Genomic DNA, 71,692 nt, shown 5'->3' on the forward strand with positions numbered 1-71,692 from the left:
CGTTCTACATTTTTAAAAAATGAATAAGGCAGATGACATGTGCACGTTCAGGGTTTTGTGAGAAATTCAACTTAACTTTATGGCCAGGGGTAGATGCAAATGAAATGACTCACTGATGAAATTAGCTGGCATTTGTAAAATGTTTGACAATTTATCTTGGACTCTCATTTTATCGTCACACAGTCACACAACCACAAGATGCATTATCCCCATTTTATAGGTGAGGAAACTAAAGCCCAGAAAGGTGAGTTAGCTTGCTAAGGTGCCACATGTAGACTTGAACCCAAATAATAACAGCTGAACTTTACTGTTCTGAAGACTTTGCATACAGTGTCTCGTTTAATCCTCTTAAAACACTTACGAGGTAGGTTATGGTTAATCATGTGCCCATTTACAGATAAAGAAATTGAGGCTTAGAGGGTTCAGTACATTGGCAAAGGTTCAAACTGAGACCTGTCTCACTGCAAACCTGTGTCTAAACACAGAGCTTTCTCAGGCCTCACTTGGCTGTGAAATGCCTCATGGGGTGGGCAGGTGTGACCAAGGCTGCCGAGTGGGTTGCGGTCAGATCCACCCTGCCACTGGGTTGAAAAGCCTCCGCCTGCCAAGCTACCTCTGTGGGTGAACTATTTTCAGACCTTGGGCTTTCAGAAGTGCTGAGGCAACCAGGATGGAAGCCCAAATACTGAGAAGGTGCCCAAATGACAGAATACCAGAGTGAGCAGCTGCCGGCTGGCCTCACCCACTGAAAACCTGGGATCCCCTACATCCATAAAGATGTTACAGACGGAAAATGCCTGGTAAGTAGAGAGGTCCCAGCAGGCCTGACTACCCACTGCGGCCAACACGGGGTGTGGACGGGTGTGGATATACGGGGAGGCAGCTGGTCCACGGTCAATTTCTTCACCAGCAGCTAAAGGCAGCCCTGGCATCTCCACCAGCGCTAAACGCCCTCCTCTAAACTCCTCTAAATGACAAAGCTCCTGCTTTTATAAGTTAATCAAAATCCTGACCATGGATGAGAAAGAAAAAAATACTCCATTAATTAAAACCTCACAGGATGCCAATGGTAACAGCCTGCAGATGCTTTCTAGCTCTGCTAATCCTATCGGGAGACCAGACACCAGCGATCAGTGCAAGAGTCACAGGTGCTGTGATTAGGCCTGAGAGCATGTAACTGTGACAAGTGGAAGAAGGGCGATTTTTAATTCTCCCGAAATCCTAAGCTTTGAAGGAAAGGAAATGATTAATGAGAAGCAAGGCTTTCCCTGCCTTTCCAAGAGAGGTTGAATTTCCAAGGATCTTCTCCATGCAACCAATAGTGTCTCTAAAATGCCTGGAGAACATAAAAAAAGAATACCTCTGGTCATGTGACAAATATTTATTGAGCATCTCCTATGTGCCAAGTATTTTGGAAGGTGCGGGAGACGCAGTGGGAAGGTAGATAAAGTCCCTGCACTCATGGCGCTGATAGTCTAGAGTGACGGACAATGAATAAAGTGTAAACAGGTAGGTTGGGGGTGCGATAGAAAACAAAGCAAGGGGGTGGGTGGAGAGTAAAGGGGGTGAGGACTGCCTTGGACTGTGTGGTCAGGGGCAGCACTCTGAGGCCGTGCCACTTGAACAGATACTTGAAATAACAAGGAAAGCCAGGCCAAGAGCTGGCCCCAGGCATTTCAGACGGAGGGCACTGCGGGTGCAAAGGCCCAGAGGCCGGGTCGGACTTGATGTGTTCTAGAACAAATAGGAGACTTGTGTGATAATGCGACCCATTAATGTGAGAGAAGGGAGGGAGATGAGGTGGCAGAGGTAGGCAGGGACAAATGATCTAGAACCTTCTAAGGATGCAGTAAGATGGTTGGATCTTCTTCGAAGTGACTTTGGAGTGTTCAAGCAAAGGGGTCATAACAATCTGATTTCGGTTTCTGAAAGTTAGACCTGGCTGCTGTGTGGAGAAGGTTATGGGGGTGGGTGGCAGGAAGTAGGAGGGACAAAAACATTCAGCAGGACTAATGGCCCATATTAGATACTATTGCCTCTGATAGAGCCCAGTGACATTTTTGATTGACTTTACTGTACAAGTACAGTAGTTAGTGTTTTCAGAATGGATTTCTCCATTGTTTCACAGAGTTCTGTCATTTCAGACTCTCTGCGGTCTTAAGGCAGTATTTTTATTTTATTTTATTTTTAGTTGCGGACATAAAGTTTAATGAAGAAATAAATTTAACCATGTCGAATTATAAACTTAAAAAATACTCTGTAAAAGAACCTGTTCAGCCCAGCCGGGCGTGGCTCAGCGGTTGAGCATCGACCTAGGATCAGGAGATCGGGGTTCGATTCCCAGTCAGGGCACATGCCCGGGTTGCGGGCTAGGCAGCCGATCAATGACTCTCTCATTGATGCTTCTATCTCTCTCTCCCCCTCCCTTCCTCTCTCTGAAATCAATAAAGATATGTTTAAAAACAAACAAACAAACTTGTTGAAAGAATGAAAAGACAAGCCATATCCTGGGAGAGAAATCTTTGCAGAACACATATCTGATACAAGATTTCTGCTCAGAATACACAAAGGACCATAAAACAAGCAACCTCAATAAAAACAGGTGAAGATCTCAACAGAGAAGGAAGTCATACGGTGTGCTTCAGGCAGTACTTTTATAAGCTCACCTACCCTTTCATCCTTCTAGGAGCCCAGGAGTGGACCTGGAACAGGGAGGATTGACTGTAAAGAGTTAAGAATGTACATTAACCAGGAGGACCAGTGAAATTGTTTTGATATTCTCAAAGTGCATAGAGGCGGTATAATTGTGCCTTTGAAGTACTGAGGACACACCCGCTCTGTAATGTCCAAGAATGTAGCCACCACTCCAAGGTGATGTCATTTGGGAAGGGTGAGCATGTGGGCAAGGGACTGTCAGCCCTAGTAATGCAGGCGCTACAGGGAGAAAGGGCAAAAAAGTCTGTGTCTCCATTTTTTGCACCAATTCTTCACATTCTCATTGAGGAACCGCTATGGTCTGAATGTCTGTGTCCTCTGAAAATTCATATGTTGAAATCCTAACCCTCAAAGTGATGGTATAAAGAGGTGGGGTCTTTGGGAGGTGCTTAAGTCATGAGGGTGGAGCCTTCATGAATGGCATTAGTGCCTTAGAAAAGGTTTCTAGGGAGATCCCTCGCCCCTTTAATCATTGAGGACACAGTGAAAAGCCACTGTGTGAGCCGGAAAGAGGGTCCCTACCCAACTATGCCCGCACCACAATCTTAGACTTCCCAGCCTCCAGAACTGTGAGAAATAGATGTTTGTTGTCTATAAACTACCCAGCCTATGGTATTTTATTGGAGCAGCTGGAATGGACCAAGACAGGAACTGAGGCTGTTTTTTAGACTTTTGTCCCATCGATGCCCTTACGATCAGAACAGAAGTATAAGAGGTTGTTTAATGTAAAAAATATTGAAATCTCCCTGGATATGAAGTTCCCACTTATTTTAGGTTTAAGTGTCTCCTTCTCTATAGAGTGGGGCCTTGTGCATATAAATTGATATTCCCAGGGTAAAAACAGAACCTTCTAAAACTAGGATCTCACTAAGCAGGGAGATGGCACTTGTTACTGATGGGAAGTAAATCTGGATTCACTTCTAGCTGGGAGGAAGCAGACCAAAAATTCAGAGTTGTAGGTCTCTGGCCCAGGCAGATGGGCTAGAACGTGAACCATAAACCTCCATCACTTATCTTGGCAGAGAGAAAATTGGAATTTTGGAGGAAAGTTTCCCACCAGGCACTCAGGCCCAATAAATACTTCGACTCCTTGCTGAGATCCTGAATGCTCTGCACTCTGTCCAGCAGGCTGCAAAGGATGCTCAGCACTGAGCCTCTGGACCATGTGTCCACTGGAGCCACCTGGAGCACTGATGACAACTCCATGCCAGCACTCACTTTCTGTACTGCATTCTTTCTTCTTTCTCTTTTTTCATCTGCCCGGTGACACTTCAGTAATGCCAATATGGACTGACTTGAGAACATTTCCTTGGTGCCAAGGTTGTGAGATGCAATAGAAAAGGAAATGAGAACACAGGCTTTTAAATGGGTTCTAATCCTGGCCCTCCTACTTACCAATTACATGGCTTTGGGCAAGGCTGAATCTCCCTGTGCCTCAGTTTCCCAGTCGGTAAAATGGGGATAATGTCTATCCTGTCAGCAAAGAGACTAGAGGAAATCATGTATTTGATTAGATGAGGTCAAGCACTTAGTAGGCATTTAGTAAATGTTTGTTGTTGTTATTGTGGTTATTACATTGAGAGAATTGGGTTAAGTAAGATATACTCTCATTGGGGCTTAAAATCTAGTATGTGAGATAAAACACACTGAAATAATTGTAATATAGGCAAAAGGTGAAAAACGCTCTAATCAGTATGTGAAAAAAAGCTGTGGAGAATTAAAGATAACTGCAAATTCCTTAGCACTTCCTCCTTTGAGAGCCAGGGTCTAGTTCCACACCCACCTCCTGCCCTTGGAACTGGTCTTTGACCAATAGTGCAGCTGAAATGACTCTGGGTGCCTTCTGAGGCTAAACCATCAGAAGCCTTGTGGCTTCCTCCTGATTTTCTTGGGATGTTCTCTCTTGGAACTGAGCCACCACACGGGGAGATGTCACCTCTGGGTACTCTAATCAACAGCCCCAGCTGAGCATTAGCTGTCAGCCATGGGAGTGAGCTGTCTGACACTGTCCAGTCCAGTTAGGCCCCCAGGTGACTTCAGCTGTATCAGTACCCAGCACACCTTGTGGTGCAGAAGAAAACCTAGTAAACTCACAGAATTTCCAGACATAGGAAGTTGTTGTTTTAAGTTTTAAGCACTAAGTTTTGGGCAGTTAGTCATGCAGCCAAAAATAATCCAAGCAGGAGTTTAGAACAAAAGAGCCCATTTCAAGTCAAGTCATCATGGAAAGTTTCTTAGAAGAAGTGGGATTTGAGAATGTCCTTGGAGGGAAAGAATGGCTCCTGGGAGAGTCATTCCAGAGAGAAGGCCAAGTTAGAGCAACGATCTAGAGGCAGGCCAAGGCAGGAGACATTTAGCACTGGCAAATAGGGAAGGGCTGCTGCTGGAGTGCAGTGCTTGGAGAAATGGGGTAAGAGGAAGAAAGCAAAGCTGATTGGGATGTTCAGGGTCAAATACAGTGGCTTTGCAGACAAGCTGACTTCATTGCTAAAAAGGAAAACTCGTTTTTGCTCTTCTGAGTAAATGGCCTAATGGGAAACAATGGGGCTCTATGGGTAAGAAAGACAGGACTCTATGGAAAGAATGAAAACCATAGAGTAGCTGAGCTTCCCAGAAGACACTGGAATTAGACGGTTGCTTGGGATCCCCCACAGTCTTGCCACAGTAATGTCCTAAGTCCTTCGTGGCTTATGAGGTGCTCTTGCCCTGGCTACCTCGCTGACCTGATTTCCATTCCCTGTATCCTTCAGTCACTCCTCTCAGGCCACACTGACTTCCTTGTTGTGCCTTGAAGAGCAAGCACAGCACTTTTGCACTGTATCTGTGAGCTTGGTTTATTTTTAAAATCTATTTATTATTTACACACACCCCCCACAACTAGAATGTAAGTTCCACCAGGGTAAGAACTTTGGCTAATGCTTAGAATAGTTCCTGGCATATGTGGCTGCTCAAGAAAAATTAAAGAAAATGATGAATGAATAAATGATCCCTGGCAGTCCTAGGGCTTAAGGTGTCTTGTTACATCTCAGCAGCAGGGCTTTCTGGATCTTCATTTTAATTCCCCTCCATCAGTCTCTGCTTCCTGCTATTCCCAGGCAATCCTCTCCCCATCTATTTGCTGAGCTTTTCTCTCACAGCTTCAGTGACTCATCAGGTGGCTTACTCACAGCTCCCTGCTTACTCACTGCCTCTCCCTGAGCATCTGTCCAACTTCTGCTCCCTCAGCTAACCTCCCAACTTACCCTGGATTTACAGCTGAAATTCCAGAGGCAGAGAATCTCATTGGGTCAGCCCATTCCCCATTTAGGTAGAGATTTTGGACCTTTGACTATGTTCTGGGTCATATGTCCATGCTGACTCGATTATCTATGGCATAGGCACAGAGCATGGCAACCTAGACATAGAGACCTGTGATTTCACTTGGCAGAGGCACATAGGTGCAGCTGTGGCCTTTAATGACCAGTTGATCAAAGCCTGAGTAATGATGGCTGAGTAATTCTTACTTAGGGAGATACTGAAGCTTCTGAGAAGAGCAATGATTGACCAGATCTATGTTTTCAGAAGATAACTTTGGTTACCTTATGAGTGAGACAATTTATGATGAAGAAGATGGCATGTGCAAGAAGAGTTAGGAAGCCATGACCAGAGAAAGCTGATGTAGCTTCAAACCAAGCCAGTGACAATGAGAGTGAAGAGGAGGGAGTAGGAGCAAGTGGGTCTTGAACCTGAAGATGTCCACCAGGCACATGAGGCTAGAGTTCGGCACAAAGGCTGGGTCTAGACAGCTAGCTCTGGAAGTCATAAAGATATTAGTTAAAGCTGTGGAGAGCATAGTACGGCAAGAGATAAGCCAAGACAGACATCTGGGGAACTCTCAGATGTAAAGAACAGATCAAAGAAGAAAAGCTTGACAAATGACCTAAATTGGAAACATTTATACAGATGAGTAGGCACTCAGAGAGTCAGAGTGGCGACGAGAACAGAGAAGGATTTCCCTACACATTCTCAAAACTCTAGGTCCAGAGGATCCTGCATTAGATCTTGCTCTGTTCCAACCCCAACCTTCCAGTCTGACTGTCTTCCTGCAGAAAGCACTGGTACTTCTTGGGAATCCACAATATTCTAAAAATACATCAGCTGCGCTGCAGTGCCACAATTAGTGGAGCTGCTGTCCCATGAAACCCTCATCACCATTTTGCTTAGATCAGAGAGCGGATTAACTTTGATGTCTGTCTGAAACCCATGCAGGACACCACTGGTGGTCTGCTCCCTGCAAGCATTCAATCTTCACATCCAAGGAAAAAAGGAGAAAGTGCTGGGTAGGAGCCCAAACCAATTTTTTTTCTCAGTGATTGAGATGAAAATATGCACCCTAGGACTCCTGACATATGTGACTTGCAGTCTGTCTCCCTACATCCCTGAGCTCTTTCTCCTTTTGCACAAATACTTTCCCCCAGACCCAAACTTCCTCTGGCTTTTACAAACATTTGCACAGCTATGAAGCCCCAAGCCCTCTGTCTATGCCATGTGGAAATTTCTGTCGCTATAAGGGCTCCTGGTGCTATTGCAACCAAAACTGACTCTAATCGAAGTTCCTGGGAGCACGTGGGGTGGCCTGCGCAATACGATGAACAGTGGAGAATCAGGCCGCAAGAGGGAATGACGGAAACTCCAGGGTTCCAGGCAGGTGGGAGATATACAGAAGTCTCATCAGAATATTAGCAATGATAAAAACTCACTGCAACTGTGCTATCTGTCCTTGTGTCACCATCCTTATAATTCTGATTTCCGTGAGAAAGGACAATTAGACCAGGATAGAACTGGACCCACACTCAGACAGCATGAGCTCACTGACTCTGCAAGGTAGTGTAGGTTGATGGTAAGAGCAGGTCTCTGAAGACAAACAGCCTGAATTTGAATTCCGGCTCTGCCACTTAATAGGTACGTGACCTTGAACTAGCCATTCCTGCTATGCCTCAGCTTCCCCCTCTTCAAATGGAGATACCTATACATGGGGGTTGGTGAGTACTGAACAGATAAACCTGTGATCGTGACTAACACAGGGGAACTGTTCTACAGCCTTGATATTGGTATTGATAGGAATGTACAGGGCGCCTAGATTTACAGTCCAACCGAGAGTGCCAAGATGAGAGGTCATTCTCTGAAAAGAATCAGGAGCTATTATTAGAGGAGGCTGAGTGGCCAAAAAGCAATTACTTGCTATCCATTGCCACATCTCATTTCTCCACCAGACCGTGGACACCATGAGGACAATGGACTCTACTGTTAATTCACTGTTGCCTCCTCCTGCACCTGAAAGGTGCCTGGAACATTGTTCCTGGTTCAGTGAACCTTTGTTGAACACACAGATGTTGACTGCTTCCTTTTTGTGTTCCCAATCAACTAGTTTAATGCTTTCCCCTGAATACGTACACAATAAGTCTTTCCTGATTTAATTTATAGGTCAGTGGAATTCTTGGAAACAGGGAGAACACTGGGATCAAAGAGATGGACTTAATATTTGGTAGGACTCAGTGGCAAGCAAGTGCTAAGTTTTTGGTGTGATGATGCTAATAAGCTATACAAATGGCATAGATGGCCTATAAAGCAGGGCAATCCTTGACTTGCCGCTCAGGGAGGTGTTAAGCAAATGAAATTACACCCATGGTGATTTCATCTGGGACTCCTTCTGTTTTCAAAGACAGAACCTAATTCAAATTGGCTTCAGTAAAGAGGGGACTTTGTGTTACCCAGAAGTGCAGGGATAGATCCCATTTTAGGCACAGCTGGCTTCAGAGGCTCAAATGTAACATCAGCATCTGATTTCTATCTCTCAGGTCTCCTTCTGCTGTGTTTTCCTCATTCTCAGTCTCTAAATGGTGGTCCCCAGCAGCTCCAGGGTCTCATCCTTTCAAGTTCAAACCCAGCTTTCCAGCAGCTGGGACAGACCATGGTTGGCTCAAATGGGGGTTATGTGGCCAGGAAGTTGCAGCTATATTTGATGACCAACCCCTATAGTGAGGGAGCTTGGCCAGGCTTGGTCATATGCTTAAATCTTGGAGCTGGGAAAAAGTAAGGATTTGAGAGGGGGCCTGAGAAGCCCCAGCTTACCTCATGGGAGAGGAGTGGTTTGCCGAAAGATATTCAGGGTACTATCAACAGAAAGCCAAGTGGGTGCTGCTAAAATGACAAATGTGCACTACACCTGGGGATTTTCATATCATGTGATATAAAGCATACAGCACTTCATTCCCTCTTTCTATGAAGTCTCCTGTCCTCACCCTAACAAGCTCCAGCAAGCGCCTGAGGAGCAGCTGCTTCACCCTTCAGTCATCTGTCTTCCTCCTCTGAACCTCTGTAGCCTGCAGGACCACATCACTCACCGGCAACATCGGGTCATTAGTTTTCTTTTTATGTATATGTCCTGTCTCTTCATCCACATGGCAAGATCCTGGAGAGCAAGGGTCACATCTTATTCATCTTTGTGTCCCCCGTAGCACTTTGCCTGGCGTTTGGGGCATGGCTGATGGTTCATAAATCTGCTGACAGATTGAACACCTGATTTATATGCTTCTGGAACCACGGAGGCAGACAGTAGCTTGATTCAACTACAAAACTACCAAGAAAGAGGCAACCTGTGCTCTGAAAGCACACCATTTCTGAAAGATCATACATCTTTTCTGGACTAAATAATGTTGCTGGGTCAAGATGAATATCCTCTTTGCTCCCCAGCTCCCAGCTGCTGGTATCTTTCTTATTTGTAAAAGACGGGAGTGAAGGTCCAAGGAATCTTAGTCTCAGCTGCTCAGTCAGCATACCCCTGGGCAGGTCACACGCAGCCACAGCCCACCCTGAACCATGGAGGATGGTGGTCACAGGAAGACCAAACAGACGTCTGTCTTCAGTGGCCTCCCACCCCAGGCAATAAGGCAGAGCCCCAAGGTCCCATCCGCGGGGCTGGCGCTGGCTCTCTGCCCTGTGCTGATCCCCACTTACTCCCCACCCTCATTTGTAAAGGGAACAGGGGGAGACACGGGAGGGGAAAACGGAGTCAGAAAACGTCTTCTGCAGCATGGATGTGGAAACAACATTCCTCCCAGGCTAGTCTTGGTGCAGAATCCCCCTGCAGGCCACGCTGGGCCTGGCGATTTGCCCCCTTTGTCTCTAATCCCCTCAAATCACCCCCGGGGAGGCCAAGTGACTTGTCCAAAGCCGTGGTTCCCTCACCTATAAAAGGGGCCGACTTAAAAGGGTATTAAGTCAGCTGCTGAAATCAAAGCAGTGGGGGAAGAACAGGACAGCGTGGCTGGTAAAGGAGACAGTGGCAAAAAAGGTCAGCAGAGGTCAGCCTGCTCCCCCTGGCGGCTGAGGGGAGAGCCACACAGAGGTCAGGGCAGGGCCGGGGGTGCAGAACTGGGATCCCGGCGTGGAGAGCGACAGCAGAAACAAACTGCATCTAAAGCCACCTCCAGGGGCCCACAGGTGCAGGACACGGCGAGGGCGGGCGGGAGGCGGTGCGCCGACCGGAGGCCCCGCCCCCGCCGCCCAACCCCGCCCAGGCCCCGCCCACCCCGACCTCGCCCCGCCCCGCCTCCTAGCCCCGCCCCCAAGGCCCGGAAGCGAAAGCGGCTCCGCCTCTTCCGAGCCGGGTCGGGCCCCGGCGGCTGCAGCGGGATCCCGAGTCGCGGGGCTCAGAGCCGGTCAGGGCAGCTCCCGCGGGCGCCATGTCCCAGAACCTGCGCACCGCGCTCATTTTCGGCGGCTTCATCTCCCTGGTCGGCGCCGCCTTCTACCCCATCTACTTCCGGCCCCTGATGCGGCTGGAGGAGTACAGTGAGTGACCTCTGTCCGCTTGCGGTGACCCCGTAACTCCACGTGGGGACCCGGAAAGATCTCGACTCCGGGGTCGGGCTGACCTGGGTCTGAATTCTGCCGTGTGCAGCTCTGTGACCGTAGACGAATGCCTCCATCTCGCCAATCCTGAGCGGATAACTAGTTCTATAATATCTGAAATCCACCCCTCTAGCCTCCCTTGATCCTCCAAGGTGGTAATGAAAGTGGCCTGCACATAGTAGGTCGACACCAAATGCTAGTTCATACTTACAGTTAACATTAACTGAATGCTTATCATACATCAGGTTATGCATACATTGGATGGTTCAATTTCCACAACCTCGTTTTGAGGTAGGTATTATTACCCACTATACAGGTGGGGAAACTGAGGCTCAGAGGCTCTAGAACATGCCCAAGGTCACACAGCTAGTAAGTGGGGAGGCAAATATTCCGACCCAGGCCCCTGCCTCCAGAGCTTCCACACACTGCAGCTGGGAATGGTGACGGGGGGAGGCCGATTGAACCCTAATCTTCCTGAGCTTGAAGGTGATTTTATTGGCAACTTCATTTCCACTCCCAGAGATGTCTTTGGGCGGAAATGTTTCAAACCTAAACACCTAAACTGTTAACCTGGGTTTTTTTAGATTTTTCCTCTCTTTTCTCTAATCTTTTTTCAGATTCTGCCGTCTTCATTTTAAGCTGGTTGCTCACATGACAATGGTGAATATCCGGGGAGTAATTTTCCTCCTTAATCATTCAAGTCCTATCATACTAAAAGCCAAACTCTCCTTCCTTGAGACCTATACCTCAGCAAGGATTAGCACTTTGATACATCTGAAACCATCTGTCAGGGAGGAAATATTGGGCATTAGAGGCTCATTGTGTTCTCCAGGAAACCTGAATCATCTTGAAGATGGAAGAGGGCCAACCGTGCCCCTTGAGAATATTAGCGGAGGCTGAAGGCTTGGTGATTTGAAGGCGAAAGCTCCGTGTAAACGCTCTGCCCATTACAGATGCTACAGCATTTGGCTTCTGGAGGCAGAGCATTTGAAATACACATTTAAATTTCCTCATAGCTCCTTTTCATCAGCCAAGATTAAAATGGCCTCTGTGCATCCTGCCTTCCAGCCTCAGTACCATGCGTGGGGGGTAAACGTAGGGCTGTGGGACGTCCTGCATAATCTATTTCCATCATCCTCCCTTATTGGATCCTGGTCACAGGCTATTTTATAACAGCCTCTGGAACTGCACATGGGAGGAGGGGGGTCTGCTTTGGATCCCACTAGAAAAGTTTCAATTTTGAAGACTAGAGCAGTGGCTTTTACCTGGGGATGATTTGTCACCCAGGGGATATTTGGTTCTATCTAGAGACATTTTGCTTGTCACAACTGGGGGTGGGGTGGGATGGGGTGAGTGTGCTACTGGCATCTAGTGGATAGAGGCCAGGGATGCTGCTAAACTTTCTGCAGTGCACAGGATAGATTCTCACAATAAAGAAGTACCCAGCCTCGAATGGGAATGGTCATGAGGTTGAGAAATCATGGTCCAGATCAGGTGATCAAGGTGGAGGCTTGTGCCGTGGATCCCAACAACAGTCTTACAGGGATTCTCTAGAACCTGTGGTTGTCTGAGTCACTTGAGACAGGCAAATCAGGCCTTTTAGGTGAATGGTTAGTGAGTGGCCACAATATCTAGTTGAAGGCAGTCTATGTCTGCCCACTTTTATGGTTCAATTTTACTTAATTTGCCCCATTTTGCCTCATTATTTGAGAGTCATAACTGATTCTTTAAACAGGTAAGTAATACTAAACAACTAGTATTTATTAAAAGTTTACTATACATACCATGTCTGGCTCCCTTCCAAGCACTTCATATATATTAACTCATTTAGTTCTCATAACAACCCTCTGTGGTATTGATGTGAGCATAATCCCCATTTTACATGTGGACAGACTGAGGTATGGAACAGTTAAGGAACTCACACTAGGACCCACAGCTGATGAGTCACAGACCTGGGATTTGAATAGGTGCCCTTAATCGGTGCACCACGGCACCATACCCCCTCTAAGGGAGTGAGAAAATCGAAGGCAGGTGAGGGGCTAGGAGATGAGGACCTTAAGGGAGGTACTTAACCTCTCTGAGCTCGGCCGCTTTCCTCATCTGTAGCAATGGAGCTTACAGGGAATTTACATTTTTGGGGGTGTTTTTAATGAGATTACAGGTGTGGAAATATTTAGTATAGTCTTATATTAGGCATCCCATAAAAACATTTTAAAAAATAAGGAACCATGCCCTGGCCAGTATGGCTCAGTTGGTTGGGAGTCGCTCAATCCCTGGCAGGGGGCGTGCAGGAGGCAGCCGATCCATACTTTGGTCTCGCGTCTATGTTCCTCTCTCTCCCTCTCTCTTCCTCTCTCTCTAAATATCAATAAAAATACTTAAAATAATAATAGTGAGCCACAAGGGCAGGGATGTTAGACAAGGAGATTTAGGGAGGAGACACACCCAGGGCTGGGGTCCAGGCAGGTGAGGCGTTTGTGATCATGGGAGACCACAGGAAGGGAGAAGCTTAACTTAATTTCCACATGTTCAACTAGCATTTATTTAGCTTTTAAAAAAAAATTTTCAAAGCCTGGATTTTAAGGGTGGGTTAGTAGTTTGGAGCATCGTCCCATACACCAAAAGGTTGTGGATTTGATTCCTGGTCAGGGCATATACACTAGGTTGTGGGCTCAATCCCTGGCCACTGATTGATGTTTCTATCTCGCATTGATGTTCCTCTCTCTTCCCCTTCCTCGCTCTCTCAAATCAATTAAGAGAAAAAGCCATATCCTTGGGTGAAGATTAAAAACACACACTCCAAAACCTGGATTTTAGTAATTACTGTGTACCTGTCACTGGTAGGTGCTGGGTGGACATGACCAAACAAAACAGAGCACTTCTCTTCATCTCACCTTCGTCCCACCCACCTTGCCCACCCACTGCTTGGACTCTGAGTTGCTCTCCCTGCTTCCACCAGGCCCCCAGCTACTTTAACAGTGGTCTTTCCGCTTACTTTTTGTGGATGATTTCTACCTTATTTGCATCTGTAGTTAAAGAATGTGGACTGCGATTTTGATTCTTTGATATTGGTGAAGATTTGTGGCTTAGTACAGATCAATTTTTACAAATGTTTTCTATGTGCTTGGAATGCTGTGTAGTCTCTGGTTGTTGGGTACAGGTTCTATATATGTTGATCACAGATCAAGCTTCTTGATTCTGTTTAGATATTGTGAGGCCATGTTATTAGGTGCACATAACCGAAAATATTCTGGAGATTGTTTTCAACTATCATTATATAGGGGTCTTCTTTATCCCACATATTCCTCCCCACTCTATTTTATCTGATGTTATTATTATAGTTAGCCAGCTTTCTTCTGGTTAATATTTTCCTACATATCTATCCTCTTATAGTCAGCCTTTATTTGTACTTAAGCCTAAACTGGACTTTTTGTTGTTAATACTCAAGAATATTTTTTCCATTGATTTTTAGAGAGTGGAAGGGGGGCAGGAAGAGAGAGAGAGAGAGAGAAACATCGATGTGAGAGAAACACATCAACTGGTTGCCACCCACACATGCCCCAACCCGGGCCAGGTATCAAACCTACAACCCATGTATGTGCCCAGTGTGCGGGCTGACACTCTAACCACTGAGCCACACCAGCCAAGGCTAAACTGGATGTTTTAATCCAATCTGATCATCTCTTTTAACTGTTGGATTGAGTTCATTTTCATTTATTATGTTTATTATTATATTTACTTTTATTTTCTCCATCTTATTTTGTGTTTTCTATTTTTCTCTCTATACTTCCTTTTTTCTTCCTTTCTTGCCTTCAAGGCTTTATTTTTCTCCCTCCTCTACTATGTAGTTTGAAAGTTTTACATTCTGTTATTATTTTATGATTATTGTTTAAAGTTAGTCCATATTTTTACCTCCCTGTGAAATATACAAAGACCTTAGAACGCCTGAGCTCCACCCTGTTCTTACGCACAACCTCAGTCCTACCTTGTTTTTGTTGCTCCCTAAATCACGATGTTTCATACAGTCACTGATTGTTTCTCTTTACCCACATTTTTCAGGCACAAGTCCTTCTTGCATCTCCTTTCTAGTTTCAGTTTTCTTCATTCTGAAATACATCTGTTAATATTCCTTTAATGAGAATTTGTAACTGGGAAAATTCATTCTTGTTTGTCAGAAAACGTAGAGAACTGCAGGTCTTCTGCTGTGGTCATGGTCATGCTATTTGTTCTTTGAATTGCATCATCCTGCTTGGTTAAAATGCTTCAGTAACCCTCTGCTGTCCTCAGAGCCCTGAAGTATCTGAATCTGAAGGACAAGGTGATGAGATTCACTCTTGACCGGCGTTGCTCTGTAATGTGAAGGGGGGGTGGAAGGGTCAAGGCTGGAGGCAGAAAGGCCAGGTACCAGAAGGCTGTACTCCCCGTGGGCACGGGACAGCGGGGAGAAGTGACTGGAGCCTGAACCAGAGTGGTGGCTCTGGGACTGGGAAGAAGTACTGAATTTGGGAGCTGTATTTAAGAAGTAAACTCCAGCCCGGCCGGGCGTGGCTCAGCGGTTGAGCGTCGACTTAGGATCCAGGCGATCGGGGTTCAATTCCCGGTCAGGGCACATGCCCGGGTTGCGGGCTCGATCAGTGACTCTCTCATCATTGATGTTTCTATCTCTCTCTCTCCCTCTCCTTTCCTCTCTCTGAAATCAATAAAGATATATTTTTTTAAAAAAAGAAGTAAACTCCACCTGGATTTGTGACTGATTAAGCCACAGGTAAGGGAGGGAGAGGAAGGAGAATGGCACCCAGCTTTCTGGCTCCGGCAGCTGAGGGGATGGAGGTGCTGGTCATTTAGTAAGAAACACAAGAAGGAATCAGTTTTGGGGGTGAAAGGACGAGCTGGTTGCATTTGGGGTATATTGAGTTTTAGGTGTCAGGAGGTGCTCTTGGAGATTTCCCATAGGCAGTTGGAGGTCCATTCTGGAGCTGAGATCCTGGAGCTGAGCTGGAGCTAGAGATGCAGTGTCATCAGCACTGGATGGGATCAGAGTCATTGGAGGGAAGGGCTCCCAGGCAACATTCAGAGATTGAAAGAGGCAAGTCAGCCGAGGACCAGAATGCTGGTGAACACTGAAGAGCAGCAGTCAGGAGAAGGGGTGGCCAGCATTAAAATCAGGAGAGGCTGTAGTCACCAGCCCCATGAAGACAGCTGTTCATGAAAAGGGGTGTGGTAGCAGGGTTAGGCTTCTTGGAGACAGGAAGAAAAGAAGTGAAAATAGCCATTAGATTTTTTTTTTAAAGGTAAAGGTCATAGGTCACTTTGTTAAGAATGCTCTAGGTGGTTTGCAGGAAGCAGTGGGCAGAAAGCAGATTGCAGTGGAATGAAGAGGAAACGGTATTAAATTCACTAAGGATGTTTGGCCGTATGGGAAGGAGAATGCCAAAATGTATTTGCAGCAGGTCCAGGGGTCTAGTGAGAGTTGTGTTTTACTTTTGTCTGGGAGAGACGGGAGAGCCAAGAGAGTCTCTGGACAAAGAAAGATGCTGGAGAGAGGAGACAAGCCATAGAGTGGGAGGCGGTGTGGGATCTTGAGATCAGATGGAGGAGAGAGTCTTGGACGGAAGGCAGGACACCTCTGCTGTCAGCTCAGGAGGAAGGGCAGGTATGGAGGCAGCTAAATCAGGTTAGATGTTGGGAAGCTGTGGGCGCTTCCCTCTGTAATGCAGGAGGTCGGGTCATCAGTGAGTGAGAGGCACAACCACCGGCCAGGCACTCCTTCCTTGAAACCCTCTCATGCCTAGGTTTCTGTAACTGCCCCCTCCGAGAGTCCTCCTGGCTTTGCTATGTTGCTCCTGCCCTTCAGCCACTCCTCTTAGCCTCTCCTGTTGGGTCTTCCTCCTCTGACTGTCCCTCATGTGTTTGTATTGCTCAGGATTCTGGGCAGATCTAGAGAAGCCCATAGTTCTTGGAAGGGCGGGGCAGTCACCCAGTCCTTGAGAAGTGGAGCCAATGGTGGCAAGGCAGGAGCCGAGGCCATGTAGGGCTCAAGCGTAAAGTCAGTGTGGGCCATTCCGCTGGGCTTGCCTGGCTGGTGCTGGCCAGCCGGGGCATGGGAGTGTGGGGACAGGTAGGTTCCAGGGCCCCTGCTGGAATAAGCCACAATGCAGCAGAAAAGAGGAGAAGGCTGCTTCGGTAAAATAAAGCCAAGGAGATCTTCCATGCTTTACAATCAGGCAAGCTGCTGTCACAAGCCTGCCTCAGGGGATTTAATGTCGACATTCACTGTGATCTTCAGCTCTTTCACTAAACCCAGCCAGACTTTACTCAGAATTACGTGAAGTATAAGGTCAGCTCTGCACAGTGTACCTTGGTATCAAAATGAGCCCTGGGGAGGTGGCGAGTTGGCCTTGGTGGTCAGTGATCCCAAACAAGAAGTATGGAGAACGTTGTGCTTCTGGAGGGAATCCCAGATGTGCCTTTTAGCTCTCATCGTGTTCGCACGGCTTGTCTCGTCTGAAGAGCCCACGTTCAGGGAAGAGAACAGATGCTGTAGCTTGAAGCCTAATCTAACTTCGTATCCCAGAACCAGACAGTGATCCTGAACATGGCCTTTTAAAATAACTGATATATGGCATTTTAGGCCAGCCCGTGAAATGAGACCGAATCAGATCCTTTTCTGTGGTCCTGTTCAATTTTAAATTTATTAGATCTGCGGAAGCATAAAATCATACTTTTACCAGAGACCCTATGCTCCTTAACTCCTCTCTTTTAGGTGACTTGCCCAAAGTCATTTAGCACATTGCAGGGTGGACACCAGACCCTAACTCCCCAGTCTTGTCTGCTGCTTACTGACGCCCTGTCCCACCTGACTGCAAGGAGTGTTTCATAGCACAGTGCAGGTTACTTGCAAGAGCTGTGAGAACCTCGGTTCTCCTACCTGTCATTTGTGTGTTTTGCTGCACCTTGCTGCTCCCAACTAACAGTACATTGTACAGCGTCCAAATACGGTTACACGAAATCGCTTGATGGGGAAATGATTCTTACCAGAAGGGCATTCTCCCTGTCACATGCCAGGTGCTTAGAATATGCTTTTTATTCCTCCCACCACGGAGTTAAATGAGATGCACAGACAAGTCTTGTTTTCTAAGCAGCCTTACAGAGCTCTCTGAATGCAACTAGACAATCTGGTGAGGAAACGTGTTTACAGGGTTGGGAGGAGCCAGTGCTTCCAGTGGCCATTTGGTCCCCTCAGCTACTAGGCACACTGGCCACCACGGTCATTGGGCCCCCTCGACTGCCGGCTCGCACCTACACTCGCCACCAGTGCCCATCGAGCTCTGGATCACCCCGTGCACATCTAGATGATGTATGTGTCCAGGCAACAGCAGCAAATGGGAGCCCTGGGAAAGTCCTTTTTAAATTTTACATTTGCTGTTTGAAAAAAGCTACTTTGAAGTAATCATCATGGAACAGTCACAGTGTTGTCAGACTTCCTTATACTTATTTTGCAGTTGTGTATTTTTGTTACTAAAAAAGGAAAAAAACGGAAAAGACCTAAGAATTGTGCAATAAATTCCTGTCTATCCTTCACTTAGATTTACCAGTCCTTTTTTTTTCAGTCCTCACCTAACGATATTTTTTATTGATTTTTACAGAGAGAGGAAAGGGGGGGGAGAGAGAGAGAGAGAGAGAAAGCAACACCGATGTAAGAGAAACTTTGGGTGCCTCTGTAGGCGCCCCGACTGGAGATCCAACCCACAGCCTAGGTATGGGCCTTGACTGGGAGTCGAACACACACACTTTTTGGTGCACAGGGTGATGCTTCAGCCAACTGAACCACCGGCCCAGGGCACCAGTTAACATTTTGCTACATTTGCTTTTTCTCCCATATGTAAAATATAACATATCTATACATACATACATATATAGACACACATATATATGTGTCTGCATATAATAGGATTATTACTGTTGCTTTGCTGAGCCATGTGAGAGTTGAAGACACTGAGTTTTCATTCCTAAACACTTCAGCATGCATTTCCTACAAACAAGAACGTTCTCTTCCATAATCACAACACAATTTAATGTTGATACAATGCTATTATCTAATACTTAGTCTACATTCAAATGTTTCCAGTTGTCCAATTATCTAGGCTGTGAGTTGCTTTTATTTTAACTGTTTATTGGCAGGAGGAGATGGGGTGAGGGGTTCCTGAGGTCATATTCTACACCTGGACAATATGGCCATTAAATAAGGATATGCTTTCATTTTCAAAGACTTAAAAATTATTAGGTGGTTTCTTTTACTACCGTACAAAAATCTACCAGTCTGCATGCATTACCAGTTTAATAATACACCTTGGCCCTTTGACTAGAGATAACCATCCTCAATTAAAACTGCAAATCAAACCGCTGCCTTAACACCAGGGGGCAGAGTCGGGCTTGCTGAGACTTGGGGAATGGGGCCTTTTCCAACTGGCATCACAAAGCCCCAGGCCCAGTGGCACGTATTTGCATTTTAATCATTTCACTCCTGATAGAAACATGCTCACTACTAAAAAGCCAGTCATTAGCTTATTCTGATTTGTTCACATAGTTAAACCCCCCTGACTTCTGCGTCGCCCTTTTCCTGAGGCTTATAGACATTTGCTATATCTCTAATGATAACAAAATAGAAACCTAACTGTCAACCTCATCAAGATGTACTTGCTAAATCCTGAGGGACCAGTTTGTTTCCCTTTTAGCGTCTTCTGCATTCACAAACAGTGTCTTTGTGTCATATCATGAATTTATAGAAGATCGCTCTGGCCTTAGAGTATTTATAAAACATTAATGGAGTGAAGAACCAGGGGAGGTAGGTAGGATGCTAATTCTGGTTATCAGTTGGTAGGAACTGGTCCAGCAAATCGGTTTAAATTGCCTGTCCAAGCCATTACAAAAAGCAAGGCACAGAAAAGAGGTGGTTGCATAAGGAGAGGGTTATAAAGAGATTATGGTCTATTTAAAATAAATCCTCAGCCTCTCATTAGCAATTAGCAAGAATATGTGAAGACAGGGGTTCCTGTCTCTCTGCTCGGCTCTCCGCTGCACTGTAAGTGGTTCGACGGGCACTCTGTCGTTTCCATCAAGTCCACTTCCTTTGATGCTTGGCAGTCCGCCGGCCTCTTTGGCTCTGCAGTACCTGCCTCGGGAAAGGTGTTGAGTACACCAGGATGCCCGACTTCCTTACATCTATAGGTCTAGAGTGCTTTCTGGCAACCCATTGTGTTTTTAAAAACTTACCACTTCCCTCTTCCATAATACTGGAGAATGGACCTTTCAGGTGTGGAAAATTATATCTTTTTGTTCCTGGCATGATCAATGACAGTATAGTCAGTCTTTTACTAACTGGAATTTTCTAAGAGCATGTTTGAGACACGTCCAGACTTTGAGACTTCCGTGTTGGCACTGGGGGAGGGCCCAGCCCTCCAGGACTTTAACATCTTAGGAAATGAGATCCCCTGTTGAGTTATTTTAGGACGTCTGACGCCTAGAGGCCCCCTTGTCATCCGCTGTAGGTGGAAGAAGTCTTCAGCATATCTTGGGCCAGAGGGTCTTGGCTGTTGTTCACCCACCACTTTTCAGAGAGGCCCAGCAAAACCAGGGCGGGCCATCGTCTGTAATGGGCTTCATTATGCTCTGTCTTCCCTCTGCCTCTCTTAGAATAGATATCAAGATTCAGGTCATCCCTATTGCCCAGCTTTTTTATTTGCCAAAGCAAAACTTAGCATTGATAAAACTATCAGGCAGGTCACTTAGGATTGACTTTCTGCCACATCGCTGGAGACGCAAATTCAATGAATATTCGATTTGGCAAAACCCTATTTCTTGTACCTTTATGCTTGTATAACTTTACGAGAATTCAGAGGCTAGAATAAAGAAAACGGTCTAATATTAAATAAGAGCTAAATGTGGATTTAAAGGAATACTGTCAGTCTGGTTAAAACAAAGGTCTGATTACAACATTTAATTACTGTAATTTAGTAGTAAACATACTTTGGCTCCAAGTCTTTCCCCTGAAAGGCCATTTGTTTTTCGAGATACTTAAAATAATAGGTCTTTGTTTTCACAGACCTTGGGTTTATTCTAAGCCACTTAGAAAGATGTGTCAGGGTGCTTGAAGCCCACAGACATAAAACGCCCAATTTCTCTTGGCCCTTGCCTGTTGGACATCTCCAAAGAGATCGGCCAAGCTGCTGTAGCTAGAACACACTTCCTAATTGGCACAGCACCTGCAATCAATTAGGGAAGCTTCAATTACCCAAACCAAAGCCACCCACCCAAAGATTAATTTTCTGCTCTATTTCCTATCAAAAACATAGCATATTTAGCTCTGGGCTTAGTCCTTCAGTGGAGTACATTTTGGACATATAAACTACATCGTTTTCTGTTAATTGCACTTGTTCCTTCAATTCAGCAGCCTTCCCCTCATAATATCACGCCCACCAGCTCTTTCAAAATTGTTTTTTCAGTTGTTTTGTTGCCTTTCCAAAAATGCTGAGCACACAGAGAAAATATGTTAGTTGGGAGCTTTTCTTTTGAAATATGGTTTTCTTTCTTTCACTGAAAATACCCAGGTTGTTTGCTATAGGATCTAACTTCCATAACCTAAAAACTTTGAGTAACGGCATCTCTGAATTTAATAGCACTCATATATTGGTTTCTAACTGTCCTTTCGTGTCCCGTGTAAAATACAAATATTTCCACCACCACTGCCTCCCCTTCTTGCTAAAAAGTAATTTTTCCATTGTGTTTCTCAGAGAAGGAACAAGCTGTAAACCGGGCAGGTATTGTTCAAGAAGACGTGCAGCCACCAGGTAAACTTAACAATCAAAGCAAAGTCTCCTTTGTGCTGTTGTGTTGTGTGTGGGGGAGGGGTGTTTGCTTTGCAATGGGAGAAGTCTTCCATTTAGGGGCCTAGATTGTGATTGTGCTACTTATTTTACAGCAGTTGCCAATTCTTAGGTGCCACTCCGAGATTTCATTTTAATACATCCCTCCAGAATATTTTTTGTTAGTTTGCACCCTCCTCTTTACCCCTTGATAAGTAAGCAGAAAAATGTAATGTTTACAATTAAATATGAAGTGTGAATAGCTGTTTTGCAGACTTATTTACCAAGCACCTATTTAAACACCACCCTCATGGGAAAATACTGTTTACTTGTGAGCTATTTTAATTGATGCGGGATTCTGTTTTATACAAAAGCTAAAAAGTTCCCTTTATTGCTGGATGGTTAGTTACTTTAAGATGATCCAGGTTGGCCCCAGTGGCTTTGGTTCAGTGGTTAGAGCGTCAGCCTGTGGACTGAGGGGTCTCATGTTCGATTCCGTCAAAGGCATGTACCTCGGTTGTAGGCTCAGTCCCTGGCCCCAGTTGGGCATGTGCAGGAGGCAGCCAATCGATGTTTTTCTCTCTCTCCCCCCTCTTCCACTTTGTCTGAAAAGCAATGGAAAAATATTCTCAGGTGAGGATTTAAAAAAAAAGATGATGATGCCAGTTGGCTGAGAATGAGAGGGTTCCAGCTTATTAACCCAAACTCTTGTAATTCTGTGGCAGGATTCTTTTTTATTTCATTTTTAACTAGGCCAGATACATATCTTCCTGTTGTGGGGCAATCTGAGCCATTTACACGCCTCTCATGGCTGCCAGGGCTTCCTAGCCGGCTATCCCGGGGCCCCAGCAGCTTGCCTGCGCTCAGACAGCCTATCAATTGCACGACTCAATTCTCATGTCATTTTGTTTGTTGGGGGTTGAGGAAAGTGGTAGGAAGTTTAAAAAACAAATCCTGTTTTCATTCTTGTTTCTTCCTCTAGGGTTAAAAGTGTGGTCTGATCCATTTGGCAGGAAATGAGAAGGCTGTCACCAGCTCTGATTATGAAATTAGACATCTTCATGCTCTATTCTGCAGCAACTATAATAAATCACCTCGCTATAGGACGGCGGCTGGAGAAGAAAACTCTATAATGCCGTCAATGAGAGTACTGTGCACAAGGATTAATATTTCCCTTCTTAAGTATCAAAAGAACCCTGGAACAAATCACACCATTAGGAAGGTTTTCGTGATTTGGTTTACTTTCTAAAAATGAAGCCGTCTCACCCAGCTGTGTTGGAGAGCTACTTATTGTTCAGTCTCCACTAACCCAGCCACGCTGTGATATGAATACAAGCAGCCAGGGTGCGGGAGGATCCCGTCTGTTTCCCCATCTTCCAAATAGAAAATTCCTGTGAAAATCCACCATGCCGAGCAGCCTCATAGGCCTCTTTGAAAATGTTAAAGTTGATAAAACTCTTTGAGGACAAGGTTCATTGTACCCTTTAAGAATAAACAGTTCTGCTGAACTAACTCGTCGAAGGTTGCTGCATGTTGGAAAATAATAAATAGGAAGCAAGTCAAACGACATGGGAATGTATGCATAGTAGGAATCAGTGTTGACTTAACAGAAGTGGAAATGGGTATATTAAAATGATTTCTTCTTACTCCACAACGGTCTAAGTTTTTCTGTAAATTCTTTCTTATAAATTCATTAAATTATACCGAGAAGGACTGTTTGACTAGATTATATTTGACTAGATACTTGGCTCTGTGGTGTTTGTCAGTTTGTTTACAAGTAACAATTTTAAAGGCAAATAGCAAATTTGTTGAGACAAATATTTACTGAATGCGATTCTCCACCAGGTGCCTCGCCAGGTGCTGCAGAGACGGGCGTGAGAATGCGCACTTCTTCCTCTAGTGCTCTGTCCGGCCTCCACTAGATTTATATACTTTTGAAGACACATCTCTTTTCCAGTTTTCGATCTCCCAGCGTGCCTTGCACATTACCGTCGTCTCTCTTCAGATGAGCTGCCTGATGACATCAGTTCATTATTGTGAACTGGGAGTTTGCTTAACAGACAACTGGCCCGATTCTGTAATTACTGTCAAAAGGAGTAAGATTGTTCCAAAACCAAAGTCATCATTCTTGGTAGGGTTTCCCTAACATTTAATTGACTTACAGTTAACAACCCAATAAAAGCAGGTGACTCACTCAGGGTACATTTGACCACTATTTTCCTTGGAGGGCCACTAGGAAGTTGTGTAACTGAAAGTCAGATGTTCTGTGGGTGCCTAATTGAGATTTCTCTGTGACTGAGGCAAGCGCGTGTACCATCTGCTTTGGAAGACAGCCAGGCTGAGATGACTGTCTGAGCGTCGTAGAGAACTTTGGGGCCTCCACTGCCTGTTTGTCAGATGAAACAGACTCAGTTTGGTCTCCTGAGGGGGATCTTTGTCCTGGCCTTGACCCTGCCCTGGTTCACCTCTTTCCCGAGATAAAGGGGACTCTCTTGTTCTGCTCAGCTGCTTGATGTTTATAAAAGGATCACTCTTCCTATTGTCAGAGGGGTAGTGTCAGACTCTGCTGCCCACACTGGACAAAGGCCGGTTGTAAGGATGCCACTCATGAGGATTGACAGAGGGCCTCGCAGTTCATCCTTCCCAGGTGTGTCTCCCGGATGCTGAGGAAAGCACTAAAAAAGGGATCTTAGTCCAACACATTTAGGAAACAGTTAAAGTTAATTAACTATTTGCTCTAATTTGATGATTTCCGAGAGAGGCATAACATTTCCCAGATGTATTTGATCACAACATTTTTCACCGATTATCTTCAGGGATTAGTGACCATCAACATCCTTTGGGGAAAATCTTCCTCTAGACTGGTGCTTCTCCAACTTTTTGGTCTCAGGACCCTTTAACACTCTTAAAATTTTTTGAGAGCTCCAAAATGTTTCTCTTTATATGGGTTATATCGGTAGATTCCATATTAGAAAGTAAAACAATTTTTTAAAATAATTTGATTCATTTAAGAATAACAACAGATTCATTAGGTTAGTATGACATATATTTGTATAAAAAAGACATTGTATAAAAAATTACTTCCCAAGACAAGATAATTCGCTAATTTCTTTAATATCCATCTTAATAGAAGACAGCTCGATTCTTAGTTCAGCTTCTGCATTCGATTTGTTGCTATATCACAGTTCGTGGCCTCTGGAAAACCCCATTCTTTATACTCATAAGATGAGAGTAAAAAGGGTAAACACTTTGGTCGCATTGTGAGACTACTTTTGATGACACAGAACCTCTATAAGGGTCTCGAAGACCATTAGAGGTCCCTGGACCACACTTTGAATCTAGTTCCCCCCCCCCCCCTTGGATTTAGTCAGACCTTTGAGAATTGTGTGTCTGGCTGCATTAGTTCCCTAATTGTTGCTTATAGTGAACTGCGCTTTGGCATGTCCATATTGAGGGAAATTATAAGGGATTGGTCCTTTATTTTTGATATGAAACAATTTCCTCTTTAGGAAGACTTGGGGTGACATTTTTTAAACCTCAGAACCAAAAGTCGCCACACTGCTGAACAGTTGGTACAGTTATCCTGTGCACATTGACTGTGTTGCTTGTTTCGCTCTTTGTATTGGCTGATAGGAGGCCCAACCACACTTGCGGTTGGCTTTTTAAAACAGCACCAAGACCTTGTGGAATGTATTTGGGCTATTACATTCACTTTTCGTTTTCCCCCTTGACTTTATTTTCCTTACTGCTTTCTCATTTCAGTTTTCTATCTCATATTGTATGTGAGAGCCCACATTTTAAAGTGAAGCAGGGCATGAACAGTATTCATTCAATTGACAAACCACTTCTAATCTAGTAAGGGAAATGAAATAAATTCACAACAAAGATGAAAGTAATACGGAATATGAAAAGTGCCTTTAAAAAGGTTTAGAGTAGCTACTGATGCTTGGCACCTGCAAACCTTTGTCCCTGCAGCTCTACTCCTAGTTACTCATGCAGCAGAAATGCATCCACAAGTTCCCCAGAAGACATGCTAGAATGTTCACGGCAGCCGTGGAAACTGCTCAAATGCCCATCAACAGAGCAATGAGTAAATGAACTGTGATAGTCACCGGGAGCGAATACGGGATAGTCATGAGGATGAACAATACGGTGAATCTCCCGAACAATGGTGAATGAATTAGGCCAGATGCCAGAGCAATGCTTTTTAGATTCCATTTAGATAAAGAATAAAAACTGTGTCAACTAAGCCATGCAGTTACAAGTCAGGGTAGCGGCTGCTCTTACCTAGGAAGGCGACGTAGTGACAATGGGTCGGTCGGTCATGGGAAACGACTGGGCACCCCCCAAGTAGTTTGGAAAGCACTGACCTGGAGGCCGAATCTGAAGGTGTCCTCGGTCCACGCCAGCCCCAGCCCGAGCTCTGCAGCCCCGTGTGCTGAGCAAGCCGCCAGCGCTCCCTGCCCGCCTGTCGCTCCCGGGTTCAGTTGCCTTTGCCGCCCTGGGTGGGACCCCACGGACAGGTGATTTTACTCTCCCAGACTCCCCACACCTGCTGAGTGCAGGAGGCGTTCCCCAATTTCCTCTGCCTGTTGGTAACAGAATGCACAGCTCATTGGCAACCCCTGTGTGAGGGACCAGCGGGGGCACCGGGGAGCCTGCTAACTGGCACTGAGAGTGCCTGAAGAGGGTGGTGACTCCGCTGCTCTCCTGGAGCGGGGTTCTCAGCCCGGCAGTGTCAGCTAGGTCACCCTCCCCGGGGCCTGCCAGCTAATTGGAAGCAGCGGGGCGCCCATCACTCCTCTGCTTCCATTCTGCTAAGTGGTGTTTCCCAAACAGATCATCTGAACACACTGGGAGAAATGAGAATTTTGCTCCTCCCAAGAGTTGGGGAACAGTCCACAGCAGTCTCCTCTTCCTGGGGTTCTGGTTCCATGGCCATACCTGATAAAAAGAAAATGAAAAAAATAAAATAAAAATTGAGATGCTTTGTCCAGGCCCTTTTGGTTGCCAATGACAGAAAACCAAACCCCAAAAGTTGCCCAGCCTGAGTGGCTCAGTTGTTTGAGAGCTGTCCCATGCACTGATGGGGCTGCTGGTTCGATTCCCGGTCAGGGCACAAACCTGGGTTGTGGGTTTGGTCCCCAGTTGGGGTGCTTACTGAAGCAACCGATCGATGTTTTTCTCCCACATCGATGTTTCTCTGGCTCTTTCTCTCTTTTCCTTCCTCTCTCTAAGCATGGCCTTGGGTGACAATTAAAAACACACACACACACACAAAAACCCCAAACCCCAAATGGTACGAGAAGGGAAGTCAGTCACGTAATTGAAAATTACAGAATCATCATCATTTTATATTGTCACAATCAGTTTTTAAAAATATAAGTCATGGGTCATGTTCATTTGTGAATATAAAAGGTAATTATACCCAGAGCCCGCAAGAAAGAGCCCTGCTGGATAGTCTAGATGGTTACAGGTTTGGCCTCTCTTGGTAGACAGTAGCTGCTCTCTGCCCGACATCTTACTCCCTCTCATGGGAACGTTTACCCCCACCTCCCACCCCCAGTGTTGCTCATCTCTCCCATTCTGTCTCCCAGCTTTGGGTGGAGCAGACTCACCCTCTGCTCTAGGAGTAGACATGTGGTCCAAATTTGGCCAGTTAGAACATTGTGCAAACCCCTGGCCACAGGGATTAAATCTGGGATGGGCATGGGACCCACGCCAAGCTAACCATGTCTAGCTAGAGTTAACCTTGCCTGTTGACCTGTGTGGTCAGACTAGAGGAGGGTCTCTTTTTCACCAGATTTGGAGCGACTGGCAGCCACCCTGCCACCACGAGGGCAGAGCTGGTCTGAGATTAACACCATTATCGAAGGAAAAAAGAGATGAAGTCAGGTCCTGAAGACACTGCTCACGCCTCCCAGAATCCCTTGTGTCTGAAGCAAGGATACCTCTGGATTAACAAAAAATGTTAATAACTCCCCTTTTTGTACCAGTTTAGGTTGGGCGTTTGTCACATGCAACCCAAAGAGTCTTGAGGAGGCATCTCAATTTCACATTTTAATCATTTTTCTAAAGTGTATTACACATGTCATTTCAACCTTAAATAAAAGGGTAAACATAATTCAGCCTTTCTTTATAACTTGGGCTTGTTGCTGCGCAGTTGTGTCTCAGGGGCTGCTGGGGTGGGTGAGACGTTCCCCTGCTGGGCTTGTGGGGTTTCTGACTTCTGTTTTTCTTATCTCTGCCCTGCCTCACAGCTGTAAGGAGCCGGCTCTGGCTTCATCTCAGATCTGCTGCTTCTAGTCTACAGAGAGATTGGAAAGCAGCCCAAACCCGGGACTCTGGCATCAAATGAAAGTAAACCCCTTCGTGTGGACTTAGAGGCTCTGGTATTGAATAGATTGCAAGGGTTTTGTGACCTTTTGGCTGCCCCGAGGTTTTAGGGGTACACATTTGCTTTCTGATTGTGCATCATTCTGGATAGACGAGGTTTCCTGATGTTTCTGTTGGTTGAGACTCTAACAAAAATTTCACACTAAAGGATTGTGCGGTGCGAGTGATTGCACGAGGGTTGAAATGTCTTATTATTTAGCAAAGTCACTGGGTTTCCTTCAAAGAAGGAATAGTCACCCACAGCAGTATTCTGAACCTCAGGCTGACCTTAAACTTGTTTTTCTTCTTTTTCTAAAATAGCCCCTTTATTTCCAACCTCTAATAGCTTATGCTGACTGGAAAGGGGAAGGGGGGAAGCAAGCACCCTTCTTGTATCAGAGGGAGCAGTTTACTTAAGGCAGGTGTGGGATCAATCTGGGCAAACGTGAGTTGCCAGCTACTGAACTTTCCTGCTAAGTGAATGTGGCCTGGAATACAGCTGGGCCACTTAAGCCTCATAAATGAGATGCTGGACTATTGGGTAAACATGTGTAGGGCACGCAGTTTGCAGCCCTTGCTGAGCTGAGTGAAAATCCGAAGGGGCACACTCCTCTGAGAAGCTCAAATGAAGACAATTGTGTTTAGGAAAAATATTACCGATGTCTGGTTTTGAAATTACTAGGAAAATGGCAGCTCTGGTGATTGATCTTACAGAATAAGCAAAATCTGCCTTCTAAAATGGCTATTTTTTATTTTTATTCGTGCTCCCACTCGATGTGAGCTCACATTACAGACATAAAATAGCCAAGCGCAAAACCATTATTTGGTTTTTTAATCAAGAGAGCAGGACTTGGTTTTTTGCAGGTCCCTGCCTTTGAAAGTTCAATCTGAGGCTTTGGGGAATGAGCGAGGCGGTGGGTGGAGAATCCCAGAAGGGCCGCTGCTGTTTCTTCGCTACCTAAACACGTGACGCCTCGGTCCGTTATGGCTTCCCATTAACTTTGCACCAGCTCTTGCCAAACACAGTGGTTTTCAGTGATGATGAGACTAATTGCAGTGAGTGGGTGTCAGAGCACTTGGTACAGCCAGTCCCTAAGGCGCTGGGCTCCTGGATGTGTTTCCAGTAAAGGGATGGGAAGACAAATGAGGACAGTTGCTTCTCTAGTCCCTAGAATGCCTGACAAAATTCTTATGTTGAAGTTCTAACTCCCAGAACCTCAGAATGTAACTATTTGGAGACAGGGTCATTAGAGAGATGATTAAGATAAAATGAGGACATTAGGGTGGGCCCTCACCCAACATGACTAGTGTCCTTCTAAGAGGAGGAGATTAAGACCTAGACACACATGGAGGGAAGACCATGTGGAGACACAGGAAGAAGACAGATATCTATACGCAAAGGAGAGAGGCCTTGGAAGAAACTCACCCTGCCCAATAACCTTGATCTTGGGCTTCTAGCCTCCAGAACTGTGAGAAAGTAAATGTCTGTTGTTTAAGCCACCCACTCTGTGGTATTTTGTGATGGCATCCCTAGCCAACTAATATAGTAGTTACGCAGTAAACAGCTGCTGCATGTTTTTGTATCATCTCTTGTGACTGTTTCTCTAAAGCAAAATCTCTTTGCCCTATAGGATCACGGCCTTAGCTTGAGGCTGAATTTCCTCGAGGCTGAATTTCCTCCCAGGCTTACCCTGCCAGCCTTCCCATATCACTCACCCACGTGACACTCCATTTTAGCTCAACTAATCCGCTCATGGCGCTCAAAATACCTTTCGTGCATTCCTGCCCCTCTGCATCCCTCTGCCCACTTTCAGTCCTGTGGAATACCCTCTTCTCTTCACCCATCCAAACACTGCAGTTATTTCCAGACCCATCTTTCATTTGCCTCTACCTTCAAGGCTTCCCTGACCTTGCCAGTGTTAGGGGATCCCTTTCCCCTTTGGCCTGGTTCACGCCACTCACTTGGCATCCAGTGGCATGGCTACCTTGGGTTGTGATTTTATTGCCAGCAGATGGCAACTCTCTCCCACCTTCAGCTCAGGCTAAGATCCCTGGCATCATCCTTGCCTCTCTCTTTCTCTTACACCTGACAGTCAGCCTGACAGGACACTAATGGACTCTGCCATCCAAATCCCTCCAGACTCTGCCCCCTTCCCATCCCCTCTACCCTTATCACCATGTCTAAGCCACTGTCTGCTCTTGCCTGGATTATGATGACCTCAACAGAACTTGGCTTCCATCCTCGTCACCTGTGGTAGGCAGAATTCTAAAATGGCCCTGTATACTCCCCGCTCCCGCGTGAGTGGGACTTGTAAATATGAGGGATGTCACCCCCATGACTAGTTTACTAATCAGTTGACTTTGATATCTTTGTTGGTCCTTACTTAATCAAAGGGACAGGGTCCTCTCTAAAGGAAGAGACTTGAAGTATAAAGAGAGATTCTCCTTCTGGACTTGAGGAAGCAGCTGTGCTGTTAACTGTCTGTGGAGAGGATCACATGGCAAGGACTTGAGAGTGGCCTCAGAGCCATCCCCAGCCAGAAGCTAGAAAATGCAACAAGGATCTGAATTCTGCCTGGGTGAGAGCCTTGAGCCTCACATGAGATGGAAGCCCCAGTCAGCACCTTGATTTCAGCCTGACAAGACCCTGAGCAAAGGATCCAGCTAACCCATACCTGGACTACCGACTCTGGAGACTGAGACAATAAGTTCGTGTTGTTTTTAGCTACTAAGTTTGTGGTAATTTGTTATGCAGCATGGATAACGGATACACCTCACTTCAGTCTATTCTCCACATGCAAGTCAGAGCGATCCTGTTAGGATACAAGGTAAATCATGTCCCTCTCCCTCAGAAACCTCCAGTGTCTCCTGCTGTCCTTGCAATAAAAGCCAAAGGTCCAGGACATCCTCCATGACCTGACCTCTCTCACCTCTCACCTTATATCCTGTTACTTCCTCTCCTGTGGTCTCTGCCTCAGGCACAACGGCCTCCACACTGCTCCAGGAGTGCATCCATTTCCCAGTAACAAAACCACATGGGCTAAATGTTCATATTCACTCTTGGGGGCTGAAGGCATCTCTCATTCTTATGGCATATTATTCTGATCAAAAGCTATTACAGTTATGGATCTATGATTAATTTTTACAAAGAGAAGAAACACTTTATTAATTCATGAAGGGCATTTGTGTTTGAAGGAATCTTTCTAAGTAGAGGTGTTGGGTGTAAGCACAGTTGGAAACTTCTCAACTAATTGAGTCCCCTCATTCTACACAGAAGGCAGCTGAGGCCAGGGAAGGTCAAGGGTCTTGGTCAAGGTCACTCAACTGAGGGCCAAGGGCCAGGGCCAGGTCCAGAGATGGGCCTCTAGCCTCCGAGTTCCACACTCTTGTCACTTCACACAGGAAGGGAATGGCATATTTTGGAAAGTCTGGAATTGTGTCATCTGGAGAATATTTTGATAGAGCCAAAATTTTCCTTAAAAAGCACAGTGAGTGAATTTTACCCATTAGGAGATAAATTAGCAGCAATGACAAACTGCTGAATATTTACAACATCAAATGAGCTTCTCTGTGGGAAACAGCTGCATGACATATGAAAGAATAGTACTAAAAGCACATTCACTCACTCCAGAAACAGTGTGGTGTAATTACATGCCTGGCATGGTATCTGGCACATAGTAGGTTCTTCGTGTCTAACTCTTTGACCTTGAACAAGTGGCATGACCCCCTCCAGACTTCTTTCTCCTAATGTATAAAATGTGGGGAGGGGGAGTTCATGAGTTTCAAGTGGGGAGACCTGGTTTCAAGTCTTACCTTTTCATGAGATCCTGGGTATGTCACTCCATCCCTCTGAGTCTCAGTTTCCACATCTGTAAATAGAGAATTGATTATGAGCTAAAATGCCTTTTAGTTCAAGAATTCTGAGTCTGACGGCCTAGATGTTCCCACACGTTCCTTTCCAGTTCTCACAATCTCTGATTTTATTGGATTTGGAATTGATTTGTTTCTGAGATTGATTTTTTTTGTAACCTAAGTCCCCACCTTCCCTTTGGTTGGTCAGGCAAATCCCAAGCAAGCAGCTCAGAGATGAACAAAGAAGTGTCAAGTAGACAAATAGAGGTGAGGGCAGCCACAGCAGGGGCCTTTCCAAAGCCTGTTTCCTTCAGCCAAAGGTGATCCTTGGGCAGTTACTCTCCTCCTCTCCTCCGTGTGACAAAAGCAGCGGCCTTGCACTGACAAACTCAGGAAATGTGAGCAAGAGGGTTGTGAAAATATGGATTTCCTCAAAGCCTGTTCTTAGACTTCTTTCAGAGAGATCAGACTACATCAGGGGGTGTCTTTTTCCTGGCTGATATCTTCCTAGAACTCTTAGCAGGATGTCATGTCACCACCCCAACCTGATTTCTCTCAGGGTGGGTGCTCCCAGGGCAGAAACGAAGAACATAGGGTTTTGAAAGAATGCCATGTACAATAATAAATCCTGCATTAGGACTTCATTCTTGATCTGGTTTGCAATATTTCTGTGTGTGTGTGTGTGTGTGTGTGTGTGTGTAAGAAGGTATGGTAGTAAAGCAATAAAATTGATTCTTGTTTCAATCAGGACTTTTAGGCCCTGGCTGGTGCGGCTCAGTTGGTTGGAGTGTCACCCTGTGCACCAAAGGGCCTCGAGTTTGATGCCTGGTCAGGGCACACACGCAGGCTGTGGGTTCAATCCCAGGGTGCGTACGGGAGGCAACCTGATCGATGTTTCTCTTTTTCCCCCTATCCCTTCCTCTCTCTCTCTCTGAAATTAAAAACCTTTTAGAAGTTCTATGCCCAATGACCAGGCACCTTGGACAGCCGTGCACTTATTCTGCTGTTGTTGTTTAGGACGGCCATGCACTTACACCAGGGATGCCATACCTGGGAAATAATTTTTAGAATTCTCCTCTCAAACTTGCTTTCTGAGTCAAAGGGACTGTCCTTGAAATTTCCTTAATGGTAGAGAAATGAGGTCTTTTAGGAATGAATCTGAGTTTTAAAAATAGTCTTAAGTCATTCAGAGCAAGACTTTTGAATAAGGCCGGTTCGCTAGCTCTTTAAAAACAGGCAGAAGAATTCTGCCTGATAAATGGGAAAGGAGTGAACGAGTTAGAAAATCATCATTTTGTAACTCCTCAGGAAATAGTTGATTCAGACAATGATCATTAGTGGATGAACTCATTAGGCGAAAGATTGCGGGGAACTTGACCGCGGAGGGATGAGGCTGTCACTCACTATCTATACCAGTGATCAATCCTAGTGTCACTGAAAGTAGGACAGTGTGTGTCCCCTGATGTGCTGCAACATGCAGCTCACATTACTACCCGGAGGTGTCCCAGCCGCAAATGCCAGCTGGGCCCCGGGAGCTAACATCCTTTCCCAGGAATCATGGAGGAACTGGGGAACAAGCAAAATATCTTAGCTGGCATGCCAAGGAAGCAAAGACACAAATTCAGAATGTGGGTCATGTTATAGGACGACTGACCTGATTTCTACAAGTTAGTGGTGTGAAATAAAGGTGGTGGTGGGATTACTCAAGATTAAAAGACAATGAAGAACCATAACAACCGAGTGTCATGTATGGACCTTTTGGAAAAAACTACCTATAGAAGGGACACTTTGGAGACAATCGGGGAAATTTGCTATGGACCGGGCATAAGACAACAGCCGAGAATGCATGTTAGTTTTGTGAGGCGCAATCATAGCTTGGTGGTTATGTGGAAACAGTGTTGGGGTGTCTCAAGCTGCATATGGAAGAATGCAGGGGTGAAGTGACTGGGTGCTGGGAAACAGCAGCCAAGAACAAAAGACAAGGAGAACTTTTAAATGAATAAAAATAAAGTAAATGCGACAGAAGCTTGAGAATTGCTCCATCTGGGTGGCGAGTATATGGGGCTTTGTTGTACTAGTGTCCCTAATTTTTTTTTAATTCTCACCTGAGGACATGTTTTTATTGACTTTAGAGAGAGAGGAAGGGAGAGGGAGAGAGAGAAACATCAGTGTGGGAGCGAAACATCGATTGGTTGCCTCCCAAACACGCCCTGACCGGGAATCAAACCTGCAATCTTTTGGAATACAGGGTGATGCTCCAACCAACTGGCCACACTGGCCAGGGCTAGTATCCTTATTTTTGTTTGAAAGTTTAAAAGCAAACAATGGGAGTGGAAGTGGTGGTGACTTTTAAAGCTGGTCGCTCTGAAGATGGGTGTTCAGACCACAGGCTCTCTATGGTCCCTTTCATGTCAGTGAGCAAACCTATGTCTCTACAAGGGGAAGGGGGAGAAAAGGGGCGCACCTACATATTCAGGGCTGTAATAATCTCCAGGATTTATTTTCAGTGACAAAGCAAGAAACAGAATAACGGGCTAGAATTGCTATCATCTGGGTAAAAACAAAAGGAGGTGGGGTGGGGGAGAAATCTGCCTTCCCCTGGAAGGTCACGGAAGAAACCGGCGGTTGCTCTAGAGCAGCAATTTTCAATCGGTGTGCCGCAAGAATTTAAAAAACACACAATACCTGACTATTTAGTCAGGGGCACTGACCTGTTTTCCCTTAGATTGTCAAATTTAAAAATTACAACAGCCAACACAATAGTAGCCGTCTGGTGTGAATGAATGAAAATTATACCTTTTTTGTCAGATGTGCAGAAATATATATTTTTTGTTGTGCCACAGAATATATTAGCAATTAGTTTACATGTGGCATGAGATGAAAAAGGTTGAAAATCACCACTTTAGGGGAAAGAAACTGGTCACTGAACAGGGTAGAAGGGAAATTCACGGGTACACCACATACCCTTCTGTATTTTTTGAATTTTGGACAGTATGTACGTATTACCTATTTCAAAATTACAGTTTTAAAGAAAAACACCAAAAAAAGAGCCATGTATTTATTCCTCTAGTTTAAGTAGGGCATTCCTAGTCTAGAGCAGGTTTTAAGCCTTGAAGGATTTTAGGTTTGAGGGATTTCCACCTCATTTATACTTTCTTCTTCAGGAACCACCTCCCATGTGGGTGGGACTCTTTGTTCCAAAAGGTCTGAGAGTCTGTTCTTTAACCTGTGAGTTGGACTGTGGCATAGTAGGTAGATGTTAATAGCAAGGACTCTTAAATTAGACTGCCTGGGTTCAAATCCAAGTGCTACTGTTCTGAGCTGTGTGATCTTAGGCAAGCTACTTACCCTCTCTGTTTCTTGGTTTCTTTATTGTAAAATAACACCATCTATAGCAAAGGGTTATCAGGAGGATTATATCTGTCAATATAGAAATTTATTGGCACCTAGTGGTTACTATTATTGGGGTAGGGATGGAGGATGGTCCTGCTCAGATGATCCTTTCTAATTAGAAAGATGGTTCATTTAAATGGAAGTTGAAAAGAGGTTAATGAAGACAAAGATGCTATTTTCTGAGGCTTGGGTAGAGGGAAGGGAATCGATAAAGGATGATGAAGCCCCCAGGGACCAGCGACAGTAGGATGGCAGAGGGGCAAGGGGAGGAAGTGGAGTTAGTGGAGTCTGATGAGCTCCACAGGGAACCAGGCCACCTTCCAGTGCTGTAGCTGCTGGGAGAGGAAGCAGCTGCTGTCAAACCAAAGCTCCTCAGGGAGAGAATGGGGGACAGCCCCTTCTCCCTCCCTCTCCTCCAGCTTCCTGACTCCCTGCTGGTAACTTCCCATCCCTGCTGGTGATTTCCCGGTGCTCCCTTTCCATTGACTGAAGTCAAAGTGAGGCAGGATAGTAAGAAGCTAGGAAAATTCCTTGTCAAGTGGAATGGGGAAAGTGAGACAGATGGCTGGCTCAAACTGGCCTCACCCAGCACCTGGATTCACTGCCTCCTTCTGCCTTGCAGAACACTCCCTTAAGCATTAAGCCCTCAGGACAATGAGGTTCTGATTAGCATCAAATGATCTTAGGAACAAACCTCCTCCAAAGCTTCTTCGGGGTCTGTTGACCACAGAGGCAGAGTTTTGGTCACCCTAGAGATAACATCTAGGCCTCAGTTGTGTTTCAGCCCCAGGCCCAGAAAAGCAGAAAAACCAGATAATGCGGCACCATGGCTGGCATCAGGACCAGATGCAATGACCAATGACCCCCCTACTCTAGCAATGACCAATTAGTAGAGACCACTACCTGGACCCTATATGCTCATTTTGATGAATCAGCATATTAAAGGACACACCTGGAAAGCTGATGAGTATTCTATTGAGATCCTCCCCTGAGAACTCCCCTAAAATTCCTGTCTTTAGAAAATAGATACAACCTTTCAGACAAAGGACCCAGTGTGTGCTCTCTCTCTAGAGCACTCCTGCACCTTCTTTCTTTAGGCATGTATCTCTGCTTTCTTGCTCCTAAGCTCTAAAGGTACCCATGAAACTTGCAACCAGGGGAGAATTGGGAAGTGGCACCCCCTGAACCTGTCTCCAAGGGCCCTTCTTTTGCCTCTGTAACTTGTTTCCTGAATCCATGCCTCCCAGCTGGCTCACTTCTTCCTCCTCTGTGACTTTCTTTCTAAAAGGCCAAGGTAGGTCTCTGAGCAGCCTGCTCAATTCTTCTCTTTGAGCATACTTTCACTTTGCATACTAAATAAATTCCTCTTGCACTGGAGTTCTTGGCTCCGAATTCTTTCTTTGCTGAACTCAAGAACCAAGAGCTGACATCATTAGTAACATCAGGGCAGAGGAACCAGCAGATTCTAGGTCCCAGAAGGATAGCGTATGATCTGGAGGAGTAAGTGCAGAATTAACAGTATCCCCCCCCCCCCCTTCCCACAAAGATTGGTCTTACTGAGGAATCCAGAGCAACATCATGAAAGCAGTCCATGCTCCCTAAGCAACACCAGCAGCTGGGAAGGGAAGATGTAGCAGTTAACACTCACCCACAATTTCCTATGCTTCCTATGGTCAGCTTGGGGCCACATGACTACTTCAGGCCTGTGGACTGGAAGCAGAGATGACAAGCAGCTAGTAGCCAGTGTGCCTTCCCCATCCCTTTTCCCTTCTCACACAGGGGACTTTGGAGGCTATAGTTTCAAGACAGTGCAGCTTCAAGATGGAGGAGGAATGCCCAGCCTGCATCAGATTTCACCTAAGTGAGAAGAAACACTTTATTGGAGTGAGCCTCTGAGATTCCAGGAGGTACCTGTTATAGCAGCAGAGCCTATCACATCCTGACTAATGCAGGTTGTAACTCAGCCTGGAGGTGCCTTAGGCAGTGGCAAAAATGTCCCAGCAGAGACTTGGAAATATGTTGGAAATAGTTTAAAACAAAAAAAAAAATCTCCCCACTCACCTCCATCCCTGGGGGCAGTTGGAAGTTGACTCTGTTTCCTAAGGGTCTAAACTGTGTCACCTGAGTGAATGGGTCCCAGGAAGGGGAGGTTGGGGGAAGGGAGTGTGGGGACTACACGGAAGGTGCTATGGGGGAAGTGAAGCAGGGTCTGAGGCAGCAGGGAGGGTGGAGGGAGGAGAGGGGAGGGGCGTTTCCACAGTATCCTGGCAAAGGCTCTAATTAGAAATGATGCATTTCAGCAGTGGAGCATTTTTTCTTTTAAGGAGCGATGAGGCTGAGGTAAGTATTATATTCTTTGAAGATCCGTTTGTGTTGTGAACATCAAAGGGTAAGGAGGGTCCCTTTCCGAAATTTAAATGTAAGGTTTCACCTCTCAATGGCTTGCTTATATTTTAAATTGATGCCTAGAACATCACAGGATTCAGAAAGGAGCTGGGCCCAGAGGGAGCAGGCCCTGGGGCAAGTCCCAGCGTGAGTGCCCACCCTGGGCCCAGGGGTAGGAACACAGCTTGCATGGGTCCTCATCAGGTTAGAGCCCTCAGTGTCCAGGGACTTAGGGTGGGGCTCCCTCCTCCCCTGCCCTGGAAACGCAACACAGAGAAAAATTGGGGCCCAGAGATGAAAGCCAGTCAGCAGAAGACCTGCCAACTCAGTCAGTCTTGGCCTAGACCTCCGGGCTACGATCTTGGGTGGGACCTCACAGGACTGAACATGGGCAGTGGGAGATGACAAATGGAGAAAGTGAGGTGAGCCTGAGAGAAGGCACCCAGGCCAGGAAAACTGTCAACTGAGTGTGAGAGCCAGACTCCATCATCTCTGGGAGGATGGGTGGCTAGGATGTCCCAATCCCTAACTCAGACATCATGAGCACTGCCATGGCCCTCACTCTATCGCCTATGTCTCCTTACATCTTTTCCTTTACTATTCCCACTGCTAACTGCTTTACTCTGCTCTAACTTCTCAGTTCAAGTCCTTAAAGAGGGAATTTGATGGCCCAGCTCACCTTTTTTGCACAGGACACTGGCCAGCCCATGGATGTGCTGAGGGAGCTGGGGCAGGAAGGTGCCAGAAGGTTTAATGGCCCAACTGGAGGAGACAATCATGGAAGTTTAGCCTCTCTCCATTCTCTTATACAGACAATTGATGTTTTTGCAATTTTAAAAAATATGTCTTTTTTATTGATTTCAGAGAGAAGAAAGGAGAGGGAGAGGGAGAGAGAGAAACATCAATGATCAGAGAATCATTGATCGGCTGCCTCCTGCATGGGGCCTGACCAGGAATCGATCTGTGACCTCCTGGTTCATGGGTCGTTGCTCAACCACTGAGCACACCGGCCAGTCTGCAATTTTATTTTAAATGTAACTTCCACTTCCCAATCAGAAATTCTGAAGCCTCCATGGGTTTGTACAAATTAAGACATGGCTGCCTAGGAACTAGTTCCTCAGCCAGGCTGTGGGCAGGCCCTTCCCTGGGAAAAGGCTGTTTATATGAGGCCAGGAATGTATTTGTCAGGGTTAGCACTTCAAGCTTTCTATGAAAAAAAAAAAAAAAAATCTTTTTAATAATGTTAACAAAAAAGCTTGGAAAATACAGAAAGCGCAAAGGGAGATAATCACTCTTTGCATTTTCGGGCCTTTCCTTCCATGTGTGTGTGTATGTGTGTCTGCATTTAGAGGGAAATATTTCTTCCCCATAATAAGAGAATTGCCCTGCGTATGCTGCTTTTTATAACCTGCTTTTTTCACCTTATCACTGAACATTTTTATGTGCCATTAAATACGCACCTATGGCTTCTTTTTCGCGTCAGCCCAGCTTCAGGCAGGGGCTGCCTGCCCTGCTTAGCTCCCTCCCCAGGACACTCAGCTGTGAAAAGCACCGATGTAGGTAAATCTAATGAGCTCCCCTTGCTTCCTGCTGCAAGATTCCTGCTAATCCTATGCGACAGCTGCCATGTGGGGCCTGGGCTGTCTACCCTGGCAGGAGCTCCCCCAGAGGCCCGGGCTCTCCCGGGAAATCACCAGTCAACTCTCTACAGCTCCCTCATTCCCGACATGCTATCTGCAAAGCCAACTCCGGACACCAGGACCACAGATCATCAAAAAATGGAACCTGGAAGCTCCCATAGGAGGCTGCTCCAGCCCCTCCGAGTTAGAAACGAGGAACCGGGCCCAGAGAGGGGAAGTCACGGCCCACACTGGGCCAAGGAGTGGGCGGCAAGGTGAGGACTCAGGTTTGTGTGTCCCTCTGGTCAAGGCCAGCCTCTTCTTGCCACCACCTGCAGGGTGAGGTCTCCGTGGCATTCCTGAGCCCCAGGGAGAGCTTGCCAACTTAAAGCCCAGCCTAAGGATGGACCTCGGGGATGTGGCTGCCCCCAACCTCCTTCTGGATCGAGTCTGGTTTCACATCCTTGGGTGTGGTGTGGTTAGAACAGCTGCCTCTCTGGCTCTCTGCACTGGCCCTGCCTTGGGGCTGAGTAAACATTCCAGCAACTGGCTTTCCTGTCTCTGGGGCCGAGCTGGTGGAGTGTCTGGGCTCTGGAGGAGACGGCAGTTTTGGGCAGCTTTGCAGACTGTCACTAAGCCACAAAGCCTCTTCCCGGCCTCCAGGCTCTCTGAGTCATGGAGCAGATTGCAGGGTTGGAGCAGCCCCAGGAGTCAGGGACACCCCTGCCCATCCAGCTGCAGTCATTCAGGGATGCCCTCAGGGTCTGACCCCTGGGAGTCCCTGGTTACCAGGGGAACCTGGAGGAGGCTTAGAAGAGTCACAGCCCAGAGGGTGCCTTGGGGTTGGTTCTTCCAGCTGAATGCCATCTCACTCAGTGTGAAGTGGGAGATTATCCCTGCTCCCCATCTGCCGTTCTTAGGGTCTTGGGCTCCAAGCCTGAAGGCAGGTGCCCAGGGCCTTGCATTTAAGCAGCATGGATGGAATTCCAAGGCCTTATTCCCCTCTTTACTGAGCCTGAGCCTCAGGCTTGGGGATCCGGTTCACCCCCTTCTCAGGCTGGCTGCTGCAGGCACTTCTTTCCACCCACAGCTCTGCCTCAGAGCCTCAGAGCCTCAGGCCACTTTTACCCGTGATCTAGCCAGTGTCTTTCTTCCGGGGGAACCACTGGTGGGATGTGAGCCTTCTCCAACTCCAGGTCCCTTAGCTCTTTTTCTACATCTTAAAGCACATGCTGCCTCATTTCATCTTCAATCCACTCCCTTCTTCTACAGGATTTCTTATGTGACATGCAGGACCGAACAATTCTTGGTGGCCACTAGGTTTGCTGAGAAATTAACCCAGTTTCCTTATCTTCTTAGAGACAAGAGAAGCAAGACAATGACCAACCCCAGGAAAGTGACAAGTGGGCTAGCTCTCCAGGTTAACACAGGATTATAGACCATGCCTGACTTCCCTGATGAGTGGGAGCAAAGCCTGATGCCCAGGGATCCTTCACTCAAGCATCCCCTCTGTCAGGAAGCCATGCCTAACTCTCACACCTCACTTCCAGGCTAGGAGATCAAAATTTTCACTCTGTCATCTTCATGGGTTTGTAAAGGCCACTGTGATTTCCACTCTGCAGAGACAGGATCCATTTTCACCACTGCAGACCGTGGAGAAAAAAGAGTGAGGCTGTTGAAAGAGGGGGTATGCTCCTCCTGCTGGGCCTGGTGCACCTGATCCAGGGCAGGGGCACAGTCTGAGCATGGCTGCCAAGCAGGGAGAGTTGGAGGGGAGGGTGGAGACCAAGGGGTGGGGAGCAGAGGGGCAAATGAGGAAAGCAGAGAGGGTGTGCACCAGACAACCAAGCCCCAAACTGCTGCCTGCGGTGGCAGCCAGGGCCAGAGTGAGAGCCAAGCTCTGCTGAGGGCAGCCCTGCCTGGCTCTGCTATGGATGAAGGCCAGAGACCAGTGGTGCCAATTTTTTCCAGGCAGGATCAGCTATGTAATTTGCGGAGCCCAGTACAAAATGAAATTGTGGGGCCCCTTATTCAAAAATTATTAGGAACTTCAAGACCGAAACTGTAGAGCATTAAACCAAGTGCATGGCCCTGGGGGTGTGCACCGGGCCACCCTGATTCCAGCGCTGGCACTGGTGTTCTGAGGTTAAAAACAAACTGGGGGCGGGACATGATAGGATTAAACCAGGGATGGAAGTTACATCCCTAACAGCTCATTATTGAGCACCTGCTATATCAGGCTCTCTTCCAAGTCCCTCGTTTATTCAATCAGATGGCAGCTATAGGGTGTAGGTACCACCATCATCATCATGGTCATCATCTCCTACCTGCAAACATAGAGCACCTCTCAGCAGAGGGAAGCTCCTTAGTAGGAACCATCTTACTGTAGCACAGAATGTTCTAATAGAGCTATCCAGAGAGGCAAGACGGCCTTTCATAGAGGGAAACACATCATTGCTAGGGATGCGGATTAAATAGCAACAATCCTAATAACAAGAGTTACCCTCTCAGTAGTTGTGATGAGTCAGGCACTTTAGAAGCTTCTTGGGAGCCCAGGATGTTAGTACGTGGTCCCCATCACACAGAGAAGGTGAGAAGCCCAAGGTCACAGAGCTTGGAGCTGGCCTTCCCCAGAGTCAAAGAGATGGGACTTGAATCCGGATCCATCTGCCTCCAAAGCCCTTGCATCTAACAGCCACATAATATGAGCTGACTTTTAAGGTTCCCCCCATTCCCCAAACACTCTAATTCTAAATCTCCAGGGGAGATGATACTGTACCCGCCCATGCAATTTCACTTTATCCTGTGTTGATACTTCTACTGAGAGTTTGGAGACTGGAGGGGGCCTCCAAATCTGTTCACATTCGGAATCAGTCCTCATTCTGAATCAGCCCTCTGGAATGTGGGCCCAAACCCTGGCCAGATCCTTCTGATTCTTTCTCCCTTGTGTTTTACCACCACAGTTTCACCAAAGTGCCGATGAAGGACCTTGCTTTAGATTTCATCTGTATTTAAACAGTTTCGTGAGTGCTGCAAGCTGTCCAGAAAAGCTTGTGAACTTTCACTTTCTCTGAGCCAGGAAGTCTGGGGCAGCCCCTGTGTTCAGACCAAACCCCAAGATGCTGCTTGGAATTCATAGGGCTAAAGGGCTCTGCTTTAGATTTAAACTAGGGCCTTCTCCAGTCTTCTCTCTCCACTTCCAAATCGGCCCTCAAGGATCTGCTCATCCGGCCCCAGAACTTCAGGCAGTAGCAGATCCTCAAGGATCTGATCCTAAAATACATGTGCCAGGACACAGCTGTCTGGTTCCTGGCTAGACACTCAGCCCTTCCAGAGATTCATCATGTCACCCGTATTAGTTTCCTGTGGCTGCTGTAACAAAGCACCACCAACTGGGTGGCTTAAAACAACAGAAATGTATTGCCTCATATTCTAGAGGCCAGAAGCCCAAGATCCAGCTGCCCACAGGGTCATGCTCTCTCTGAAGGCTTGAGTATGGAATCTGTCCCATGGCCTTCTGTCAGCTTCCGGTTGCCAGAAATCCTTGGTGTTCTTTGGCTTGTAGACATCACTTCAATCTCTGTCTTATGGTCACATGGGGTTCATCCTGTTTGTCTCTGTCTTTATGTCCCCTCTCACATACAAACACCAGTCACACTGGATTAGGGTCCATTCTAACTGAATATGACCTCATTTAACTTAATTACCTCTGCAAAGACCCTATTTCCAAATAAGGTCCCATATACAGGTGACAGAGTTAGCACTTCAACATATCTTTTGGTGGACAGAATTCAACCCTCATCGTTCCCCAGACCTCAGTCGGTGTGTATACTGTTGGGGACACTTACATGCCATTACCTGTGTGCCAGCTTTGCTAATCATGTGATCCTCACCTCTATCCTGCGAAGTAGGTTCTACTAATATCCCCACTTTCCAGATGAGAAAATAGAGGGCCAGAGAGGTTAAGCCACTTGCTGAAAGTCACCTGCAACTCTCAAAAGCAGACCTAAGATCTATACCCATGACAGCAAGCAGCACCCTTCTCAGCACGCAGCGCGCAAGGGGAAGGGAAGCGTGTGCCCTGTGTCAAGAGCCTCGGGCCTGCTGGGACCCAGGCATGCTGAAACAGCCGACAGTTCTACAAAAGGGCGCGCTGGCTCCGTGCTGGACACCTGGCTTCAGACTCCTTTCCTTCATATCGGCTGGGAGGAGCCATCTGAGACTGTGCTCACCCTCCGAAGCCCCATACACATGTGCCGTGGTCGCTCACCTGCTTGGCCATTGCTTTCACAGGTCTTTGCTTCGATGCCACCATATTAGAGCTTCTCTGGTCACAGTACCAAAACAAGTGTTATCCGGCCTACCTTCCCTTTTATCTCTTTACCTGCATTTCTGACTACTTGGCACATTTATTTGCTTGGTGTCCTATCTGCTTTAGAATGTGAACTCCGAGGGAGCAAGGTCTTTGTCTCTTCTGTTCCCTGTTGCAGCCCCTCTGCCTACAACAGTGCCTGGCACATAGCAGACACTCAATAACACGTCAACTGAATAGATGCACAGCTTGATGTAAAGTGGTGTCTCACGTGAAGCCGCTCGGAGTGGAGGAAGTCTTCCCACCAGAGCCTAAGCTCCATGAAAGCAGGAAATCATCTGATTCATTGCTATATTCCCAGCGCCTGACACAGACAAGGTCCTCAATCAACATGGAAGGACAGAGCCCTGGCTGGTGTGGCTCAGTGGTTAGAGTGCTGGCCCGGGCTCCAAGGGTCATGGGTTCAATCCCCATCAAGGGCACGTACCTGGGTTGCGGGTTTGATCCCCAGCCCCCGGTCACATAGAGGAGGCAACCAATCGATGTCTCACATCAATCTCTCTCTCTCTCTCTCTCTCTCTCTCTCTCTCTCTTCTCTTCCCTTCTCCCCCTCCCTCCCTTCCTTCCACTCTCTCTAAAAAATCAATGGGGAAAAATATCCTCGGGTGACAATTAAGAAAACAAACATTTCCTTCTCATCTCCTGCTCTGGAAATGGATTTTGGAAGGTGGGGGAAATGAAGAGGAGTCTTCTAGCCCAGAAGACAGAGAGGATGGGCTGTGTGAACAGGTGGGTGGCAAGGAGCAGACCCGTGTGCAAAGGCAGGAGACCTGGCTGATCTGAACGAGGTTGGTGTGGAAGCTAGAGAGGCTCATGGGTTACATCTGATTGTGAACTACTTAAATGCCGGGGAAGTGAAACAGTATTTTCTTCCCAACCGCAGACACCAGGGATTTCACTAATGCACAATTTGATGTGTGGAATGATGAGAGTTAGTGAGTTTATCTTGTTCTCCGACTCCCTCCAGTATCGCCAATGATCTCAGGCTCCACAAAGGCCAGGGCACATGTTGAAATAACTTCCTTTCAGGCAATTAAACCACATCCAATTTTATAAGTCTGAATGTGTCAGAGGATCCAGTTACCTCCATCCCTGGGCCTGGAGGCCAACATTTTCTCATCAAACCTAACAGGCTTGTAAGAGGAGCCGACATCGGGGTCCTGGCTCCTAGTGGCTGATGGGTGTTAGCCTGACTCTCGGGGGTGCTGGGTTTCGGGACAGAGATGCCAGGGATTCCTTTAATGCTGGTCAACACCTTTCATTTCATTTCAGAAGGAAGCCGCCTACAACTCTAACTGCCCCAGGAGGAGCAACATGCTGTTTTAAATTAATACTAACCTGCAAATGACTAAGCCCAGACCTTTGGTCCCTGGAGGGCAGATTTTAAAAAGCAACGAGAGGAAAGGCAGAATGGGAAAGAGACTGGACTTCGTACAAGCCAGTTCTTCCACGTACTACCCGTAGGCCTTTGAATAAGTTAATTACCTTCTCATCCGTAATAACACGGGAGCCCTGCTTCAGCCACGCTGACCTGCCTGCAGCTCCCTCCGTGTGCCAGTCACCACTCTCACCTCTGTGCCATTGCTCAGGGACCCTTTGGCTTGGGAAGTTCCTCTCCCCTTTTCCACCTGACTCTCTTTTATCTTTCTGCTTCCCTGCATGGTTTTCCAGGGCTGGATGGCCAACTCCATGTTTACTCATACACACACACATGCAGGGAGAACTGAGAAGGCAGGGGCCATTTCTTATTGTCTCCTTCAGGGTATCATTAAGGAATCAGCAATTGTCTCTTCAAACATTGAGAATGATTTCTGCTAAGAAAAATTTTCTGAAACGTGAAAATAAATCAAGAAAATGCCTTCCCACCCTTTCTGTGTCACACTGCAGAATCTAGTTCACCAAAAATTATTTAACTCTCCAGGAAAACTTAGCTGTGTGTGACTTTGCTGTTTACTATTGAACAGAACCCAGACGCTGAATGTTACAGGTTAATGTGCAGAGAGATGGAGGCGATTTCTTCCTGGTAGAAAAGATAACCTATGACTTTATTGCCATGCAGAACATTAACCAGTTTTGTTAATAGAAATCTTTTTTCCTTAAACATTTAAAATATATATATATATATCTGTATTGATTTCAGAGAGAGGAAGGGAGAGGGAGAGAGAGATAGAAACATCAGTGATGAAAGAGTCATTGATCGGCTGCCTCCTGCACACTCCCGACTGGGAACTGAGGCTGCAACCCGGGCATGTGCTCTGACCGGAATCAAACTGTGACCTCCTGGATCCTAGGCCGATGCTCAACAGCTGACCCATGCCTGGCCAGGTGAGCATAGAAATCTTATTCTAACATTCTATTTCTTTCTTTTCTTTTTTCTTTTTCTTTCCTTTCTCTTGCCCATAAATAGTTCAAATATTCTGTAAATCAGCTTTTCCACCTTACTGGTTCCCTCTTATTGAATGAGTTGAATGAGACTTTGATTTGTGTTCCTTTTATATTTTATAAAAGCCATGTTTTTAACTTTTTGAAAATTATATTTTGACATCTTGCAGGAATTTTGAGAGGCCTAAATAATAGAGAGGCTCAGTTGTCGTGTTTTCTTAAGAGCTAAGCATTGTGCTGAACACTTTAATTTTTTTTTTAAGCCTCACCTGAGGATATTTTTTCTATTGCTTTTCAGAGAGTGGAAGGGAGAGAGACAGACAGAAACACTGATGTGAGAGAGACACATCAATTGGTTGCCTCATGCACCCCAACTGGGCCGGGGATCAAGCCTGCAACTAAGGTACATGCCTTTGACCAGAAATGAACCCAAGATCTTTCAGTCCACGGGCCGATGCTCTAACCACTGAGCAAACCAGCCAGGGCTGTGCTGAATACTTTAGACCATCATCTCATGTAATCCTCATCACAAACTTCTATAAAGCAAATCTTTATTTTAATGATGAGGAATCTAAGGCTCAGAGAGACTCAGTAGCTTGGCAAAGCCAGGGACACACACTGTGTACCAGGAATTTTACCTGCCCTCTTGTCTAATCCTCGAGACAATCCTATAACTGACCGGGGTGGCATAAAACCCATCTCGTCAATTAGAAAACTGAGGTTTAGCTACTTGCCCAAGGTAAAACCATTTATACATGATTAAGTCAGGATTAGAAACCCAACACTTACCTATTAGTCTGTACTTTTCCTTCAGCAATCAAGTGCTTTAGCTTAGGAGAAAGTCCACAATGTCTAGCACACTATAAAAAATGAGATTCTGTTGAAAAGTTTGGCAGTAAGGAAGTATGTTGGAGGTCGGCATAAAGCCCCATGAAATTGTATCCATTTTCCCCTTCCTCCATAATAATAGATTTCACGATTTTTAGCTGGGCCCTGACCATCCCAAATAAAGATTCCATTTCCCAATCTTCTTTGCAGCTGCACGTAGCCATGTGATTAAATGGGAAGTCAGCAAAGTGGTCACGTGGCTGTTTTAGGAACCTTCCTTAGAAGAGGGTTGATGAAGACCTTCTTCTCTATCCTTCCTCCGCCTAGCTCCACTAACATGGGTGTGAGGTCCGGAGCTCTAGCTATGACCTTGTGCCATGGGGATGATCCTAGCCCTGGGACACTTAGAGCATTAACTGGAAGGAGGCTGGGTCCCTGGGGGCTTGGCAAGCCCTGGACTTCTGACTTCTCGTCTTTCATGTGAAGAAGAAATAAACAGCTGTCTTATGTAAGCCAGTGTTCTTTCAGATCTCTATTGCTTGCATCTGTCACACACAAAAAAAAAGTCATTAACGGAGCCACTTTAACATGGAGCGGAGCTGCCATGCCAGAGGAACTGCCTTGCATGTCTTTTGCCTCAAATCTTTGGAATGTTAAAACAGAGCAAAAGAACCTCTGGACTGGGCCTAAAGTAACATTGTGTCTTAAAGAACTATTTGCAAGGATAACAAGAAAGCAGATGTTGTGACTGCTGGACCGAAAATTAAAAACACTGTTAGAATTAGTGTCATCTATTACGTTATGTGCACCAATGGAAATGCCTTCCTTCCATTAATGCAATTGTTCCCCTTTCCTTTTTCATGAATACCCATTGTCTTTGTTGTCTAATCAGAACACAATTTGGGCTTCTGCCTGAATCAGTGCATTCTGAGTAGCTAGTCTTTGATCTCAAATAAATGCTTGTTGCCTCTCTCACTTTGAAGGGCTTTTCATTGTTAGGTTAACACAACCCAGAGTAACCCTAATTGGTAGAACACAAAGGAAGTGGAGAGGGGGGCTCAGAGGCAAAGTTAGCCTTCCTCACAGAAGTGCCAGGGATGGTCCTGATAACAAGATCCAACCAGAAGGGCCCTTGGAGAGCCCAGCAGCTGGAGTTGCCAGGAAGACAGATGTGGACCGGGTCCTACCAGCCACAACTCCCCCTGTCTTGTGTCCCTGTCTCCTGTGCCAGGCCTGCCCTGCCCCTCGATTTTATGGCATTATTAGGAGCCGTCAGCAAAGACATTATGGCTCCACACAGACACCCACAGTCTCTCCTCTTGCTGGTGGAAAGAAATGGCGCGTTACCAAACTGTAATGAGGAGATCTGTTCAGCGCTGGGTTCTCCCAGGGAGCCCGAGGAGAAAACACCTTCTGCTCTGCTCCTCTGGGCTTTGCCCCTTCGGCAGCACAAGGATAAAACATGTCAGAGATGACAGGTGCGTGGAGCCTCTCACTTGCTGGAAATTTAACGTTCAGCTTTGCCTCCTCCTAGGCCTCTGGGGGAGAGAAGGGTTTGGTTCCCCTGCAGATGTAGGGCAGGCTTGGGAGGCCTGGGGGGTGGCAATATTTGGCGGCGGCGGGGGTGGGGGGGTGTTTTGAGGCTCCTTGAATGAAGGCACCGAAGAGTTCTGTGCCAGGACTGCGTGGGCTGCAGCTGCCAGGGGCCCACTCCTGGGGCCGGCAGCCTCGGGTAACGTCCAGGCTTGGCCGCGTCCTTTGCCATGTGATCTTGGACGCAGTGTCCACGGGCCTCATTCCCCAACCGTAAAGGAGAAATTACGACCGTTCCCGCCTCCAAAGGCCGTTATGAAGACTCAGAAGTAAAGGCTCTCGCCCAAGGCCACTTAGCTGACAGGTGGCAGAGCGAAAGCTCCAACCCAGGTGTTCTGGCTCCGAGCCCAACTTCCTGCTACTCCCTCCCCCCACCTCCCAGCTCAGCCCCTTCCGCAGGAAAAGGGGATCGTAACTGGTCCCAAGAAGGTAAGGCAAGTTTGGGAATAAGCAATTTTGGCTTTGGCACTGCGGCAGGAGAGATGAATGAAAACATGGTCTCGAGACTCCAGCACCTCTGGCACATGCCTGTTATGAATGGCCCCTGCTGTGGTTCAGAACTGCCCAGGCAAAGCCGGGGAGACACGTCCCTCCGACATGTCCTCTCCCTGCTTCCTGCAACAGCAATAGCCCCCGTGCCAGTACCAGTGCGTCCCGAATGACTGCTGCGTGACAGGCACCATCCTGAGTACTTTTAGGCATTAATCAATGCAGTCCTCTCAACTCCATGAGGCAGAGGGTGGCATTGTTCTCATTCTTATTTTATATAGAAGGAAGGCAAGGCACAGCCTTTGCCCAGGGTCCCCTCGGAAGTAACTGGGGGAGACTGGATGTAAACCCAGGCAGCTGGCTCCCAGCCTAGGCTCTGGTCCTCTCCTTCACACTGAGGGGTAGATGGCCCACAGGAAGTTAATGGGTTAACTTTCCCCAACGACTCCTTGCCTGATTCATTGCTCACCCACCCACTGAGAACTTACTGCATCTGCTCTGCTTGCTCTGACCCAGGCTCTGACCCAGGCCGGCACCTGGTTCCTCCCACGTCTTCGAGGGCGGAGGCCCCTTAAAGAAGAGGCATGGACCCTGTATAATAGGAGTGTGTCCAAGATGCTCTGGAGCAAAGAGGGGAATTCACAGTCTGGGGAAGTGAAGGAAGGCTGGATGGGAGTACTGACAGATACACTGGGTCTTGCAGGGGTAGGTAGGAGTTTGCCAGGTGGAGAAAGGGATATTGCCACAGAGGTCTATGGCTGGGTGGGGTGGGTGGCAGGAGATCCTGGAGATGGAGTTGGTTGTGTGCCATGCTAAAGAGAGGGTTTCATCCTAGAAGCCATGGCATTTTAAGGTCTCTGTGGGCCTTAGAACAACATGGTCTGTCGTAGCTTCCCATCCTACTTGGACTAAAATCCCAAGTCCACAATGTGGCCTAGAAAGCTGCGCATACTGTGGCTTCCCAGCCTGAGCTCCCACCTCCTAGACTCATGTCCCACCCAGTCTACTTCTAGCTCTACTTGTCTTCCTGCTCTTCCCAGAACTGGCCAAGTGTATGACCCAGACTTCGAGCTCTCTGTGCCCTCTGCCTGGAACTCCCCTCCCCTCTGGAGTAGTTCAATCTAATAGGCTAATCACAGTCATCAGAGCGTTAGCATAGCTCTCAATGAACAACTGTTAAATGAATGAATGAACTGGACTTTATTATATCCCAGTTCGTTGACGGTAAGTACATATATAGGTAGCTCTGGGCCGTCCCAATGTGCTGAGTAATTAGCCAGGACACACTCTCCCCCTTCAATGGCCCTGGGTTGCCAGCACAAACTGCAGAGCGGTCCGGCTACAGTCAAAGCGAGGCTGCTTAACTGAGCTGCTCCTCAGCCTGTGGCTGCATCTAAGAACCCAGCTGCCACAAGCTTGGCTCAACTGCAGAAAAGATGCTGCGAAATTGCCTGAACTGAGGAGCTGATGGGAGAGTAAAAGGCGCCTGTCATAACCCAACCTGAACTGAAAGACAAAATTCCTCCTAGCACCTTTGGCATGTTCCTCCTGATGTTGGAAAAGAAGAGAAGGGAGGTCTCTCCCACTTCTCCCTATTCTTCCCTTTGCCTCTGGGGGTGGGGGCGATGGAGGGAGTCCTAGGAGCTGCTTAGTGACAGTGGCCTCAGGACAAGATGAAATCACTGGCTGAGTTATTAGGGAAAGATGGTCCTGACAAATTTTGAATGGTCAAAATAGCAAAAAAGTCTGTGATGGAAAAGATCCCCCTGCCCAAAAAGTTCTATTTCTTTCCCTGGAAGCCGAGTGTCAAACAAAGTTGTTTTGATATTTGTGATTTCATTCATGCCACACTCAACTTTTTATTATTATTGTTATTTATTGCTTTTTAAATTTATCTTTATTGTTGAAAGTATTACAGATATCCCCCTTTTTTTCCCCATTGATTCCCCTCCACCCCACATCTTCCCCCACCCCCCAGGCCTTCACCACACCATTGTCTGTGTCCATGGGTTATGCACATACGCACATAAGTTCTTTAATTAATCTCTCCCCACCAACTCCCCTACCCCCGCCTTCCCACTGAGACTCATCAGTCTGTTCCATGCTTCTATGTCTCTGGATCTATTTTATTCCTCAGTCTATTTTGTTTATCAGATTCCATATATGAGTGAGATCATGTAAAACTGAATCAAGAAGAATCAGAAAACCTCAACAGATCAAGAACAACCAATGAAATAGAAGCAGCAATAAAACTCCTAGCAAACAAAAGCCCTGGTCCAGACAGCTTCACAGGGGAGCTTTCTAATTCTTTAAGTTGTAGGGTTAGATAGTTTACTAAAACTTTTCTGCCGTTATTTCTGCAAACAGGTTCTCTAACCCTTGCTTACTTTTGACCTCCTCTGGCTTGAGGTCTCCTCTCCTAGGGCTGGGTGCATTTGAACAGGACCAAGATGCACACCAAAGTCTGCTTTTCCAACGCTGGGGTGCAGAAGCAGATCAAGCAAAGACTCAAAGCTCCGTAAGGTCTGCCTCTGCCTGCAGGCTGATTAATCTAATTCTCTTAATGAGCCTCAGGCTGTAGAAACTCCACTGGGGTAGGGCGAGAGGTTTTCCAGTAGAGTTGGGCAATTGCTTCCCTCTCAGGCAAAAGCTGCTTAGAAGGTAAATGTCTGCCTCTGCAGAATGGGGGAATGACTGGGCACAGGAACCCAGAGGGGTGCCCTCTGATCTCAATCTCTAGAGCCCACAACTCTAGGTTCTCCCCACACAACTCCAGTGCACTCTGCCCTCCCTCTGCTGGAGCCCAAGGTGAGTGGCTGCACGCGAAACTTTGTGCATTGGCTCTTTAAGACGGTGCCTGTGTTTCCAGCCACCTCTCCCTGACAGCCAGAAACCTGGCCAGATGTTGTGTGGGCACCTTTCTCAGATCTGGTGCTCTGGCTGGGAAGCCCAGCCTGGGGTTTAGGCCCCAGAGTCCTCAGTGGGACCCCCACAGCTGAGATCTCCCTCCGGACCTTCAGCTGCTGCCGGTGGGAGCCCGGCCAGCCCTCTCACGTCCGCAATTCCTACCAGTCTCTGTGTGGTCTCCCCTTTTCCTCCTTGGTTGTGACGATGCTCTCCAGCTCGTCTACAGTCGCAGTTGATTATTCAGGATGGTTTTCCTATATTTTAGCTGTAATTCCTGTTTGGTCCGGGAGAGTGTCATGTAGCTTCCACTCAGTCCGCCGCCCTCCAGCTTTAATCTCAATTTTTTACACTCAGCTTTTGCCTCTTTATTTGTCAACTATTTCAGAACACGGACAAAACACAACTGGGGGTTCCCACCTCTTGCATTCTAACTCAGCGCTCAAGTTTATTTCTCAAGTTATTATTATTCCTTCCTGTTGCATGACAGTATTAGCTGATTATAAATAAATCAAGGCCTCTTTCCAGCAGTTGCAGCTGAAAATTCATTCATCTTTCAGGATTGAGCCTGATTGCATTGTGTTAAGAAACAGAGGGTAGAACAGCTAAACCATCCACGCCCAGAATCCTGGTGAGGAAATCAGGGCTCAAAGAACCCTGAAACGGCTACCCCCTCCCCGCTACAAGGAGAAAAGAAAACAGCTCTAAATTTTAGATGTGAACCAAAATGCGGTGGTTTGGGAATGGCTATTTAGAGAGAGCGGCAGGGGGGAACTCTGGAAAGCAGAGAGAGATTTTTCTCCGAGGAAAAGCCCAGGTAGCCCCCGAGCGATGCTGAAGATGAAATTTGGATGCCAAGTTTCCTAGGATCCCGCGCCTGCCTGCGGGGTGGGTTTTACAAGCCCAGAATGCTCCATTTGCCAGGGGCCCCTTGGGGTTGGGTAATTGCCTGGCAGCTTCTGCGGGCTCCGCCGGCAGTGGGCTCAGGAGGTTTACTCCTTGAAGATTGCAAGGCAACGTGATTTCCCAATCGTCGCAAATTGGCAAGCTGCGAAGTTTCTGAAGGAGCAGGTGCGGGCTGGAGAGGCCCGAGCGGCGGCGGCGGCTTCACGTCCCAGCCGGGGCGCGCGGAGCCGCGTCCCCCTCCGGGCGCTAGATGGCGCCAGCGGCCTTCCCGCGCTGACTGCTGCGGGCGCGGGCGTGGAGCCGCCTTTCCCAGCGCCGGGACCAGAGAGGGAGAGCGGAATCCAAGCCCCGAGCGCTCCCCCGGCTGCGGGAGCGCGCGCTCAGCCCTGGAGGGCGGCGCGGCGGCGGGTCCGGGCGGCGCGGCGGCGGGTCCAGCCGCCCCTCGGCGCTGCGGGCGCCGCCTCCCGCCGGCTGCGGGGAGGGCGGGTTCCCTCGCTGCGGCTTCTCGCCGCGCAGCCCCCCCCCCAGCTACCTGGGGCTTCCCTGAAAGACGTAACCCCTGCGTGTGGCGGGCACTGCTCGTCGCCCTCCAATACTTGCCCCCCCCCCCGGGGGGCTGCGGGGCGTCGCACAGCACGTGGGAGTCACCACCCACGGGACCCGCGAGCGCGCTCAGGCTCCCAGGGGGGCCAGCCCCCCCCCCAGGTTGTGTGCGTCATCCCTGCGTCTGAAGTTCCCCAGGCTTGGGAGGGTCCCCATGTGCAGAGGGACATGAAGAACGACTTGCATGAGGCCTCAGGTTCAGAGAGTTATGTCGGGTCATCGTGCTTGCTGAGTACCGGGCTTTTCTGTTTCCCTTTTATCCTAATTCTCTACCCCGTGAGCAATTGCCCTAAGTGACTCACGTATCCTTGAATTCACGTTATCCATGGGAGGGGGGAGTATTCTCGGAAATGTATACACGTACATGCATATGTACCTGTACACGCATATATGTGTGTATGTGTGTATAGATATGCATTTGAGTAAGAATGTACTTAAAACACACATGCACACGTACACACACACCCCCTAATCCAACATCAACACTGTGAATTAGAAATCCAAAGCCCAAGCTCAATAGACAGGGAGCTCAAGGTTTCACTTTGGGTTGGGGGCAGAACTGGCCTCCATCCCAGGCATCTTGACTCACAGCCAATCCTCCCACCGGAGTATAAATATATATTTTAATTCACATAAATTATTTATTAGGGTCTAGCAAGAAAACCAGAAACCAGTGTAGGTCTTTCAAACAGGAAGCCTTAATGTAAGGAATTGGTTACATGAGTGATAGGAGAACTGAGAAGATAAACATGATGAAGGGGGGAGATTATCCACCCAGGAAACCACCACTACCACCCCTATGGCTGGAGGGACAATGGGAAGAGTGATGTAACCACAGTCCAGACCTAGGGCTTATGGCTGGGGCTCCAGAGTGGGGACTGCCTGGTGGGATGTGAAACAACTGGGGAGGAACCTTCTGGAAGGAGCCTAAACCACAGAAAAGGCGCAGGGGCTGTGGGAGATACCACAGCAAGAGAGAGGAGGAAACACCCTGGCTCTCCTGCCCTCCTACCCTCCAATCTTCCTGTTGCCTCGACCACCTGGAAGGTGGAGGCGAGGGAACCTGGGAATCGTCGTTCCCTGTGATACAGAGAGGAGCAGGGCCAGGGCACAGAGAAAGCGTTCAGTCCCAGCTGCCGTGTTTTTCATAGATTTGTCTATGTTACACGTGTGTGCATCTAGTCCGTGGCTTCTAACTGCTGCGCGTTCCCATGGTGCACGCCCGCCAGGTTTTATCCGAGGGAGCAGAGGTGACTCTGACCCACTGTCTGCTTTCAGTCGGAAGGCCCGGAGGGGAGACGTGTGGCGACTCCAGGCAAGGCTATATGCAGGCACAGAAGGAGGTGGCTGCTCGAAACTGCTGAAATCCATGACGACACCTGTCGGGTCAGTTTAAGAGCAGGGTTACTTAGAAGCTTTTGTCAATGAGACTGAACTAAAGGCACTTGGTGACACTCACTTGACTGAACTGTAACCTTTCATAAATGAAAGTGACTTGGCTGTGTTCCCTTACAGTGCCAGTCCCCTAACGGTAGGGCTGGTGTCTCATTCCACTGACCGAATCCCTCCCCGCTCCCCACAGCTGCCCTGTGACTTGGACACTGTTATCAGTTGAGGAAAATGAGGTTCAGAGGAGTTACACAGTTTTTTCAGTGGCTAAGCCAGGATTCAACTGAGGCCTGGACTTGACCATTTTGCCAAGGTGGCGGCAGGTGGCCTGGCCTTGGAGCGGGAAGTCACCTTTTGCTTGCGGCTAAGAGCATGGGTTGGTTCCATGGGCCTGAAGCTTGGGTGAGAAGGGCCAGATCTCTTGCAGGCAGCCGAAGGGCCACAGGCAGAATCTGAGATGGGGTCAGAGCTAAGAGTGTGAGAGGTGACTCCAGGTCCTGAACCACCCAGGAGAGGGATGGTGGGTGAGACAGGCAGGCTTAAAGGACTGAGGACTTGGGGGGACGACAAGTAGTCGGCAGCTTTATAGGATTTCATTGGGTGGTTACCGTAGTGTCCCAAAGGGTCGGTGTAAATGATTGCATTTTTGTAATTGAAAGAGCTGAGACCTCTCCAACTGGGAGATTTGAACTAATTTTTGGTTCAGCCAGTTTAGAGTCTGGTTCATTGGGACAGTTGCTCTGCATTTCCACGGATGAATCTGGACCTTTTATCTATACCTTGTTGTCTCAGCAGGTCTAGAGTCAATGCTAACAAGAGCAGAGTCATTTTCCTAAAGCAGCATTTTATCTTATTGCTCCTGGGTTAAAACCTTGCAACTACAGTCCATTACCTTCAGGTAAAAGGCCAAAGCCACCCTTGGCTTGGTGTCATTGTGTTCCGCAGTTAGCCCTCAGCCTGCCTTTCCAACTGACCTTCCTCCACCTCCCACATATATTCTAAGTAGCTTGTTCGTTCATTTAATATTTAATGAGTGCCTACTGTGTGCTGGCTACTGCAAGGCTATCATGACTAAAGTTTGGGCTGTGCTGTTGTTCGAATGTTTGTGTGCCTCCCCACCCCTAGGCATGTGTTGAAATCCTAATGCCCTATGTGATGGTATCAAGAGTGGGGTCTTTGGGAGATGCTTAAGTCATGAGGGAGAAGCCCTTGTGGATGGGATTATTGGTCTTATGAAAGAGGCCCCACAGAGCTCCCTCACCTTCTTCCCAAGTGAGCACACAATGAGAAGGTGGCTGTCTGTGGCCCAGAAGAGGGCTGTCAGCAGAACCTGACCATGATGACACCCTGATTTTGGACTTCCAGCCTCCAGAACTGTGAGAAATAAATTTTTATTCTCTACCTACCTGCCTGCCTGTCCATCACTCTGTCTCTGTCTTTCTCTACCTCCTCTCTTGCCTTTGTTCCTTTCTGATCATTGGCTTTGTTCTACAGGTTGTCCCTAAAGACCTCCCCTCTCTGTGGATTCCTGTTTGCAGGTGCCTTCAAGAGGACCAGCCTCACCCCACCTGAGCCTCCTCAGTTGTCAAGCACCAGGTCACCCCTGCCATTCCCTCTCTGGGATTCTTTGTTCAAATGCTCAGGAGAGCCTGGCTGGTGTGGCTCAGAGGTTGAGCATCGGCCTATGATCCAGGAGATCCAGGTTCAATTCCTGGTCAGGGCACATGCCCGGGTTGCAGGCTTGATTCCCAGCTGGGGGCGTGCAGGAGGCAGCCGATCAATGACTCTCTCTCATCATTGATGTTTCTGTCTCTCTCTCCCTCTCCCCTCTTCTACTCTGAAATCAATAAAAATGTATTTTTTAAAAAAAAAAAAAAAGCTCAAGAGAATCTGCTTGTCTTCCATGTGCTCGTGTGGCCAGGGGCAGAGGCCTCCACCAGGCCTCTAGGTGGCACAGTGGGGAGAATGGGAAGTGGAGTGAGGCAGGCAAGGATACAGTCTCCATTGACACTTCAGACAAATCTTTGGTACAGGTATACATCAGAGATATTGAGGGGTCCATTCCAAACCACTGCAATAAAGTGAATATTGTAATAAAGCGAGTCCCAGGAATTTTTTGGTTTCCCAATACATATAAAAGTTGTGTTTATACTATACTGTAGTCTATTGAGTATGTAATAGCATTATGTCTAAAAAAAATGTACTACCTTAATTAAAAAAATACTTTCTTGCTAAAAATGCTAACCATTATCTCAGCCTTTAGCATGTTGTAATCTTTTTGCTAGTGGAAGGCCTTGCCTGGATGTTGATCAGGGTGGTGGTTGCTGAAGGTTGGGGTGGCTGTGGCAATGTCTTAAAATAAGACAGTAAAGTTGGCTGCATTGATTGACTCTTCCTTTCAAAAACGATTTCTCTGTAGTATATAATGTTGTTTGTTAGCATTTTATCCACAGAATTTCTTTCAAAATTGGAGTCAGTTCTTTCAAACCCTGCCGCTGCTTTATTAACCAAATTTATGTAATATTCTAAGTCCTTTGTTGTCATTTCAAGAGTCTTCACAGCATCTTCAACAGGAGTAGATTTCATCTCAAAAAAACACTTTCTCTGCTCATCCAGAAGCAATCCCTCATCCATTAAAGTTTTATCATGAGATTACAACAATTTGGTCACCTCCTGAGGCTCCACTTCTAATTCCAGTTCTCTTGCTATTCCCACCACATCTGCAGTTACTTCCTCCTGAAGTCTTGAGCCCCTCAAAGTCATCCAATGAGGGTTGAAATCACCTGTTAGAGTTGTGAATTTGATCACTTCCCATGAATCACAAATCTTCCTAATGGCATCTAGAATGTAACATCACAGATCACTACAACAAATATAACAATAATGAAAAGGTTGGAAATAGTGTGAGAATTACGAAAATGTGACACGGAGCCACAACATGAGCAAATGCTGTCAGAAAAATGGCACCGATAGACTTGCTCAAGGCAGGGGTGCCACGGGTGTTCAATTTGTAGAAAAGGCGGTATCTACAGAGCAGGACAGAGGGGAGCACAGGAGAACGCGGTAGGCCTGCATTTCCCGAAGGAGGTGTGGAGGCCTAGGACAGACTCCTCAGGAGACACTTGTCCTGTTGCTCAAGTTCCCAGTTTGATGGGAACTGTGTACTAGACTTCTTTATATTCTGCCTTTCTCCCTGCTCCCAAACCATGGCCCTCAGCCAGGCCTAGCTCAGAGCCGATGCTTAATGAGCATTTGTGGGTTTGAGGATGCGGGCCAGGATTTCAGATCAGTTAAATTCATTTTCTTTCATGATCATAGCCTGTAATTTGGATTGTGCCAGTCATCTCCAAGAGGCATGAAATGAAAGGCGGGGGTACAGCTGGAGGCTATGGTTCTATATAATGTGAATTCATTTAACAGCTTTTTAAAAAATTGTGGTAAAATATACACACCAAAATTTACTATTGTAACCATTTTTAAGTGTACAGTTCAGTGGCATTAAGTACATTTACTTTTTTGTGAAGCCATCACCGCCATCCATCTCCAGAAGTTTTTCAGCCCACCCCCCCCAACTGAACTCTGTTCATTAAACACTAACTCCCCATTTTCCCTTCCTCCCAGTCCCTGGTAACCACTTTTCCACTTTTTGTTTCTATGAATTTGACTACTCATATAGGGCAAACCACAAACAATATTTGTCCTTACTTCACTTAGGATAATGTTTTCAGGGTTTATCCTTGTAGCCTGTGTAAAAAGATCCTTCTTTTTTAGGGCTGAATAATATTCCATTGTATGCATACACCACATTTGGTTTAACCTTTCATCTATTGATGGATACTCAGGTTGCTTCCACCAACAGCTCTTTTTTTTTTTTTTTTAATCTTCACCCCAGGATATTTTTTCCATTGCTTTTCAGAGAGTGGAAGGGAGACAGAGAGAGAGAAACATCTACATGAGAGAGACACACTAATTGAGTGCCTCCCACACGTGCCTCGACTGACCAGGGCCAAGCCTGCAACTGAGGTACATGCCCTTGGCTGGAATTAAACCCAGGACCCTTCAGTCCACAGGCCGATGCTCTAACCACTGATCCAAACCGCCCGGGGCCCCCGACAGCTCTTTTTAAGAAAAAAATTAATTTAGCACTCACCACGTTCCATAAGTTGCACGAAATCCCTAGCAGGCTTTATTTAATTGATCTTCCCAATAGCTTTAAGAGCTGAGTGTCCTGTCCTCTTTCAGGATGAAAAAACTGAACTTGGAAAATTTGAGAAATTTGCTCCCAGTCACCCAGCAAGTAAGTTGCACGGTCACCTTCTCTCCTAGGGATGTGTGATTCCAGAGCCTATAAGCCTCCCACCCCTTGCTAAGTAGCACCCCAGTAAAACAAGCAGCAGACTCCTGAGCATGGCTATAGAACAAGTGACCCAGTGTTTTCAACAAATAAAATGGAAGGGGGGAAAAAGAAAAGGGAGAGAACTTAGAGATGGAAAGAGATTTAAGAGACAAATCAACCAAATGAAATGATTGGACTTGTTTGGATCCCTTTTTGGAAAAAAACAACTGTTCAAAAAGTGAAAAATTGGGTAAATTTAAACAACATCTGGATACTCTCTCATGGTATTAAAGTACCATTATTATTTTGGTGTACTAATGATACTGTGGTTGTTTTCTAAAAAGAGAGAGAGAGTAGTAGAGGTACAAATGGAAATAGAGATGAAATTTATGATGCTGGTGTCTAGAATTTGCTTCAGAATAAATGGATTTTGTATTGATGATTGTGGAAACCTAGAGATTAAACAAGACTTAAGGGACATATCAACCAAAGGCAATATCCTTGTTTTGATCTTGATTCAAATAAACCAAATATGAGAAACAATCCAGGAGACAACAGAGAAATCTGAACTCCAAATTTTTGAATGATATTAAGGTAAAATGGTTAACAATTTTAGGCATGAAGATGATATGGTAGTTCGGTTTAGGAAAAAAAGGAGTCCCTGTTTTATAGAGATACATACTGAAACATTTATGGAGGAAATGATATGATATCTGGAATTTGTTTCAAAATATTCCAAGAGCAGGGTGTGGGGACAGTCGGTGGGGCATGTAGATCAAAAAAGATCAGCCATGTGGTGGTAATTATTGAAGCTGGGTGATGTGTACTTGGGGGTTCATTTTACTGTTGTGTTTACTTTTGAATATGCTCAAACTGTTCTACAATAAAAAGCTTAAAAGCAAGTGCTTTGAAGAAATACTATCCCATTTCTGTCAGTGGGGAAACAAGCGTGAGAGGTTTAGGAACATGCAATCCAAACCGGTCTGCCTGACCCTAGAGCCCAGCGCTTTCCTTGGCATCACACTGCAGTTGCACACTGGAGTGCAGTTAGACTTGGATTTTGCTAGAAATCAGGAATCACGCAATGGTTGGCGGCGGGGGCGAGGGGTGGTTCTCATCAAAATCATACTGTCTTTCAAAGAAGGGATAGTCCTTTACTGTATGTACACTGACCACAGGCAGAAACATATCCCCACAAACACCCTTTGGAGGCCGTATCTTAGTGTGGTTTACGCCTTGTATCATGACTCACAGAAGTGGGGTTCATTTCTGTTTTTAGGGAGACGACTTTCTGCTTGTCCTCCCCTGAACCCCTTGATACACTGTTGTGCAGCCTACAGGACTCGGCTTTTGCATATCTTTTCTTTTGAGCTGCCAACAGCCCTCACCTACTCATGCTGGTAACAGTTCTCTTCTTTCCTTTGGCAACCAACTCTCCTCCATGCCACCTGGGTCTGTTGGGGCTACTCATCACAGGACCCACTTTCCCTGGACAGAGGGTAGATTCCCTAGACTACAGTGATGGGTTCATGGCATGGGAATGTCACCCAACTAAAATCAATCAGACTCTTCTGGGATTTGGGATCTGGCTTTGGGAGAGAGGAGCTTACTTTTACTGAGATTGGATGATGTGAACTTGAACCTGTCTGTGATCATACTTGCACTCTCCCCTGAATATCCCCCAAAACCACATGGAGGAAACTCATCTGCAGGAGGAAAGAGCCAGGATCTTGTAACTGAGAAATGGACACAGAGAGACACAGAGAGAATGATATTGAGTCTCTGCATCCAGTCATGCAGAGACTCCATTCCAGGAACTTTAGTTTTTGGAGTCAATAAATATTCCTTTTGCTGAAATTGGCTTCACTTGAGTTTTCTTGCTTGCAACTCAGAGTTCTGGCTAAGACCTGCCTCATTACCCAAAGGCTTCCTTATTCACGACTTGTTCCTCTGGCTTTTCTCACTTTGACTTACACAAATGGTAATAAGTCAAGAATGTACGTGAAGATCTAACTACAAGGAGACTGGCTGCAGAATTATTTATTATGGTAAAAACTTTGTGGAAAACTTAGACGGCTCATTGTAAGGGATTGTTCTCCTGGGTAATGACCTAGTGTTCCTAGGTCTAATGAGTTTGTGGGGAAAAAGTGGCATCTAGTGATATTAATGCCTTGAATATGACACCCATGCAGGGGTTCAGCTCCACCCAGAGGTCCCTAGGGTTATGTCTGGGGATCTCCATGGTGGTGTCCACATAGGTTCAAGAATAAGTTCACTTGTATTTTTTTTAGCTCTGGCTTCCTCCTTGAGACATTTTGCCACTGCCTGGAGCTCTCCAGGAAAACATTGCTTCTCCCTGTGAAGCTGTCCTTTGGGGTGGCCAACCTGGGCTCTGGGCATAAGAGCTGGGCTAGGTCTGTGGGTGTGGGAGAAGCAGGGAAGGTAATCATCCCTGCAGTGGCCTATGGTATTTATGTTTCTTCTTTCCCTGTTCAAGAAGCTCCATTTCCTTTCTTCTGCTCATAGACCTCCATGACCCAGGCCTGGCCAGTCAAAGCTCCCTCTCCCCCTGACAACAGTGAGTGGTAAAGAAAAGACATGGAACCCAAACAGGAAAGATATTCTCCCTCTCCCTCCCTCCTTCCCTCTGCCCCCACATCTCTAACTCTATCGCCTTCTCTCTCTCTCTCCTTACTACACTACCAGTTTATTATAAAAGTATATCATTCAGGAAGAGCCAGATGGATGACAGTATAGGGCAGAGTATGCGGAGAGGGCACAGAGCTTCCTTGCCTGCTCCATGGTGCCACTCTTATGAAGCTCCATACTTTTTTTTTTTTTATTGTAGTTTCTAAGCTGGAGCTCGTAGGGTAAACCTGTAATAAGAAAACCAGAAAGCTGGTTTTCAGAAAATAGGGGTGGAGCAGGTGCATAGGGATGGAGCAGATGCATGGAGAGAAGCAGAGTCGAGACATTCTTGGCAGCTTCACTTCTAGTTCCTGGTTCTAGATCTTTCCTGAGGTTCTGCTGCATCCTTGACCTTGGGCTTCAGGGGACACCTTGGAAACCACACAATCAGCTCCCAATTTTTGCTCATGCTCGCTTTAACTGGTCTTTGCTTTTTGGCAACCGGAAGAGCCCTAACTACTATATGCACTGTTCTCCTTTCCTCTTCAGATACCTGTGCACAAAACTTCCCTCTCCCCCCTTAGTCACGTATAGACAACTGCCCCTAAGCAAACCCATCACATGCAAACCAATCCCTAGGCCACCAGCCCAAGCCTGGCATCACACCCAGCCAAGCAAAATCCCTTTAAACACAACCTAGAACTCACAATGCCCCCTACTTTAAGTCTAAATATGATAGTGTCGATCAATGGTCACTGGCACCAATTCAATGCCAACTGGAATCCCCAGCTTGGGGTGCAGTGAAGAAGGAAACTTCATTTGGGATACAGCGTGATGGTGAAAACAGCATGGCAGTGAGGCAGCCCTGAAGCCAGGCTCCCCTTAGGCCAGACAGCTCTGTGCCGCTTCTGGATGTTTGCTTTGCCCCATGCTGGACGGCTCCATCCTGCCTTGGAGAGACCTCTTTGGTGTTTCAGCTCCGCCAGGGAGGGAGACACAGCCCTCAAGCTTCAGTGATAAGGGAAGGGCACTCTCAGAGCCAGAGGGGAGCTGTCTTATATGGACCAAAGTCCTGCCCCGGCCCCTGATTGGTCTGTCCTCATGCAAATGAGGACTCCAAATTTTTGGAGTTTCATTGGTCCAAAAGGCACTCTCCTGATTGGTCAGAATAGAACAGCTCCGATTGGTCTGAGCCCTATTGGTTGAAATAGGACTCCAGGATCTCCTTAAAGGTTGCCTCAGGTGGCAGGAACACAGCGCAGGCAGGTAGCTCAGTGCAGAGGCAGGTGGTTCAGTGCAGGCCTCTCCCTGAAGTGAAGTTTGCGTGAGAGGCCCCTGTGCAGAAATGGCTGCTAGGCTCTGTTGTGTTTTTGTTGTGTTTTCTTTAAATTTTAGCCCAGTTAGCCACCAGGAGCCCTTCTTGGTAGGTTTCTTCTTTCTCAGGGTTCACATGAGTAACAATCACTAATTCAAGGTTGTTTTATGGAAGAAATAGAAGAGTCAGCTTTCAAACCTGCCTGTGTCCATCTGCATAGGAAGGTATTTAACCATTTTCTTAATTTTTTAAATTGTGGTAAAATACACATAACATAAAATTGAACTTCTTAAGCATTTTTTAAGCACACAGTTCAGTGGCATTACGTACATCCGCATTGTTGCACAGCCATCACCACCATCCATCTCCAGAATTCTTTTCCTCTTACAACACAGAAACTTCGAAACTGTTTTCTACACTTGCATATCAACCAATCTTTCGGAGCTTTATTTCAAGGAAGGAATCTGTGAGATCTGTTTGTAGTCCTGGGGGTAAGGGGCTGAGCGGGGCCCCTCCCTCAGTGCCACCAGGCAGCACCTCTCAGGCTTGACTGGCCCTGAATGCCCTGAATGCCATCGGCTGGACCAGCAGGTAGGAGAGGTATTCGGCCCCCACCCCATGCTCCGCTTCACAGGGAGAGATCAGCGGGCGCCCAGCTCAGGCCTCCGTACACAGACTGGGGCGCTCTCCAGCTGAGCTCCAAGGCCTCTCCAGGCAGGGGGATAAGTGAGGGGACAGGCCAGGTCTGAGGCCCGGAGTGTGGAAGTTGAAGGGGGATGGCTACACCCAGAGAAAGGGGCTCTCTTAGACGGCTGCTGCCCAGCTGGGGGCTGCCTCAGTGCCCCAGGAGCGGGGAGGCAAGTGGACTTGAGCGGCTCACAGAGGCTGGAATGCTGCGCACACCCCTCACAGGGACAGTTGTCTGTAGATGATTTTCTGGGTCACGCACGATCCTCCAAATTCAAACCAGGGACTGGAACCCTGATTCCTGATTCTCCCGGCCGGGATTGCTGAGACCTGGGTCCTGCCCGTGAGACTCCCTGGCCTTTGCCAGACCCTCCCAGCTCGGGCACTCTGGGTTCATATGATTCCTGGATGTAAACCCCAGGAGCAGTTACTGTGGCTCTTCACACTCAGCTGTGTGCTATGAAAAGAAACCTATTCACAGCTTTCCCGGGTTGCGTGTGAGAGAGGCACCTGAGAAAAGTCCTGCATATGCCAAGGATGACCACAGCCCTCAGCCCTCAGCGGGAAGCCTCTCTCAGGTTCTCCTTTGGGAACAAGCAGTGGGCAGGCACTGAGGACTCTGTCGGGGAGAAGCGCCAAGCTCCTGCCTCCACTGTCTGCCAGCTCTCTGGTCACTTGCTAACAGACTTGCAGTTCCCTCTGCTGCGGAGACCAGCCCTGGATTCAGCCGGCTGTTCTTCCCCCCACACCGGGCCCCTGTTCCATGGATGATCCGTGACCTTGGTGCTCCCAGAGACCCTTCTGAGCACCAGGGAACCCTGATTTTCCATAGTCCTCCACAAGCCATCTCCCTGTAGGCCCAGGATGTGACCTCACTCCCTAATTCCCAGAGAAAATAGCCATCAGAAGGGACATGCCTACTGCAGCTGCCCCCCACCCCTCCCCTTTTCCCCTCCATCCCGGAGCTCCACCGGAGCTCCCCCTCCTGTGCAGGGCACTCATGCTCTGACTCCTCAGGAGAGTTAACTATTTATGATTTTCCCTCTTCTCCTTCCTATACCAACTGTTTTAGTCAGTGTTCTCCAGAGAAACAGAAGCTCCAATAGGGTGTCTGTGTGAGAGAGAGATTTATTTTAAGGAATTGGCTCACACAATTGTGGGCTCTGGCAAGTCTGAAATTTGCAGGGCAAGCCGGCAGGATGGAGATCCAAGGAAGGCTTGGTGTTGCAGCTCAAGTCCGAAGGCAGCCTGGAGGCAAGATCCTTGGGGACCTCAGTCTTTTTTTCTTGAGGCCTTCAACTAATTGGATGCAGCCTACCCACTATCTGGAGTGTGATTTTTACTCAAAGTCTACTGTTTCAAATATTTGTCTCACCTAGGAAACACCTTCGCAGCACCATCTCGACTGGTGTTACTAAGTGTCTGGGTACCATGGTCTAGCCAAGTCAACACATAAAATATGAACCATCGGTCATAACCATGGTCAAGAGGTGTATGTTTAGTAAGTGCCCGTCCTTGCACTAAGTTCATCACAATATCTTATTTAATCCTTTCAATTGCCCCATAGGGTAGATCTTACTATTATTGTCATTTTACAGAATGGGGACATTAAGTTGCACAGTGAGTGGCAGAGCTCTGATCGAAACCCAAGTCCAAGTCGGAAGATTATGCTCTCAACCTCCAGTTTACCCCTCTTCCCAGCTGCCTCCCTATGCTGGCTCCCCGTTTCCTAGTCCCTATTTTTATCCTGTGATTATACACAGTCAATTCCCTCTGATTAAACAAGACAAAAATGGCCCGTTATCTCTTTCCCAGGGAAATGTCTTTGAAAAAGTTGCTCGCTCTTGGTGTCTCCAGTTCTTATCTTTGCTCAACCCACAGCATCCTGACGTCAGCCTCTACCAGAGTGAGGAAACAATGTTGACCAAGGTCACAGATGAGGCCCATATGACGAAAGCCAGAGGATGTGGCCCTTTTATCTATGTACTTATTACAACAGTAACAATTGTACATTGTAAAAAATAAAATAAAAATAGAAAGCACTTCTGGTGAAGAGATGGTGTTGGTGTAACTGTGGCACCCTTTCTGCTGTATACACATAGCAGTTATAAATAAAACTTTTAAAAACTGAAGATGTAAAGGGGCATAATTCAGCTCACAGTAAGAATCTTTATAGAGCAGAAACCAAAAGAGAAATGCACAGCACAGCTGGCTCCTGGGCAGAGGCGGGCAGAGGTGGGTGGGCTCTGGCTCCTGTGTGGAACTAAGCTAGTCTGGCTCCCAGGGAGCAGGGACTGAACATGTTCCAGGTGAGGCAGGAGTCAGGGCCCGCCTGAAGGCTGAGTGTAGAACCAGTGGTTTCTCTGCTTAGGACGAGAGATGCTGAAGTTCCCCCTGACCACTGCTCAAGGCTATAGCTGATGTAGAGCTGAATGTCCAGGTGGGCGGTGACCAGGACAGCGCAGAAACCAGGACCTGCTTGTTGAGTGAGCCACGCACACCGCCAATTAGTAAGAGCTGCCACCACCAACATAAGGTTCAGTTAGAAGTAAGGCTGAGCGAGGAAACTGCAAAACTCCTAGACAAGAGAAAGAGAAGAATGGAGAGAAAAAGAAGAAAAGAGTGAAGGTGATCAGGCTTGAAAGGACTCTGCAAGCCCCAAGTCCCAAAGACATGAAGAAACCTGTCTTTAACAGATCATAACCACTAAATCAACTATTGATAAATTGTTCACTGCAGGTGACATAAAACAATAAAACAGTCTAAGAATTTTAAGATAAATATGTTTCAGACATGTAATAAGAAAGTAAAGAAATAATATAAAATAAATAAGAATTGAAAATTTGTGTTACAAAAATAGGCAGAAATGAACTTAAAAAAAAAAAGTTAGATATAAGAAAGAACCAATTAGGACTCTTGGAAATAGAAAATATAACCCCTAAAATTAAAAATCGAATAGATTGGATGGAATCTAAACTTGGTACAGTCATGAAAAAAATTGAATTGAAAGATAATACCAGGGAGTTCACCCAAAATATAGCAGAGAGAGAGAGACAAAAGTTTACAAGTGTGTAATAATGATTGAGAAATATGGAGGGCAGATTGAGAGGCTGCAACATGCAGAATATAAAAGTTGCAGAAAGATAGTAGAGAAAAAATAATACAGGAATAATGGTTCCAAATTTTCCAGAATGATAAAAGACCGAGCCCCCCGAGTGAAAGTACACTCTCAGTGAAGTTGCAGAACATCCAAGCTAGAGAGACAACCTTAAGAGCAACAGAGAGGAGGGCTGGGTTACCTAAAAAGGAGCCCCAAGCAGACCTTCATTTTCTCAGCAGCAGCAGAAGAGGTGAGAGAAAGGGATTACTACAGCTAACACTTGACTGGTACTAGAGTCAGGCACCACACCAAGTATTTGATGTCTATTAACTAGTTTAATCCTCACAAGACTTCTATGGAGCAGAATTCTTCTTATGCCTTTTTACTGCTGAGAAAACTGAGTGGAAGAGAAGCTTCGTAGCTCTTGGCCAGGCTTTCACAGTTAGTAAGGGGAGGAGCTGGGACTCACACTAAGCTGATCCGGTTCCAAATGTTCACAAGCTCTGTTTTATACTGCTTCTCACTGTGGAGAATTGTTCATGGAAATGAGGGAAATTAATGACAACCTCAAATTTTAGCCTCAGCTAAATGAAGAAATGTTTTGGCATATAAAGATTAAACACATACATTACTCATAGACATTCATTAAAATAATGATTTCAACAATGTTATTAAATATTAAATATTGTTGAAATGATTAAATATATATTAAAAAATATATTTCAACAAGAAGAAAAATTAACTCAAAGGGAAGCCATGGGAGTCCAGAAAATGATAAACTGATCATCTGTGTTGGTCCACTTCACTATGAAAGGTCAAACTCTTGAATTTCTTTTTTGTTGACATATAATTGACATGTAACATTGTTTTAGTTGCACAACATAATTCAATATACGTGTATACTGCTAAATGATCACCACAGTAAGTCTAGTTGACATTCATCACCATACAGTTATGAGCTTTTTTCTTGTGATGAGAACTTTTAAGACCTAATCTCTTAGAAATTTTCAAATATACAACACAGCATTAGTAACTATTGACTACATAAAATATGAATTTTGAAAGAAGAGATAAAACAAAAACTTAGGCAAAAATAACAAGATGAATAGCAAAATGTAGTTGAATAGTTTGTTTCTTTTCATGTTTTAGAGGAAGAGAGAAATGTTGATTGACTTCAGATTTGTTTTTTAAAATTCTAGTTAAAGACAATAATAAAAGAACATAAACAGAGCCTACAGCTTCTGCATCCACAGAGAGGGAAAAGAGGGAATACAGAAACTTTTCTAATGCAGCAGAATGAATAGAAGAAAACAAAGGAAAAGACTGGCAAATTGAAAGTGCAAAATTAAATGGTAGAAAGAGCTTCAAGTATATCAATAATTATGATAAAGGTAAATGGAATAAATTCACCAATGAAGAGGCAGAGGTTATCTAATAATTTTTTTAAAAAATTCTGGGCATAATGACAAAGCCACATTGAAGGATTGTAATAAAGGTAGAGAAAGATAAACCATGAAAATACTAACAAGAAGAAAGTATAGTGCTTCCATCAGACAAAATAAAACTTAAGGCAAAAAACATTAATAGTAACAAAGAAGAGTGGTATATAATATTAAAAGAAATGCCCCCCCTGAGAAGATATAGCAGTCATAACCTGTATAGTCTTCCCAATATAACCTCAAAATATAAAAACCCAAACTGATCAAATTACCAGGAAAAGTGGAAAAATCTATTATAAAGTGGAAAATTTTAACTGATCTCAAGATGAATGTTATATAAAGCTGATAAAAAATATTTAGGATTTAAATTTAAACAAAAAATTCAATACTTTAAAATCTATATAAACTGCTGTACTCATGAAATAGAGAATACAGTATTTTCAAGTACATATATGTTGAACACTTAGAAACTGACCATGTATTAGATCACAATATTTTCAAAGAAATAAAATAAGGTCCACATCCTCTGTCCACAACGCAATTAAATTGAATGTCAAACTTCCCAAAAATTGGACACTAAAAACAGCACTCTAAACAAGCGAGAGGAAACCATAAATGGAACAGAAAATATTTGGAACCGAAGAATATCAAAACTTAGGTGTACAGCTCAAGTGGTACTTAGAGCTAAATGTCCTGCCAGCCGCTCAGTTACTCTGCTGCAAGTTCCTAATGTTCTCAGTTTCTTCTAGATCCTTCCATAGATACTCAAAGCATGGGCAGGCATACACATAAAGGTTTAGGAAGGTACATAATACTGTGTACAGTATGCTACCATTAGTATAAAAAGTTATAAGGAATATATACAAATTTCTATTAATAATACATGTTGATTTTCCTTTTTTTAAATGACTTCATGGTATGAATTGTGAAACATTAGAATCATTTGCATTAAAATCAGAAACACTACAAATATACCTGCTCCCAGCCAACTATATTCAATGTTTTACTGGAGCTACTAGCCAAAGCAATGACCAGGAAAAGAAATTAGCAGTACGGCAATTGGAAGAAAAGAGACAAGACTCTTTACTTGCAGGTAAAATAATAATATGTACAGAAAACCCAAGAAAATCCAGTATCAAATTATTAGAACAAATAGATGAGTAACAAGGTGGCTAGATGAAAAGTCATTAAAAAATGATTACATTTTTATATGCACCAATAACCAATTCAAAAGTTTAATTGGAAAAAAGTTCCATTTATACCATAGTGGATCACATCCTCAGATCATCATGAAAAAATAAGAAGAAAAGCAATTTTCATCTCCCATACGTGTCGGTAAACAGTGAACGCGTTTAGGGAAAGGCAGTGCCCAACTGTCCTGAAGATGCTGGGCTTCGCGCTGTGCCCTGCACATGGCAGACCCCCAATAAACGGCCAAGGAGGGATGAGTGCATGCAACCCAGGCCCAGCCAGCCTGGAGCATCTCCTCCCCTGCCCAAGGCCACCTGGACACCCACAGCTGGGGACAGAAGCCCCTCTCCAGCCCCCAGCCGAGTGAGTGGGAAATGAGGGAAGTCAGCTGTCCACTGAGATTGAGGGGACCCGGGCTGGACCCTGGGGAACAGGGCTTGGAGCCCTGCTTCCACTGTATGGCTGCCTCCACCAAGGCGACTGGTTTCTGGGAGTGCAGGGCCTCTGCTCTGGAACATGAGGACAGCCTTCCATCCTGCCCAGCAGTTTACAGGGGAAAAGGGGGCTGCTTCGCCTTCATTTTATGGCCTAAGAGAAATCCAGCCTTTTAGGTGCCCCCAACCCTGTTCTCTTCAGCACTCATACTATCTCTAAGCAGACACAAGAAGGGGAAGGAGAGAACATGAACATTGAATATAGCCAGACTGATGGAAATCCTTTGGAGCAGGACTTGTAATGTCTTTGTGAAGCCATCCCTCTGCCTTAACACCGGATTGTCTTCTCGCACTGCCTGTGGCTCCGGCCGAAGCCGTCCTGGCCCATCCTCTCTGGACTTAGAACTCCTACGGTACAGCCATGAACATCTGAGCCTTTTTTTCTGCCTCTTGTTTTTTCCTTTTGAGGACTTTCCTTCCTCCCAGGACTTTGGACTCCTGATGTGCTGTCAATCAAGGGCCGGCCCGTGCCGCCCCCCTCCCCGCCTCATGAATGGACATAAAACTGGGGCTGGCCAACCAATAAGCCCCATTCACCAAACAGGGGTGGGCCAAGGAACAAAACAGGTTTGGGAAAGGAAGGATCTCCCTCCTTATGAAGGACCTTGGCTGGAGCCAATGGGCATCCCCTTTCCTACAACATGAAAAAACAGTGCCAAAAAGTGAGGCCAATCAGAGGAAAACAAAGCTGGGAGACCAGAGAGAGTCCTGGCTAGATCACAAGAGTGCCCTGGATGTAGCTGTGCCTGAAGCCCACTGACCCCAGTACTTGAGCCATTACATTTCCCTTTTGCTTGAACTACTCTGAATTTGGGTTCTTGTCACTTTAACCAAGAGTCTTGACCATCTCTAAGTTTTAGGACAACTCATTCTGTACATAACATTGTTGCTACCCAGAGAAGCTGGATCCTCAGAGTGGCCCACTTTTTCTGCAGAAAGCTTTGGCTCGTCTCTGCTATATGTCAGGGCAATCAGCCCAGGCTCCTGGTTTCTTTCCATATAAGCCTCTCTTTTTGGCACATTTTTCTTTCCATAAGGTTGATTGGAGATGCCAAATAATTTAGAGGCACGTCAAATTGCTTCAGGTAGCTTATGCAGAATTTACCCTGCTTGCCGGCTTTGTCTGAAGCACTTCCCTCCGGGAGAGATACACATATCCCTGTATTGGTATAGATATGTCAACACTGCCTCTTTCCCCACCTCTTCATCCAGGGCACAGGTGTGCGCAGCCTCCCCACCCAGTACCCGAATGCCTTCTTCTCAGCCTGACACCTCATTTGCAGGCAGCAAGAGCAGGTTTGGGAGGACTGCTGATGGCCTGAGAGGCCCCCCGATCTAAGGCACCACTGGGTCTTTAATCTGAAACAGGAAGTGCTACCTCTCATAGTTCAAGGAACTGGGTAGCAGGGGTCTCTTCTTCACTTAATCACCCATTTTGTCATGTGAACACTTACTCCAGAGCCCACAATGGCTCCCTAGTGTCACCCATATCCAAACCAACCTTTTGTCAGAAACTGCTCCGCTTAGGCTAACTTCCTTCCTGCACGTTCTCTCTCCACACCTCCAGACTGGTTGGCTGACCTACTCTCTGCTTCATAAAAATACCAAGCTCATTCTCCTCTCCAGGCTTTTTCTCCTGATGCCCATCCTGTCTAGAATGCCCCTCTTTCTTCCTCCTCCCACCTCCAATTCTACAAAGCTCAGTTAAAGTGCCACCTCTTCCATGCAGCCCTCCTTGATTTCTTTTTAAAACTTTGTTTAAAAATTTTCAATTACAATGAACAGTCAACATTATTAATTTCAGGTGTATAGCATAGTGGTTGGACATTTATGTAACTTATGAATCCCTACATTTTCCCCTGAATCTTCTAATCTATGTGACCTCTGTTCTGAACAGCAGTTGTTCCATAATCAGGACTACACCACTTATCCTCTAATTGTG

At 46.5% G+C, this 71,692-nt stretch overlaps 1 protein-coding gene across 2 annotated transcripts; it reads left to right on the forward strand.

Annotated features, from left to right (window-relative positions):
- Positions 1–10,329: 10,329 nt before the first annotated feature.
- On the forward strand, positions 10,330–26,413 carry SMIM20 (small integral membrane protein 20). Of its 2 annotated transcripts, XM_081159088.1 has the most exons (3): positions 10,330–10,548; positions 21,399–21,455; positions 22,453–23,196. In XM_081159088.1, exons 1-3 carry the CDS (start codon positions 10,440–10,442, stop codon positions 22,488–22,490), a joined length of 204 nt encoding a protein of 67 aa, XP_081015214.1. In that variant the 5' UTR covers positions 10,330–10,439; the 3' UTR covers positions 22,491–23,196. The 2 variants fall into 2 exon arrangements, with proteins under 2 accessions (XP_081015214.1, XP_081015215.1); XM_081159089.1 differs by lacking the exons at positions 21,399–21,455; positions 22,453–23,196 and adding an exon at positions 23,316–26,413 and having other exon boundaries at positions 10,362–10,548.
- The last annotated feature ends 45,279 nt before the right edge of the window (positions 26,414–71,692 follow it).

This window comes from Miniopterus schreibersii, assembly GCF_964146895.1.
Source record: "Miniopterus schreibersii genome assembly, chromosome: 1".
Lineage (NCBI taxonomy): Eukaryota > Metazoa > Chordata > Mammalia > Chiroptera > Miniopteridae > Miniopterus > Miniopterus schreibersii.

Coding starts and splice junctions, on each gene's coding strand:
- SMIM20 (XM_081159088.1), top strand. CDS start 10,440: ATGTCCCAGAACCTGCGCACCGCGCTCATTTTCGGCGGCTTCATCTCC. Junction 10,549..21,398: donor GATGCGGCTGGAGGAGTACA/GTGAGTGACCTC, acceptor TGTGTTTCTCAG/AGAAGGAACAAGCTGTAAAC. Junction 21,456..22,452: donor AGAAGACGTGCAGCCACCAG/GTAAACTTAACA, acceptor TTCTTCCTCTAG/GGTTAAAAGTGTGGTCTGAT.